Below are 72,089 nucleotides of genomic sequence, written 5' to 3'. Positions count from 1 at the left end.
TATGCAGCCACTCAGGACATGATATTAGTCATGGTAAAGCAGAGTGAATATTCCAAACTTTACAGACAATTTTGTCAGATCGACACATGACGTTTCCACATGCTTCTGACATATTGTAATGTAAAAAATGAAAAATGACAATAAAAAGAAACTGAAAACACTTTTATTGACTATTTGAATCCCAAAAACGTAAAATGTGAGATACTTGTTCAGGACATTTTTAACCGTTCAAAAGAACTATCAATAGGCTAATGCATGCAGAGTGCTCTTTCCGCTACAGGGAACACACGGCAGAAATCCCTGGTGTCATATTCCATATTTCTAAATACTGTACCATAAATGTAAAGAGGGCATCCTGGGCTGCCCGGAGCCAAAGCCGCTAAAAGTGCAGTGTAGTAAAAGAGCTCTCCCTCTTTTCCAATTTGCTGCTGCTGTAACATACACAATTGCTCGAATCATACAAGGGATTTAATCTCAGCTAAGTCCACTTAAACCCCTCTTTGCGGCCACACGGCTCACTTGAACTGTCACAGGTAGCCCATTCTAGTGTGCCATCTCATGTTCCTGTAACCCAACCTTTGTTGAGATCTGAAACCAGTGACATATGGTTTTGGGACAGGTTGTTTTTTTTCACCGTCCATTTAACATATTAAGACAAGCTCAACTAATGCGGCCCTAGCCTTATCAATGAGCCAGATCTGAGGCTTAACCAATGGAGAAGAACTGCTTTAGTCCATTTTATGTTCGCCAGGGAATTATGAGATCACATTATTGAATTCCCATCTATTTGGGCCTGGACGTGATTTAGTTTCGCTAAAAAAGTAATTCAGGGATATGGGTCCTGTGTTTGAGGCAGAATCAATATTAATGTCACTATCCATCGTGTCCCGGGCCTCCCACGATGTATGGGATGGGGCAGTTTGTTCATAAGTTTGAAGAATGCTTAGCAGAAAGCGTCAGGAGGCACTGCAATACATGAAGGTACCTTCAAAGAGCAGAACTTGGCCTTCCAGCCCCTGTGAATGGAGCACTGACATAACTTCATTGTGATACCACACAGTACAGTAAAATACATACACTGTGCCCTCTCATCCCCTGCCATTATTTCTCCGCAAAAGTAGAGGGGGATCATAATATTCAAATCCGTCTTTAACCTTTCAAGGCGGGCGGATTATGCCGTAAAGTCTCCATTCTGAACGTTTCCGCGCCCCCTACTCCCCTGCCATAATAACGATCATTATCACCATTGTGTGAAAAAAGGATTATCGTATCGCAGTGTAAACCAAGGAACACCCTTGCCATTATAGAGTCATCTCTTTCTCATCAGGACTGCAGTTTCAGAGTGGCGGGGTGCCTGCCAGGGCCTGCACGGTCGACACAGGTGACTGACCGCCTCATCTCTCTCTCTCTCTCTCTCTCTCTTTCCTTACTCACTCTTTCTATCTCTTTCGGTACCCATCACTCTCTCTCTCACTCTCATTGTCTGTACGGCACCGGGCTTTTCTTTTCTTTGGGAGTTCAAGATACTTAAGCCACACATTCATTCAACTCCCTGATATGAAATATTTGATCTGTATGAAATGAAATTCGCCACTGTGGAGAGAGCTCATCTACATTAAGTGAGGCCGTGAGGGACACTGTCCTTAAAGAACACGGACATGCCCAAAATGAAGCGAGGCAATCCACTCCTGGTCAAAATTTCAATCCACACTTTTTTCCCCAACCCACTCTTTATCAACACAGAAGGATTAGGATATATAGATATAGGTATTATGCAAGGCTGAGTAAATTGTTGAGCTACTATTTATCTACCCTTGTCACCGGCTGTGCATGGGGGCCTAAATAGATATATGCTCAGCTGGTTTGTTCACCAATTATCCATTTGACTGTAAATATCTACCCCATGTAGATGGGGTTCAGTTGAATTCAAAGGCTGGGTATTTTTGATAAGCGCCCATTTCTGTTGAGAGTCTTTGTTCCTGCAGCACAGAACCAAGTAATTATAAACCCACGAGGTGTCACACCAATATAGATACTAATACCTAAACGTTTATGTTCATTCATGGCGCACACACTGTTATCTGAAATAAATTACATAAGTGGTTGAGTACTCCAATGGTATCGGAGCACAGAAACGTGTCAAATATCAGTTAAGCAAAGGTAACAAAGCTTTTTTAATAGGTCAATAAGAGAACAATTGTAATGAAGATCTTGCAACAAGTACTAGATACAAATGATATATACAAAGACTCCATTGTGATGTAGCATAGATTAAAAGGAACAAGGGTTTCTAGGGTTACAACGATAGGTGTGTACGTGGAAATATTTCCACATAATTGCCTTTACTAATATCCAAATGCACACGCGCACACACAATATTACTTAACTATGAGTAAATCAGACAATCATTATTAATAGCACACAATTTTTAAAAGCACTATAGTTTTGTCTTATTTTATTCTAAGGATTATGTGAAAAAGCAAAGCTTCATGCATGAATATAAAATATGCATATGTGTAAATATGTGTACATTAACTGTAGGCTAACTGCTGAAGTCCATATTTTGGATGCTGGAAAATGAAGAAACATATTTTAGGTTTAACCATGTGTGAGAAAATGGCCAATAGCCTGTCACCACTCAAAGGGACACTAGCACCATATGGTGGAGAAAACCAGCACTACCCGCACACACGTTACTTAGACTGAAGGAGAAATCTCAGCCCTGAGCAATAATTCACTAAAGACACACACACACATACACGCACGCACAAACAAACGCACACGCACACACACACACACACACACACACACACACACACACACACACACACACACACACACACACACACACACACACACACACACATACATCAACACCATCCCCCTCCCCACACAAACACTATGAGCACACCTCTTAGTCCTGTCTGAATTACTTACTCTTTCTCTTTCTCTTCACTCTTTCATTTTTATTACTAAGGGTCGAGGTCATCCATTCCAGCTTTGCACATGCCCTCCCCCTCTCCTGTTCCCACACCTGCTCTGCGTAGTTACATATTCTTAAACATATGCACTCTTTTAATTAAATCATTCCCAGATTCAGTCCATCTCAGACTTATTGACGGCAAGGTCATTAAACTATTAAGACAGAGTCGCCGGGAAAATAGTTGTGAGCAGAGGGTGGCGGGAGAGGTTAATTAAGTGGCAATTGCTGTTTCTTACTCTGAGCTACGGCGACAGCATTCGTCTGCACAGGGCGAGATGGGGGGCTGGATAGGGGTTGGGAGGTGGCTGGGAGTGTTGTAAAGGTGGCGTTTTAGCCCAAAGCTGAGTCTGTTTACAGTTCAAATAAAAATCGCTCAGACCAAAAGAAACAGCACAAATTGTCATGTGTCATAATTTCTTTTTATTCCCCTTTTTGTGCCCTCATCCTTGGTGTGAGGGCCGCAAAGAAGTGACTGAGGGAGGGGGAAGAAATGAACTGTGCATGAAACTAAAAGCTGTGAATTCTTATGAGACACGGACATATTTTGACCATGTAATTTCATTTATGCGTGCTATACTTGCTGCCATGCTCCTGTGTAATCCTTCCCGTGAGCTGGTCCAACAACAAAACAAATATCAGTGTTGTAGAAACAATACACAAACTGAGTAGTTCACATTCTGAGTTGGGCTGTACAGCCTGATAGCAGGAAAAACTGTATACTAAATGAAACACGAATACAAGCTCAAAGTATTTTAGAATGATCCACAAATCAGACTTCCTTTTTTTCTTTTTCTTTAAGCACACACAACCACCTAACTGCCAATCCTTAAGGTAGCTATCAAATAGTTGACAAACGGGCGCGGAGGAGAAGAAAAAAAGGCAGATGTTTGTCTGAGATAAGCACATTTTTCTTTGTGAAAATTATGACACGTTTTTTTCCTCCCGCAGCTCAGACCGCCTGTTTTGATGTCTTCGCCAAGGCCCTCGTCAACCTCTGCCACTTCAGGTCCGGGCATCTGTTTAGCGGTAGATTGGACAGGAGATGGGAATGCGTATTGTGACTACATTCAGCACCACTGAAAGAGCTGCTCGTCAGAACAGACAATACAAAGATTCCGCAGAAGGCGGTGCAGAGCGCATTCAGCACAAGTGCAAAAAAAATGTTAAGGTAGTTCTGACGACAGAAATGAGTATGTTGCAGCTTCCATCCAGCGCCTCGGAGAACACTTAATTTCACTGATTTCATGAGTGTGGATATAACGCATATAAAGAAGTTTGACTTGTGAATCCATCTGAATACAGCATGGCCTACACTGAAAAGAACTTGCATCTTGATGAAACTACAATGTTGTCAGGCTGGTGACATCATACTGGTTGTCAAACAGCCATGATAATATGATGAGTGATAGGTACACTAAAGTTACTCTGTTCATCCACTTTATAGCTTGTCACAGACAATTTCACATGCCATGTCCCACTCCAGCTAGCCTAAAATACAGAATTATCGTTTCATGTTTTACATGATACATTTAAATGAATAAAAGATATTATACTTCTATTCATAACAGGTTATAAGAGCTTATAGGGTATAGCCAACTATGATGTCGTGGAAACTCTCAAACCCTTTTCTCCACTCAGAGTAGAAAAAGTCAAGTTCTGTTCCACAACACAGGGTAAAAGCCCCCCAAAAAGATGTGCAGACTGTGAGATACCTTTACAGGAGGTGGCTTCCAACAGCAACATTCACACTTCAAAACTGGTACCATAAAGGACAGCACTGGGGATCAATCTACAGAGCCAGCATTCCTTTGTAAGATAATGACAGTGACACTTTATCTAAAGGTCTAGATTTCATCTCAAGAGCCTTGCATTCAGGCACAATGCCTCATGTGCAAGTCCTCTGCCAACCGCCCTCCCCTTCCTCTCTGGCTTTGATAGCACAGTGGCGGCGCTACACCCGGCGCTAACAATATGACTGGTGGCTTTTCAGGCCCGAGACCCCTTGAAAAGGGCCCAGATAGGAGGAGTGGAAAGTTGAAGAGAGCAAACAAAGCCGTTGGCTGCGTGGCCCGATAAACAGTAAAGAAACGTCCGGGTAATGCATTATTCGCCAAGGAAATTAATCAATTTCCGCCATTCCCCGGCCCTTGCAATTATACGCCACAAAAATGCTATCCATCACTTTCAAAGCCGAGGGGACAAACAGAGGTCCGAGCAGTAAGTGAGTCGGGGCTGAATGTGGGGAGGCAACAAAAATTGCATTTATTGCTACCCGGGCATTACCTATGCAGATCTTTATCAAGGGGGCCAGTGAGTCTATTGTGGCCATTTTGCTGGCCCACAATGGCTTTCTGTGCACCCAAGCTACTGGGAGATTGGCTAAAATTATATTCCCTTCATGCTTGGCTAGGTTGCAGCTTAGAAACAAGCTGCTTGTGGAAGCCAGGAGAAGATTGCAGATAATAGAGGCTTCACATCCCTATGACCTTTTTTTTCTCCCTGCTATCCCTTTTTTCCCCCACCACTGCAACTGCTCCACGATTGCTGTGACAGAAGAAAAGGAAACAATCTGTTTGGAGGGAGCAGAGGGCACGTAACCTGAACTTTCCCGAAAGGCAAGGACTTGGCACGGGCAGGTGTCCCCATATACAATATCCCACCTCTGCTGAGAAAAGCAAATCACACCGACCGACTCTAAATTTGTTTGGAAGGTCCTTTGTCGTAAATACAAATATGCCAGAAAGAGGGAAAAAGGCAAGACAGAGGGAGGGAGATAGAGGAAGTGAGAGAGGTGGAGAAAGAGGGGGGGGGGAGAAATAGTGCCCATGACAGGATATCTGAAATAAAAGATGTCTAATGTCTTCTTCAGCTCAGCCTTAGCTGAGGGAGTGTAGTTTACCCTTGGCGACAGGAAGAACGTCCACAAAAGGAATTCACAGCTTAAGGCACTGAATCAGTGTTGCTTTGGGGCTGAATCACTGAACTATCCGAGACCGTACAATGATTCAACTTGGCAGCCAAGGCCTAAAAATGAATCAAAAACTCCACTCTAGAACTAAGCCGGTTTCCGTGGCAACAAGCCAGCAGTTGACAGATTTCTGTGTGATGTCTCCAATGCTTTTTTTTTTTTTTATCCCCCCCACCCCACCCAAACGCTCCCCTCCTCTGCATCACTTATTGTCTGGCCTAACACGACACACTGGGCCAACAGGGCCACACACACAGCCAAGGAAGCGTGCCAGGGGTAAGTCAAGGTCATTGCCTTGCTTGATCCTTATCTAACTAGAGCCCTGACCTTGTCTCTTGGCCTTGTCCCCTGTGGTCTTTCTGCACTGTATGGCAGGGCCACTAGGTCTCAAAGTATCAGAGCTATTAAGCACAGGGTGCGCCCCCTCCTACGCTTTGATCCCATACTCCCAGTACACACCATAGCCTATGTGGCAAAGGTGGAAGCACAGTTCATCCTTTATTGAGCCAGTTGAGGGACACAGTAATTGTGCGCTGACAGCACAACATGTGCAATGAAAAGAGCCGTATGACATAAATATGACCCTTACAAGAGGTGAGGTGGAGGACCTGTTTGAAAGAGGTTAACAAATGATGAACGAACACAAAAACCAAAACGTTCAATATCCTCTCACACTGGCAAGCATTTCCAATGCTGGGGATTCGCAATGCAAAAAAACAAACACAGGAAATCACCTGATGAGGGTAAAATCATCCCGCCCTTAACTATGAACCCAATCTTGTTATTTGATTGCAGCTAAATGAATTGCTGTTCAAAGGCAAATATAAAACCTTGGAGGATCTTGTGTGAAGGCAATCAAGGCCTACATATAGACTCAACAAGAGTATATTCAAGTACCAACCATGATTTTTAACATATTATTATGTGTTTATCATGTGTCATTATCATGTGTTATCACTCATCACTGATGCATCACTAATGAAACTCAACACCATGAAACACCGCTGCTTATGGTTGTGATATAATTTAGCATATATAATTAAAACCTACATGTGAGTGAACAGAAAAAAATATGGATACATTTCAGCAGTCAACCACTTTGTCATTTCAATTACAATCGAGTTGTTTATTATTATGAAGGCTGTCAAAGTTAACGTGATAATAACATTCCTCCATAGAATTCCTTTTAACCCCACTATTTGAACTACTTTTTGATGCTGTTAACGCAGGGGCTGTTGTGATGACCCTCTGCCTCACCGCTAATGCCCTAGCATTAAGTCAGATGGCAACTGGCAAAGAAGAATGGATAAAGAAATAGGTATTTTGAATGGCAAGTTTAGCTCCGAAGCCCTGTCAGATGGATTTATCGACAAGACCAAAGTTACTGTCTGAACTGAGTGACCACCGGGGTAAATTTAGTCTTAAATACCATTTGCTAGTCAAGCATATGACTAATGCATGTAGACCCGACCCATCTCTCTTGCTACAAACCACGCTATACACTGTAAAAATGAAACTTACAGGCAAGTAGATTTCATCAAAGATATCAGCAAACTCGACAAAATGTACCTAATAAAATGTTGACTTAGTGTTTTCTGAGAGGTTTGCATTTTGCGCATTTTAAAATAAATAATAAGAAATTGTTTACTGATATTGTGGAACTATTGTGGAGGCAACATTTTTAGACGCAATTATATTGAGCAAATTTACTATCAGATTCAAATTTAGGTCATACCCTCAAAGAAATGATATCAGTAATCAAGTATGGCCGTGAACTGGATTTTAGCCTGCGCAGTCATGGTTACGCTCAACACCTGACCTGACCTAACCAGTATCAAGTAATGACAGAAATCATAATAACAATTTAGGGTTGAAAGATGAAGATATTTAAAGTGTATTGTAAGGTTGATGGTAAGTCAAATGATTGCATGTTAAAGTTAACTTTACAACATATGTTAAGGAGCAATTAAGTTACATCAATGAGTACATCAACTAAACTATATATACATAAAGAGGGATATTGGTATATATATATATATATATATATACCAATATCCCTCTTTATGTAATGTGCATCACCTAAATTAAAGTACAATACATGATCTTCTTACTATTTTATGAGTCTTACCAAATACGACAATACCGCCAAAACCAGACATTAGCTGTATCACAAACCAAACTCCCAACCTCCCATACACTCCCAACATCACAGCCACAGAAGAGTTAAAAGCCCACAGCAAAAAAAGTCAGATGGACTTAGACATATTTCTTCCCTTCTTCCCTGCCAGAAAAAAAAACTTGCAAAAGACTAAAAGTGATGGAGGAGATAGCGTGCCCCCCTCATGTGGGACCGCTGGTGGCAGGGGATATGTATATCTGCTGATAAAGCCTTCTGTTCAGAAACTGTATTTACAGAGCCTTTCAGATTGCCATCAGCCAGAGGAGGAATGGGTCCGGCCTTCATTATGCACCGTGAATCTTCCCTCGTTTGGGGGATAGCATCTGCTTTATTTTCGCCTCCGCATACCCCCATCCACACCCGCGTGCAGCTGTGTTCGCCCAGACAAAGAGAGACAAAGTTGCCGTTGATGCTGCGAGCGGATGGCTACAAAATGGTCACCTTTGTTCAGAAAATCCCCGTCAAAGACCTCCCAAGCAGGCTAGGGCACAGACATCAAAAATGAAAGATGGAGCAGCCTGCGCTGCAGAGAGAATAAGGATACAGGCAAAGTCCTGTGCAAAAGTCCTGTGCAAAAGCTCTATGGCATTAACAATGTGTTTATTTATCAGAATCACATATACAAGGTTGTTCTTTCTGTTTGCCAGAAGTGAGCTCATGGTGAATGGCACAGAGCTGTTTATCATGTTACAGTGTACAAAGGTCTAAAAGTTTGTGTTCCCTGGCACCAGATGGTGTTCCTAAAGGACTGTGTGTTACCTGCAGTCAAAGTAGTCAGACGGTGTAACCTCTTCATAAATTATATATTACAGGCCTACATCGTGACCTGATGAAATTACTTCAAATAACCTGTTAATTCATGCAACACAGACCTCAGTATTGGGTCCACTCCACTAAATATATAAGCAAACTGAACTAATGAAGGATGCTTCTGCAACTACTGATACAATCATGGGAGGGTACAGATGCCATCACTCAAGACTGACAGAATAACACAACTTTAGGCAAGTGGCACAGTATTTCTACTATTAGTAATAACTTCATGGACATAGCACTTAGTCTGCATAAAAGCAAAAACGTACAAAAAGTGCTTTAAGAAACATGCAAATGTGAAAAGAAAAGATCATTCAACAGAAAGAACTGGGACTGCAACTACTGATTATTTTGATAATTGATTATTCTGTTGATTATTTTTTTTTCCATTTTATGGACTTCTCAGTATCACATTCACATCATTTTATTTGTGTCCCAGCATGAAGACATAAGAGAACATACATGACAACGTCCAGTGTCATGGGCTCGTAGACGTGCACACAACCACACCGCTGCTGGAAAAAGTCCTAGTGACACTTCGATATTAAGCACAGGGCATAATAAAAACAAACTGTCAAACAAAATTTCATGTCATTTCAGAAGTTGTTTTGAAGTGAGTAATAGCATAATCTTGTTGGTTCATTATCACATGATGTACATTCAGCGTCTGTGATGAGACGAAAGTCGTTTGTGCCAGCTTTCCTATCACTAATTATTAGTGGTGTCAAACGATTAAAATATTTAATCGCGATTAATCTCATTTATGTCATAGGTAACTCAAAATTAATCGCGATTAATCGCAAATTTTTATCTATTCTAAATGTCCCTTCGTTTATTTTTTTTTTTCATCATTTTATTTTAATTTTAATGCCCTTATCAACATGGGAAAGTTGATTGGCTTGCTTTATGCAAATGTTTTATTTTATTGAAAACCAATATTGCCAAACAGGGCGGTACAAAATAAAATTATAAAGTGCACATTTCAGGTAAACAAGGACTCCATGTTATTAAGTTACACCATGGCTTAATATTTTCTTTTTTTCAAGTTTGCCGGGAACATAGCAGTCAGGCCTCTTATTTCAGAAACAATGAACCGTAACAGTTAGGTTACCAATAAAAGGTAAGCCTACTACTTCTTTGCTTTCAGCCAGCTGCCTGTTGACATTTTCAGACAACAGTGAAGCTCGCTTCTTTTGCACAACACAACTTTTAAAAGTAAACTTTCCATTCAGAAGCTTTTTATCATCCATTTCGCCGTATCGCGCTCACCATTCACTCAAACCGTAACGTTCGCCTATTACACAGTTTGCGAGGCCAAAAAGAATGTTTATCTAAAAAAAAAAAAAAAATTTGCGTTAATCTTGCAATAAAAAAATTAACGGCGTTAAAATGGGTTTGCGTTAACGCCGTTAATAACGCGTTAAACTGACAGCACTACTAATTATCTAAATATGCACGAGTCATTGCTGGAGACGGTATAATCAGGAGAGTAAGCAACTTTTTTGTTTTTCATTTTATAGTGTAATAGTTTATATGAGCCAGCTAATTGTACCAACATGACGATGGAATATTCTGGAAATGGCCAGAGGTTGAATCTCATCATTTCCGAGGAAATTCACGTATTTTAGAATGTCAAGCAAGGCAAGGCAAGGCAAGGCAAGGCAAGGCAAGGCAAGGCAAGCATTCGCAGCTCGTTGCGTTGCGAATCATACTTGGCTTTGAACTAAAGTTAGCCAAGTCTCCTTCAGCACAGCCAACATGTTTCCTTTTCAAATACCTGTGATGCAATGCAGTAAATTACCCTCTTAGAAGGCACTAAGGTTTGGTGAAATGCTCCTTGATTTAAATGTTTTTGATCATGCAGCATTTATCTTACCACATAGATCTATAAAGAACTTTTTTTCCTATGTAAATTAGTTTGTTAATGCCTGCAACAACCTGCTTAATGACGTAACCAACGAATCGACTATTCCATTCGTTTTGTTCAATTAGGTTGTTGCAGCCCTAGAAAGAACCTAATGAAAAGAGATATAAAAGAAACCTTGTAATGATATGAAATGCACTGACCTGTAATGAGTGTGGTACACAGCAAACAGGTAGGCAGTGGTGCAGGTGAAGACCTGCATGAAACAACCTATGTCATGTGGCGGAAATCAGCAACAGACACAATACAAGTAGGGGAAAAACATATTGTACCTAAAGAAGTAAATCTCACAAGATTAAAAGAACCATATGTCATGGGCTATCCTATTCTTCATCACTGTGCTGTGCTGTGCTGTACTGTTGTCACCCAAAACTATTCTTTATCATTATGGCAGCTTATTAATGCCTTCCTCAAGCATTTCTGTATGCTGTAGCAGATTTTCTTTTCAATTCAGTAAATGTCTAGAGCCTGTTGAGATCTGAACTTTATTGTGCAGCCTAACATTCACAAAGGCAAAAAGAAATACCCATTATTTTCTACCACTCAAGGGTCCACAAGCTTCCTCTTCTTCAGCTTTTCATATAAATGGAGACACGATCAATCAATTTCTACCTTAGACAAGTTCATCCGTGATGACTGTGTCTGCCTTGACCTGAGTTAGGATAGGGGTTGGGATGTTTTGGGTTTTCTTTTGGTCTACCATTGATGAATCATGATAGTTAGGGATGGGGTTGCTACAAAACCATTTTCTCTCTGTAATTACAAGGTTGTAAAGGGGGTCATGGCTCTTTGTTCTTTTCATCACGAGTAAAGAGAGTGGAGAGAGAACGCACACCCCACACACCAGGAGCGGAGCTCGCCAATGATCACAATAAGTGGAACAGTGGGTGTTCTTTTTACACACACAACTTTCTGTCCCTGATAGTCTATGGACTACCAAAGAAAAAGTTTCGCACAATGAAGTACACTATTTCTAGACCGCAGCTGTACTAATTAAGTCGTAGTTTAGTCAAGACAATTTTTTTGGTGGGAAATGAAATCAATGATCCACTAATTCAAAGTCATTGAATTACATGAAATCAATATTTTTTTTAACTTATAGATAGCTGGATAGTGCATGTGTTGTATGAAGAATAGTATTTGTGAAAACAAGCATAAACGCAAATTTGAAGGAATCGACTGTCCTTGGATCCTCAATAACCCTCTGTCATTGGAGGGACGCTCTTGATAAACGCCTTTGATAAGACTCTTGCACTTTAAGAAAATGTCGACCTTTATCCCACCGAAGAACAGGAATTCTTGACGAGAAACATATTGTCGTCCAGTTGAGAGAGATGTACAGGCAGTACTTAAAAAGGGAAAATACAGGGATTTCAATAACATGCCTAAGATTGAACAGGACAAAGAGGGTGTTATTGTGGTACAGAATTCAAAAGACTATGACACAGAAGTGATGGCAGGACAAGTCTATGACGGTGTTCAAGTCCTTGGACTTTAACAATGCCATAAACTTTAAAAAATTCTTCTGCCATTTAAGATTACAAAAGTTCTTCCATAACCCTAGGCCGAGTTTTTCGCCACAATAATCCTCCGACATTGAAGGTACCTTCTACCAGGATGTAGAGCCACTACCTTTATCCCAACAGGAATTCTTCATATTCTTCATTATTCAACATATTGTCGCAGGTTTGGAATTTCTTAATTTTAGGGCACAAAGGCAACATGCTCGGGCACAAAGGCCATTGAGTGAAATAAGAGGATTTGGAAATAATTTATGTTTTTCTTGTATAAATAAATAACTTGTCTCTCTGTTAAGAAAAACATACATTTTTGTCAATTAAAAAAAAAAAACATTTGAAGTCGTATACGCTTTCTTTCTGAGTATTAAACATTCCCTCCAGACATATTTTGAGATGTATATAAAATAAAATACTCTACTTTGAAGATGCAACAAGCTTATGCTACGTTGATGACATTTTTTGAATCTGGACAAGTTCCGTTGAAACGCTTAAAGGGGCCATATTATGAAAATTCCACTTTTTTAGTGCTTCTACACGTTCATTTGGGTATCTGGCGTGTCTACCAACCCAAAAACGCTGGAAAAAAACCATTGGCGATCTTTGTTATGGTTCCTGGATCTTTGTTATGGTCAGAAACGTCATGATTGAGTCTGCGAATGAGATTCCCGTTTTATTGGCCTGTCACAACACATTGGGAGGTTCCCTACATGGCCTTGGCCCACCCCCCACCTCATCCCCCGCCCCCCCCCCCCCCCCCCCCCACACACTCATTACATATTTGCCAGAGCGCAAGCCATTATTGCAAAGCTCGGATATACTTTGAATAGCTAGCTAGCTAGCAGCATGAAGCAAACTAAGTACTCAAGATGCGCTGTGGTGGGCTGCACAGATCTCTACATCACGTTCCAGCCTCAGAAGACACGAGCGAAATGGATTGAATTCATATTTGAAGGCAATGTCCCTGAATGAACTTCAGGCGAGGGAAATGTAAGTATTTTTAAAAATAATTCTGTTACTTGCCCATTCAGTGTGGTGGTTAACGACGTTAGCATGTTGTAGGGGGACTAATTCAAACAGCGATTTATGAACTGTGTTATTTTAGTGGTGGTTAATTGATACAATCGTGAATAAGTGCTGTGTCTTATCTCCTGAGCAAGCAAGAGTGTCAATATGGGCTAACGAGTTGTAGCTAAAGCCCATAGAAAAGAGCTATACAGCTCGCTAGCTATTAGCACTCTAGCTTGCTCAGGAGAGTTTAGCTGCAGAGAGAAGACACAGCAATTATTCACGATTGTATCAATTGTACATCTAGGTTTCTTTGGCGTCTGTTGTCACGTCCAACAGCACAACATATCACGGGCATTTAGAACTTTGTGTGGGTTGTGGCCGTAAACAGCTCGCTAGCTATTAGCGCTGTCTATTGCTCAAGGCAGTATCATAGCTAATAATAGTTGATAACCAACGGATAATAATGTATCGCTAAAATGTATGATTCCCGTTGTTAAGGTTAGAGAATTCTCGCACCAAAAAGGCATCATTCATAAACGACTTGATAAGCAGCTTAGACTCACCTGCAGTTACCAAAACAGTTTGTCAATGTGGGGCATTTGAGGGTTTTGTGTATAGTACAGCACAAGTTAAAAATACTGTTCACTGTATGATTATTTCATAATGATTTATGAGAAAAATGCCGGGTTGGTAGTATGCCAATGTTATTGTACCTACTTTTCTGTGTTGTGAAACTGATATTAGGTGTAATGGAATACAACATTTCTTCAAATGCTAGAGATGTATTGGCTTTTAGTTCATGTTTCATGCATTGCAGTGCAAGGATAATGGTCAGTGAGATGACATTTTATTTACAGTATGGAGTATTTTCCTTTTATTACATTCAGGAAAAAACATGAATAACATTGCTGCTCTTGTGGTTAAGGAAGAACATCTGAACAGTGTCCTAGGCTACATCAAGTGGCCTGTCAGACAGATCCTCCAAAGCACCATATGGAGCAGGAGAGCAGGACCACCCAGATTCTCCGTCCCAGAAAGCCCCAAGACCAGCTAACAAAGCTTCTGTACACCAAATACCTGTAACGTCTGAGCAAAGTTTACATTGTATTTAGAGAATAAATGGTGACACACATCTATTGAGTCTTCCTTTGTTAACAGTATGGCTACTGATGGCACAAATTGTGATTTTGTATTCAATGTTTTTATTAGGGTTCCTCCGTCAGGAGGAAACCTATTGTTATTGTAGGTATTATTATTATTCTTGTGCCATTGAAGTCAATGGCAGCCCCTAGAACCGTATGGTAACTTTTTGTGAAATTTGGCACACTCATTAAGGACAGTCCCTTCTCCACTCACACCAAGTTTCATGTCTCCCACTAGACCACACTAGCGCCACCAACGGGTCAAAGTTGGACTTTTGTTAACACTGTAACTTTTGAACTGTTTGGCCGATTTTCAAAAATGAGGTACCATTGGATTCCTTGGATCAAGACGAATGAAACACACCCTATGGCGTCAATTTCCGGTTATATAGATTTTCTGCAATTTCCGGTTTTATCAAAAACCTTTGAAAGGCATCAACTCCTACAATTTTTGTCAAATCTTCTTCAAAATCACCAGAGATGATCTTCAGACCAAGCCTCACAAAAATTCTCCAACCGAATTTTGATCCTCACAACCGTTTGTCCGACACAGCCACTCAAATGCAGCAGAAAAGCTTTCAAACAGGAAGTGAAGTCATATCTCAGCAAATCTTTCAGATATCAACATCAAACTTGGTATGCACGTGGAAGACACTACAACATGTCCCCGTGTGCAAAGGCAACTTCATATCTTCAAAAATGATTGATATAAAGCAAATTGCATTAATCGCTAACGCGAATGGTGAATATGTAACCGGGTAGCTTTAGGACCCAGGAGTTTATAGGCAGCCAATGGTTGACGTGCTGTTATGAATGCTGCCTGACACGCGCGCGACATGCACGAGACGGACAGACACAATTTTATTGAGACTATTTTGTGGATACGAGAGAAGAGGACGATTTCTGGTGTGGAGAAGATTTTCGTCTACATTTGACCGTAAGTAATAAAAGCATACTTATTACTGTTTAATTCGTATGATAACTGCAAGACGATTTTATTCTGTTTTTATTCTTGGTTAGTGTATTTGAGGTAGCGCAGATGTTTTGGGTCGAAATGGTAGCTAGCTTAGTTAGCTGGATAGTTATCTAGCATTAGGGAGAAGGCAACTTTGGTACCGATAGGTACATTTTGAGGAATTGTGTTCAGAAAGTGATTTAACCAAAGGCCAGAAGTTTAACACAGTTCGTTTGCGTTGATGAATACAAATTAAGTGTTTTATTGACTTGTTCCAGTATCACTTTGTGACTCCGTGCTGTTGTAGCTATCTAATGTAAGTTAGCTGTATTTAATATTTCACTGGGTCTTGGAGCTGTTTCATTCACTGAAATAATTATGAAATGTGATGTTCTATTAGCCATTTCGTTACTTGAGCAAGTCACAGTATTTCCAAGGTTTGATAGTGTAACTGAGACGACACAGTAAATAATTCATCTTTGCTAGTAGAAAGTATGTTGTATGGTAGCATAGCAAGCTAGTAGTATAACTACAAACCTTAACATATAGGCTAGTTTTTGCTTCTGTGGACGGCGTTTCAAATTAACGTACTCTACGTACCTGTACGGTTGGGTTATTGTATATTTACATGTCATTGTGGATGTAATTGTGTTGTTTTAATTAGTGCGTTCCAAGTTTTTCTGACGGTCTCCACAGCGCAAGTAATTTTTTTCGAAACTGTAGTTGGCTAGTTAGCTAGGCTACCTTAATTAGCTGTATAGTTAGGCTACCTACCATTAAACTCGTAGCAATGGTAGCTACACTACCATGGTTGTTGTACTTGCTACGTATTAAGCGGTTCAAGGTTTGATCGTTTAGAAGCTCCATTGAAAACATATAGAACTACAGTACAGTATTTTTGTAATTGTTCGTTTGATACGATTAGCTATTGAAGTGTTAGCAGTAGTACTAATTTGAACATAGTTTTTGCTTCTGTGAGACGGCGTTCTAAATATACCTATAACTTAACAACCTGTAACTCTACTTTCATAAATAGGTTTCCCCATCTCCTCCCATACCATGGGCCAGAGGAGCATGACCACCTGGGTGAGGAGTTTCTGAATTATCAGACCATGCCAACCACCTCCCTTCAGGACGAAACTGAGATGGAAAGCTTCTGGGCTGGAATGGCAACACGGAAACATAAGGTATACTTTTTTTTGGCTTTCTTTTTGGCAGGTGTGGCTTGGCTACATCTGTTGCTATTATTGATGCATGCCTATATCGTGTCATACATGATGCAAACTATGCATGTTGTATCTGAACTTTGTTACAGTGTACTTACAGTATTAATCAAAACAAAATATGGTATGTTTTTCCATTTTGTTCTTTGTTCATTCTCAATAGGTGGCAGGAACTAAAGAATTTGAGAGGCTTGTTGCCGTCGCCAAGCTGGTCCTGGTGTTGCCCCATTCGAATGCAGATGCTGAGAGGGTGTTTTCAGTGTTCAGTGGGACTGAACAAAACTAAGACCAGAAATAGCCTGGCATTGGATGGCACCCTGTCTTCAATAATGGCCATAAAGATGGCCGACCTGGAGCCCTGTTTCAGATGGGAGCCCCCCTCAGAGGTCATCAAGGCCTCCAAGAAGGCCACAGGCCAGTACAACCTTGCCCACAGATCTTAGAAAATGACTAACCAGGTTCTGATCTGCACCTGATACCTCATTTTTAGTTATTTTTGTCATGTGTTGATCTATTTTATTGCTTAAAAAGGCTACTGTTTAAGCACTTTATTTGTTGCACTTTTTTGTTTGATGGAACGTGTGGTGGGAGGCTTTGAATAGTGAAAAATATTTCTCCCTAACTAATCTTGTGTCATTTTTTGCTGTTCATAAATCGTTAAGTGCTCATAAATCATTAAATACAATTATTAACAATATAGGTTAGGTTCCAGTTAAGAATTAGTTGAATACCATTGTAATCAAAATGTCAATCAACCTACCTTGGTAAAATCTTAAACACAGGTCTATTAATTAGGCTATATTGTGGTACATAGACAGTCATTGAGGCACAAGAATAGTTTTCTGGTTGAATGTTCAGCTCAAGTCTAAAAGGCCCTACAAGTCATGATCAGATGAACATGAATCAGAATAAGTTCAGGTATTGCACATCTTTAGCATACCACCCAAAAATCCACTAGAATGCAGGAAATAACATCTACTTAAACCAAAATGTCCTGGGGGTGGACCTTCAGCTATGTCTTTGCTTCACAGAATGTAACCAATGTTGTCCATTTCCAGTAGGCCCCACAGTAGGCAGACTTTGGGCCCCAAAAACCAACAGAATGCAGAGCACAACATGGGTACAACGCCAAATTAATTCCAATTCCCTGATATCTGAGCCACCCAACGTGTGTAGCTGCGTGCACGGCAACATTTTCTCACTCCAAGGTTTTTTGAAAAGTTGGCAGCTCTGTGGTGACACGTTTTAGTACACTTTGCAGTGAGTGTGTTTGCCCTACAATGCTAAAAAGTTGCAGTCAAATTTGGCAAAATTGCTAGCTTGGATATTATCTTTACATTTAGATGGGTTGGTGGTTACAAACAATGAGGATGCGCATGCAGCTTCAAGGCAGAACAATGCCTACCATTTCACCTTTACTGTATATGTTCCATCCACCCCCCTTTCTGAATAAAGTTCCATTGATCTGATTTGTTGCTATCTGTTGCTATAAAAACCATTTTAGCCAAGCTAACTAACATTGTTTTTAGCTAGCTGACATTACCATTCAATCATAAACAAAACATGAATAGAAATAACTTGCTAACAGGGTCCTCACGTTTAATCAAAAGCTTGTAGTGAGATGCATGACCCCCCGAGACAAGCTTTCATGTTAATAATCCTGTTGGTCACCCTGATTGTGCATGTTGTGTAGTTAAATGGAATGAGAGAGTCTGACCATGATAAAGTATTGTCAAGCTGCTGTACCATCACAAGGTACACTTGCAAACAGCTGGACATTAGCTGTACCTTGGTCCAGTTCACTGCATGCCTCTTGTCAGTTGTGTATGACTGAGACTAGAGAGATGTCAATTCAGGGAGAGTTCCTATAACCATGGATTTTTAACCAGTTTTGGGAAATTTTGAAAACAGTGTTATTGTGTGGGACTACGTTTTTTGGGCTACTTCTAATCCTCATGCGGCCGCCGCATTTATCCCTTGGCGTGACCTGCACTGGGAAAGAGGGAAACAGCATGGATGGGGAAAGTGTGTGGGCAGAGCAAGCAGTAGTAGTACATAACCTACAAACGTCCTTTAGTGAAGTGTATCCTCACTTTCATACAGTTATTGTTGTAATCAAAGCTTTTAAAGAATGGATCTCTGCATTAAGGGCCTGACCAGAGCACAGGTGGCCTGACAGAACACGCTTCAAAGTTGTCACTTTCAAAAGGGTGGCATTTTAACCCTGTCAGTCCAAAATGTCTAAAACTTGGTACCCATGACTTATTGCTCATGGGAAACAAAAAAGTCTCAAGAACCCATAATGTCACCAGCATGGATATTTCTCGACAGTGACAATTTGTGAATAATTTAAAAAAAATTACTTCAAATCAGCCATTGATCCAATTATCTGTCCAATGTTGTGTACATGTATGAAATACATGTCAGTGTCATGTCAATTTTGTAGTGATTGGAATGTTGAGGAGGAACCCGCCATTGCTGCCTGCAGCTATATTTATAATTGGTCTTTTTAGTATTTATTACCCATGTACTAGCCAGTACATTTAATAACTATGTTTAAAAAGCTCTGTGGCATTCTTTGAAGCAAGTCTATAGAAACAGTTTTGGTATGTAACATGTCAACAGTTGACACATGCAAGATGAGCAGTAAGCAAAGTAAGACAGAGGGAAGATGCATTTATTGTATTTTCTTCCCCAGTTATATTTGTATTGCAGAAATCACTGATGACTCATATGCATAAAAAACAAAACAACTTACTGCTATATTCCCCTCAGACATAAGGCCCATAGTCTGCTCTATAGATGTTGAATGCATTCTGTAGTGAGAACACATTCAATCACACAGCTAAAAGTCCCGGATGATGCATGTTGGTTGGTTTGGAAGCTGCAGTAGTCTTCTTGTTACCTTGAATATTGAAAGTGTAAGTATCATGGAATATAAAACAAGATGACTGCATAATTACCATGTCATTCACAAATAATTTTACCTGTGGCATCTCCCTGCAGCATCCATTCTCAGGCTCTGTAGGCATTTACTCACACTTGGCACAATTACGCCTGTATAGATAAAGGGTTTTAAAAAGTGACAACATTGCAGGCGAAGTGTATTTGAATGTTGTGTTACAATTACAGACACAAGTTGACAAATACAACGATATAATGAGAAAACAATGTTTGAACGCTAATAAACGGAGGTAAACACGTTACGTTATGTTCTACATCTGTGTTAGTGCCATTTTCCACATTGTAATTTAGACTCAGATTAAGATATTATTTTGTTTAGATTCATATTTAGTGATTGCTCATTATAATGATTGCATAATTGTATTTTATAGTTTTGCATTTCAGTTTAATATATGTTTAGTGTACATGCAATGCTTAGAATAACCAGATATGCATGGGACATAAGAGTTGCTTTGGAGTGCGCGTGGTAGTGAGCTACGACGTAGTCTGCTCGCGCATTGATGGAATGTATAAGAACTGCCATTTATTTCATTGTTCAGTATTCAGTAAGGACGGAGCGAAAACACTGTTTTCTACCGTTGTTAAACGCACTAAACACGCGTAGAGACTCGTTCTTTCCGTCTAGAGTGGTTAAGTGAATGAATATGTTGAAAATGAATTCCTGATAACAAGAAGGGAACTTTAGCCACTACAACCTGCTTGGTCCATTACTGTTGTCAGATAACATTTTACTTTACAGATGGAGCTTTACTCGTGTAGCAGGCATAATGGCGTTCCCGTTACTTGCATTTACATAAACACTTTTCACAAACAGTAACTTACATAAACACACTGTATTTGTGACATACTCGTACATGCACACACTATTATCTAGCATTGCGATGTTCTCGTCACCGACTAGACCGTATGACCTTAGCCAAAGTAAAAACAAGTGAAGTGACAAAGTGTACTTACCATTCAGAAACGTCCTGTTGTACCCTAAATTCTCGAACTTGTTTGGGAGCCTCTTCTTGTTCAGGGTCTGAACAATCTCGTATCCAGTCGCCATATTTTACAAAACTAAACTTGGTAAGAATGAGTAGCTAAAAACTAAAAGGTTAGAATGATTAGCCCAAAACCGTAGAGGAGGGGGGAGGAGGGCGGGGGGAGGGGTTAGCTGGCTCATTAGCATAAGCGCTCAAAACAGCTCGCTGACAGAATGGCTGTGTTTGGCAGGGTAAAAAGGATGCCATTAATAATGATCCTTGTGGTATTTTGACCAAAATATGTTACAGACATTTCATTAAGACCCCAAGGAACCATATCAACTTGTGGTAAAATGGGCATACGATGGGCCCTTTAATGTCTTTTTTTCTCCATCAACACACACCTTAGCTTCACTACAGACTATGGCTCCACCACCTCGAATGTTTTAGATGTCCAAGTGACCAGAGAAGGCGATCACTGACACAGAGACTTGTACCCCAAACCCACTGATAGAAACACAATCCTGAGAGGCTACAGTTTCCACCCCACTCACCTTCAGAAAAGTCTTCCCGTCGGTCACTTCCATCATGCTAGAAGAACATGCAGCACAGATGCAAGCTAAAACAGACAAGCAGAAAACACAGGCTTATTTGTACCGCCCACTGAGATTACCTGTATTGTTTGAACACCTGAAGAAGGCCAAAACATTGTGTATTAAACTTTTGTAAAGCATAAAACAGTCGCAACAGAACCCTCCGTTATCACTTTAAATCACATGGCCATTCACCAGCATGGGGCAGCCAGGTGCCAAAAATGCTTCTTTTAATTTTGAAGGAGGAGTGCCTTGGAATTCCTATTTTGTCTCTAGAACTGTAAGGAGGAGATTGGAAGGTTGATGAAGAAAGAGAGAAAGAGAGAAAGAGATGAAAACATCCTTTAACAGTGTAAAAACAGAATGTTCACATGCATTTCATAATGAACTGCGGACCACGTTTACTCTACAGGGCCTGTGAAAACAGCCTCAAAAGAGCTCAAAGGCTCAGCAAAGGCTTGCCTCTGTGAAGCACATTTCAATTGGACACACTATTTGTTTCTTACCCCCATCAGCTTAGCGTCTCGGGCAAAGGAAGTAAAAGCACCTCACTTCAAAGGGCAATTACAGCAAGGAACAAATGTGTGGCCTTAAACCAAAGACCGTTTGAAATTTTCAACTATAGCTTTTAAATGATGCAGTTATTCCCTTCATGCCCCCAGGGGAAAAGGTGTCAAATATTAGCTTAAATGTGCTGAACATGACCTATTTTGTTTATAATATCATGAATGAAGTTTTGGGGACATATAAATTAGAATTTTCAGTACACATTATATATTTGACATAAGCTAATTCTTGAGTAGCATTATGCCTTATTGCAATTCAAACATTTTTTTTTGCACAAGTCTTGAAAATTCTTTGATCCCCAGTAATAACTAAATTACTAATACGCTAGGGTATAATATCTACAAGAATTAACTTTAGCTTACAACAGAATGGCATTCACCTCAGTGTCACTGTTTTATGTGTTCTCTCTTGTGAAGCTTTAGTACATTTAGGAGACAAAAGTTCAGAGAGAAAAATAGGTGTACGTCTGCTGAGTATTGTGCAAGGTCTGTCTCTGGGCTTTCTCAACCACTTGTGAGGTACATTCCCTATGATAATGTGCAATCAGCCCATTGTGAAAACCTTTAGCACAACACTTACTGGAGGTATCATGGGTGTCGTGTGATGGCCAAAAAGCATTTGTCCATGTTGACCTCAGAGTTCATTCATATGGAAATCACTACTGTGTGTCCTGAGCTCCACCTCAAAGCCAGCTTTCCCAAACCGCTGTGGCGGCTTCATCGCCATGTGACCTTCACCTCTTCCCTCCATTTCTCCATCTCTCTCAAACAGACACATATACTGTACATACACAAATAGGAAATAGAAAAACCTTTTCTTTCTTTCTCTCATTTTTCAAATACAACCTATTGGTAAATACACCCTCAGAAAACCATGAAAGAACTGTTTCTTTAGTGTTATTCTGTGAAAAGGGTAGGCACAACCCAGTCATCTTGTAAGAGATATTTGGACCTATCAATATTTGGTCACCACTTAAACAGACAAATTTGTATCATAATCTATCAACATACAATACATTTAGCTCTTGTGCATAATTTAAACAGACAGTATGCAACAATCTGCCACTTTTTAAAGCATGTTTTATAAGCACCTAGTATTGGTATCATCATTGCTAGTTTTCGACCAAACCCCCTTACTGCTGCTTTAAATCCACAGAGTTATGCAGTTATTTCCTTATGCAAACAATCTACTTCTGCCCAGCCAATTCCCAACCAAAGCCAGTGCTAAAGATTGCATCATTAGGGAGGAACCAAGAGGATCCTGCCTTCATAAAATATATGAAATGTATTGAGGTGTGTCATGTCAAGGTAAAAACAGCTCATTGACAGCCTAATAAACAAGCTTGTGGATACCCAAAACACAAAAAACAGCTGCAATTTGGGATACACTTTCAGTTTTCGATTAATCTGTTCACCGCAATCAGACTGGAAGCGCATAAGTCAACCCCTATTCATAAGGACCAGAAGGAAGAAGCCTCTGTCATTAAAAAATTAATAAATCCAAAATCGAAAAAAAAAAAAAAAAATGGAAAATCAAGAGTCTGTGGCCCACAACACCAGACGTTTGTTTTTTGGCGAAACCAAAACTGTTATATACTTTACACTTTTACTTTTACTTTGACTTTGGCCTCATCAACTTCTCATCATGGGGAAACCACTGAATTACACACAAGAAAGTGCTTGAAAAAGGACTAGCTGCCAAAATGCAGCAGCAGAACCATAAACTGATAATGCAACATGGCAATGACCCAACACACTCAAGCACATAGCAAAGATTGGCTCAGGAAGGGTAAATGGGTGGTTATGGAATACCACAGAGGGTCATACATGGAAGAATGTCCACCAACATAAAACAGTTGAAAGATATCTGTTGAAAAAGGATTGGGAAGAATATTCTCCTAGTTAGATTACAGAATGTATAGAAAGCCACAAGAAATGCTGACAGGATGTTAACTTTGACCTACTGTCCCTAATCAGTTGTGAACATATTTGACATGGTGCAATCACACACTGATTTGGGTGCATTTACGTTACTGCAGAACAAAAAGAGCAAAAACATTATGACATTATGACATTATGAAGGCAAAACAGGCAAACACCCGGGATGGCTGCAATTGTCCTCAATGCCTGTACAAACAACAGTTACACCTGTACTACTGTTTCAGCGCACGGCTGAGAACCTCTAGCATTATTCATTTCAGACAATGAAGCCTGGGTGAAGGTAATAGGGGGATGGGGAGTGGGTCTGTCCAGTGTTGACCTGGACACGGAGCGGAGCTATTGACATATTTCCCGACAGAACAGAGGGGTTGGGGCAGGGCAAACAGCAGAGGCCCAAGCGTGTGTTCGCGTTGATGTCGAGATGGGGGCCGATTGGGGGAGCCTATCTGATGCACCAGCATATTTCTGTGGCTGACTAGACTAAGCAGAGGCCAGCGGTATGAGCTGATAGCGGGTGTCTTTCACACAGCAACAACACGTACGGCGGCCCTTATCTCCCTCCTCACCTCCTCACATGCCATTGCCACCAGGATGGGGTGGGGAAAGGTTGGTGGGGGGTGGGCGGGGTGCAGGCAAAGACTGTTACATTTGGTGATTTGTTTTTTTCTTGGCTGGGCAGATGAAAAAAAGAAAAACGATGGAGAGAAAGATAAAAACAGAATAGAGATAATTTGGCAGAGAAAAACATGAGACTAGCTGCCTTGTCAAGCGCTGTTCCCTGACACAACACACAAACATGTAAATAAAGGGCATTTTCTCTTTCTCTGTGGCGATGGACCTGTGATTACACACACAAATGTTTAAAAAATAAACCTAATGTGATATGATCTGTGGGTGGGTCAGGGAGGTTTCATACCAACACAAAGCAATGTTTTTGCATTCCAGTCAATCTTTAATTTTACAGGTGAGTAAAACTATTCGAGATATCCTCTTTTTATTCGAGAGTGCATGTTTTATTCCGACACACACACATTCATTTTACTTCATTGTGTTAAATTAAAATGTCCTCTGATGGACCTCAAACCCCTCAGTGAAATCCATGACCACAGCAACTTTTGTCCAATCCAGTTCTGCTGGGGCAGAAATATGGGATAAGAGTAATCGTACAGGTTTACATCTGTTACAAATAGTGCACACGTTGTCTGCAGTTAAAAACCCCAGCTGAAGGGGTTTGATCTCTTCAGACGCTGCTTCAGACGCTGCTTCGCCCTGCAAGTCTAACACAGTCACAGTCACCCCCCACCTCTCCCCAACCTCCACCCCCTAGTGTTGGGCCTTTATTCCCTGAGCCATACAATCAGCAATTAAAATATAAGGTAAACTTTTCAACAGCCTCCTTTTCATCCCGCTGAAAAGCATTGTGTTGCAAATTGGTAATAATATATTCATCCCAAGGTAAACAGGCCTTGCCGTGTCCCTTCCGCAGAACAGAGGCGAACAAAATGAAAGTGATAATTTCTCCCCCTCTGAGAATTCGCCTCTTTAATTCTGACAGTAAACTCATGGCTGTTACGGGGTGTTAAGTAGGATTTAAAACTTGTCAGACAAGACATGTTTGAAATTGCTTTAAATAAGAGCACTGTGTTGCTGTCAACCAGAGGCTTAGGGGAACATATCCTCACAATTGAGGCACTCATCCTGGCTCAGGGAGCCATTGCCCTACAGTGGCTCCCAGCTCTCCCTGCTCTTTGCCTGGCTTTTAGCTCTGTGACCCAGCACCCCCTGCTGGAACACAGAAGAAAGACACCTTGTGGAGACGCTCAAAACAGCTTGAGGTCTGGTCCAAAGGTCCAAAGAGCAGATATAAGTCCCAGGGGGGTTCACTGTTAATATATGAACATAAAAGGTTAAAGAGAAGTGATTCTCTTAAAAACTCAATTATTCTGGTTTTGTAAAGGGACGATGCTGGGAACTCTAAACGCACAAGAAGGAAGACTATTCACTTTAAATGATGAGCATGGGAATAAACGCTGCACACTAGATGATAAAGCTAGAATAGTTTAGATCTAAAAACCTTGAGAGAGATTGGTTGATACGGTCCATGAACTCATGCTCTTTCCAGCCTCTTTGACACCACCCGTGGTGCTTCTTTTAGGCCACACAAACAAACAAAAAGCCAACACATGACAGCTGGTGTGAATGAGAGCTGGGTTGTATTTCTGTAATCATTTCATGGTTTACTGAAAGAAGAGAGTCGGGAAAAAAAATACAAGCCTTTTCATCATGTAAGCAAATGTCATCAACATTAGAGGAACAGTCAGGCTCCTGTACACGGCTATTGAAAAGGAACAAAAGCCTCACTACAGTGTGATCTCTAATCAGACTCCAACCCGTTCTACTTTAATTAAAGAGAGTGCACTGCCTGAGTAATTAGGCTATCATCAGAAACGAAGAGGACACAATCGTCGCATCCTCTTCCCCTCTCGCTTTGTGCTGGGGATGGGTAAACGATATCTGCCATTTTTGGATAATTGAGTCGAATAAATAATCTCTTGGAGGCGGGTGGAGGGGGTGAGTCAGTGAAAGCGACGGCGGCGTAATCCTTTCTCTAATGGTCATGGTGGCAGATTACTTTTGCTTGTGTAAGTTTGGCCACATTGCTAACCCTGCAATGTTTTGCTCTAGACACCCCACATAAACCCTGCTGACAGCCCTCCCTGAAATGTAAATACACTGGAAAATGCAAAAGACATGATGAAATTTACCAGCAATGGGCTCTGGTTAGAATACCACCCAACAGCGAGGTGACTGGTGGCTTGTGCTATACGCAATGCTAACACTTTTCGTTGTGCAATTGTGCTATACACTAACACAGAAAATGTGTCCATGAAAGTAGTGCATCAGGAGGCGACACACAACAGAGGCCACAAGCAATTTTCCTTCCACAACGGAAGTTTGCATGTTACCTTTGTACATGTTCACCCATTCACCTTTTGTCCACAAAGAATCTGCAGCTTAACCTTACTTTATTGTTCCACAGTTTAAGGAAGTCAAACTAGTGGTTGGTGGTCAAGTGCCTCCCATCCATTCATTAAGATTGGCAGTGGTCTAATCACACAACACCTCGTGGGTCTTAAACTGGCTGCCAGGTCCTCTCGAGGGGGAGAGATACAAATGGAGGGAGGGAGGTAAGGGGAAGCCGTGGAGTCGGGTTTGTGATATGCAGGACTAAACCTCGGGAGTACCTTGTCCTGTGATCTGGCACACACTCATGCCTAGGCGAGTCTTTATCTTACAAAGGGATTAGATCGCCCGTTCTAAGTGCCTCAAAGTTATTAGCACCTTCTTATACAAAGTATAACAGCAATCCTAAAGACATTGATTGCAGGGAACAGTTCAAATATGATTTCCTTATAGCTATTAATATGTATGCCTTAAATAGCTGCACACCGCTAAGCAGCTTAAGATATTATGAAAAGAATGTTCCCTCAGGGACATAATATGGCAGCAGTGACAGTAAGGAGAGATTCGTATTTACCCAGATTGGCTGTACTTACGTCAAGCATTCTCCAAGCTTGTGGGTGGGTATGTGGGGCAGTGGCAACAGCTTGGTTTCGATAAGCACTAACGTGAATAAAAGACAAGCATGAAAGTGAGGTTTAGCCTCTTGTAAGATTCTCCACCAAATGTAGAGGCAGATAGGGCAGGTGCCTTTGGTTCCGGGCGTGATTAGCCGACTCAGGCTCACTGTTCCTGTAGAAACGAGACATTGCAGAGACATTGTCCAAGCTTGTCCAGGTGGGGGACCTGTCATCCCAAACCAGAGCTTAGCAATGCGCCGGAGTGAGAGATTAAGACCCGGGAATTTAGATTCTTCTTCTTCTTCTCGTCTTCTTTTTCTCTCTTTTTTTTCTCCAGTGCATGCTTAATCCAAAAATATTTTCTCTTTTTTTCCTCCCTCCTTTTCTCTCTCCACTCAGACGTATACCCTCTTTCTCATCACTCTCCTGACTTCATCTCTCAGTCTGTTTTCATTTATTTTTTTATTTGTCTTTATCTTCACAAGCTGTTCACAATTTTCTCCTTTTTGTTGTTGATGTTACGAGCAAACATGGTTTGATTTGCCACTCTGTTATGCAGACAGTTTTTTTTCAGGAATAAAGGAGAGGAGGGTTTTTCATTCGGGCTTTTGGGATGGGCTACCGTGCTCATGTTCCTGACAGATAAATAAACAACCTTGGATTCTGCATTGTTGGAGTGACTGAGATAATATTGCTGAGCCAGGCAAAATTCTCCCCATCCAGACACATTCTGATCGCTCTCCTCCTTCACTACAAAAACATCCACCAGTCTCCTACAGTGTATATACACATTTATTCAAAGCTGTAGGGATGCCTCCACAGAGTGCTTGGTGTTGGCAGATAGCTTGCCATATGTGAGCCCCACCAGGCCCTACAAAACGAGTTTGAGCCAGCTCAAAGGTCTTGTCTGTCGGCTTTAAAACAAGATGTTATGTAATTATTATCCTGATGCGTTGTTATGGAGCTGGGAAAGATGGGTGCTGGAGGGTTTGCGGCTTTGTGGATCTCATTAAAGTGATTCTTTAGAAAAAATGCTACGTTGATACAAACCACTTGAAAATTGTGACCTGGCCAAATGATCTTTCATTACCATTTGTATTTTTCCACAGACCTCTGCTGGTAGTTTTGCTTTCGCCTCTAAAGCTTGTTTCGCGAAGATGAGTAGGAATGTTTTCCAACATTCTTTCCAACTCACTTCTGTTTGATTCAGTCATTGAGGGCCACTTCAGCATACTGGGTAAACCTCACCTTCGGAGCACCATATGTACCTCAGCTGTTTTAAAATCCCACTGACCGAGCACAGACAATTTCACCGTAGGAACAGGATTGCTACAAAAATGTGTCTTTGTTGCTGAATCTCAAAGAGTCTACATTATGACTCCCAATGGTTGTGAAAAGGGGAGGGGGGAACTCATTTAAAGCTGCGTACGCAGAGTGTCCTGGCCCAGGACTCAGGGCTGTTCCCACTGTAGACCCCCCACCCGCACCCCCCTTTAATTCAAACGGCTCCCATTGTGGGTTTATCAAGTCCATGCAGCTGGTCACCCTCTTGGACAAATAGACACTGGTGCAAGGAATGGAAAGGGAAAAAAGAACAGAAAGGTTTCCATCAGGATATTCGAAATACGCTTGCATGCTATCCCCCTCCCCCATCACGACATAAGGGGATATAGAAATGGGACCTATTCTGTCTCCCCCTGCGTCCTGGTAATCAGGCCCAGTGAAGTTGTGGGAATGGCAAAAATGCAAGGCAACTGTTCTTGAGCCACGTTCATCTTTGAATAGACAAAGAGAGACAGTGTGTGTGAGAGAGAGAGGGAGAGAGAGAGAGAGAAGAAGAGAGAGAAAGAGAAAGAGAGAGAGAGAGAGAGAGAGCGCATGACTCGTGTACTTGTGAAAAAGGAGTTGATTATTCCCCCAACAAAAAGGAAGAAGAGAAAGAGTTGAGAGTTGGGATTCAGGAAAAAAAAAATGTGGTGAGTGCCATGCTATATTCACCTATGATGCAGCTCCATTCAAACATGAACAATCTCACTAAAGGCTAGTCTATATAAAGTACACTTGGATGGCTTGTTCATCATTCACACTGAAGAAGTGATGATGGCCACAATGACCTGGTGTCTGTTCAAACACAAGTAAGCAGAACAAACTGCCAAGAAAGTCTTTCCATATGACCAACAATACATAATCATAACGACAAGAAAAACTAGAGATGGATTTACGCAAAGAAAATGTGAAGTGTGATTGCTCAACAGTAGCAGACCCTGACCCAGTTAATGACAGATTATACAACTCCAACATTGATTATTGTAATCATGATTATACAGCACACAGTATGCTTTATGATTAATAAAACAGTATTCAAAATGAGTTGAAAATAAGTGGACAGTCTTCATTTATTGTGTTCAATCTGTCCATTTATTAAGTTCAAGAATTATGTTCAAGTGTCACCAAATTATCCATGCTTTAAGTGTAAAGAATGACAATGATACTTAGATTACTTGCTTTGAAGAGGACCTAATAGAAGAATATTGTCTTCTACTAGTCTTAGAGTCTTCTAATAGGTCCTCTTTGGTAGTACTATGACAAGGAATTGGCCGCACCTAATGCTATCTCTCTGTGAGAAAGCTGACTTGTGACAAGTAGTGGTGCACCTACATAGGTACAGAAAAAGCCTTTAAAACTTTAAATCTCTAAGCAGACATTAATAAAAAGCACAAGATACGACTGGAGTGAGTGTGTCAGAGGGATGAAGACTAACATGAAATTTCTAGTTTCTGCTGTTTTATAGTTGACTAATTAATTCAAATTCATCCTCGTCCTCGTCCTCCATTGGAGTAATGCAGGGGAATGTGGTTGGTAATATACATGTTATCAGCATAAGGCAGCTAGATAGACGTATTTCAGCATACTGATCATAGGCTTGCCCAACACCATGAAGCTCCTACACACCCAGTCAAAGATCCACATCAACAATATCATTGTCTACCATGAGCTGATAGATGATTTAGTTTAAATCAACAATAGAAAATATTTATCTTGAGTAAGGGTAACAACTACCTTGCATTCTTACTAGCAGCTAGCTGGCAAACATTAAATCACTAAATAATTAAATTAAAAACATAGGCTATTTCATACCGAAAGTTTCTATTTATTTATATATTTACAATGATAGTATGTATTTTTATATATTATTTAACGTGTTTTTCAAGACAATTAAAAGATGCACATTCATTAAGATCCTCTTTTATAATGTATTGATTAAGATTCCTACTCATTTATTTTAAATACCTGTACAAATTGGATTCTCTTGTGAATGTCTTATGATTACTTTTATCATTTCAGTACCTTTCCAGACTATCCAGGTCCTTAGAAGTGAATACGCACCTCTAATTCCAGTTCAATATGCCCTTCTAATTCAGGTTTAAGATCTGAATAACACCTTAGAAGAAGACAGAACAGCCATTCAAGGCCCTCCATGAGCAGGCTCCTCATTTTTATCGTACTTCCTTTCTTTGCCCTGGTGACCCAGGAAGTCAAACATGTACTGCCTTAACTGTAGTCTCTACGGCCCCAGTGGACCTCTGTATATTTGATTCCCACTGAAACAAATTATGGGGTTGATAACCATGACAGCCAAGAAGAGACAAAGCTGTTATTGGTTCACCTCTCACTTAACTGGCCTCGACCCTGCTGTTTACCAACTCTATTATCCTTTTATCTGCAAGTGGAATAAACATAGCCTGCCACACTCACTTGCCCATCCCAGCATAAAAAAAAAGATGAAAGTGGGAGGTGAAAGGGTGCTGCGGATGAAGGGATGACAAATGGAGAAAGGGGGTGGTTACCACGGTTTCATTTATTACCATGGCAAGTCATTCTGGGCACATTTATCAATAATGGAAAAATAATGAAGAAAGATTAAAGCCTCACAGGGCTTTTTGAGGTATTTTTGTCTAAATGATCTCAACGTCTCCACAGTGCACAACAATGGCTACGGAGAGAGCTCCATGTACTATTATCAACCAAAAAGACATTTCAGTGGGTACAGTAACCTGGCAATGGGTTAGCAGCAAAATGGGGTGCATCATGTTTTATCTTCTCAATGCACCATGATGAGCTACATGAAAATGAGACCCATTTCTTGAATGACTCAATGTTAGCGAGGAGGCATAATTGAGTCCTCCATGGCCTCAGTGATGGGCTTAATGTCCGTACTTAGCCTTTTTCTCCTGCCACTAGGCTCTTTGGTCACTTATCTAAAGCTTGACCCCTGCCCTAACATTTCCATTGTCATCATTACTTCTACCTATGTGCTTCTGATTTATATCTACAGTTTTCTTGCAAATATAATCATATTTAGGCACCCAAGACAGGAGAATGACAAACAATAATATAAAAACAAAAGGTGCATATTTGGTGAGGTACTGGTAATATAATAGCACTTACCAACATCAAATTAGACAGAAACGGCAAGAACCCTGGTAAATTACTTTATCGAAGAGGGGACTTATGCTGTAAAAACTACTGTCATCTACAATGTGATCCACCCTGATCAAATAGGTTTACTCTTGCTAAAATTGCTACAAGATGCTAAATAAATCTACTCTCCAACTGCTTCTGCCTACCGCCTTACCTCAAACTATGTACATAACATTTAAAAATTATCTTGTAATTACATTTCAACTTTTACTCATTTCAATCTCTTTAACAGGCATAGTATTTCAAATCTGTTGAATCCCACACTAAGGCATCTAAAACAGACCACAATTCTTCTTGTGTCAACATTAATAGTTCCTGCTACCATATAAACATTTTATTTATTTATTCAAGCTGCGCAAGCAGTCACATTTTGTTCTTTTTAAGTTTTATCGTTATTACTATTATTCCAGGGGTTTTTGTAGCAGTTTCAACTCCCACAGTTTTCACTATATTGATTTCCTTTCAGCGCTAACAGGTCCGTCCTAATGCTTTGTAGTGTGCATGTGCGCAGCTAATTGATCAGTCCGCTCGTTTTATTTAAATTGCCGTTTAATTGCTTATTTCCCATTGAAAATGAATGGGGTAACATGTCTCTAGTAGAATGCTGAGGATCTGCAGAAATGTCTTAATGAATGTAAGGGGTTCAACTTAGAAATTGTTGGAGATGATAGCGTTGTTGGAGATGATCACTCATTCATATCACCTTTGGACAACACTACCCACAATCCCCAGCAACAACAACCATAGGTACTGGAGCACAGGTAGCCCAGAATACATCAAACATGTAGTCTACTGCAGTGTGTGTAGAGATCAAATTATGAGCTGGGGGTGGGTGTCATTCAGTGATCATCACCTTGACTCCGGGACCAAGCAAGACACACAATGGGCCAGGGTGGTAGGATTGCATAGGTTACGATATGCAACGGCCAACTGATGCTACGGCGCAATTCACATTTTCTTGCAGAATGCATCTCTAGTTGCAATTTGGGTCCCTTTCAGCCTATTGAACATTCAGTCTTCCTTGCCTCATTTTAAACTTAAGAGTCAAGCATTGAGTCTTGCATCATTACTGAGTCCCATCCCTGAGCGTGACACACACTCACAGTCATGTCCCACCCTCTACCTTGATTAATAGCACTACAGACCTTCATATGGTTGTATCACTCTCATCTCTTGTTTCTTTCACAAATCTCATTAGCAACTCGTCACACAAGGCTACATCAGTAGACGGTGGGAAATCATCACAAACCATGCAGAGCTGTAAGCCGAAGAGGACTCATGGAGGGGGAATAAAGTGAAGGGTGGAAAGAATGCGAGCGAGTTTCAAGGAAGGGAGTAAAGAGACCGAATTTTCTGGGGTTTATCGGCACGAGTTATTGGGCACCTAAGAGTGTGGGTAATCCAACAGGAGAAATATTATTCCTGGTAAATCTCAAAACTGTGAATAACACAAGCCAAGCAATTTACGCCAGAAGGTCATAGCAAAGTAAAGCGCAGGAAATTGGCAGGAAAAATGGGCTTTCTGGGAGAGTGAAATAGATGAGAGATGAAGGGTGATGAAAAGTTGACGGGCTACCCAGGCGGGTCTACAAAAAGTAATGAATATCCCTTGGTGTGCAGCGATTTTGAAAAACTGTCATTCTGAATGAAGTGAGATAAAAATTATATTTCACCCCGATAAAAACCCCACCAATACAGGAGCAGAAAGGACACATGTCTGCCAGATGCAGTCCTTAATCCCTGACAAGGCCTGACAATTTCCACCGACACTCAAAGCATACAAACAACGCTATCGCAACATTTGCCAGCCTACGCACAGGTTAAATAACATAACTCATAGAAGCAGCCAATGCTCAATAACTCCCATAATATCGAAAGAAGATTGGACAGTTGCTTTGATTCACCTGCTGCATGAAAAATGTTCTCCTCTTCCAAACTTTTCTTTCTGATTTCCAATATTGATGCAATTTCTTAGCATAATAAAAAAAATTAAAACAGAAAAAAACAGGAAATGTCAGAACAAATTGAAATGACTACAGCATCTGCTCCTGTCATGAAGCAAAAAAAAACAAGATTGTGTCCTTCAGAACAGAATAGCACAGTGCTTCTCATACCATAGTCTAGATGCTTTTTCCCCTGAATAAATCATACACATCTATTGAATCCCTTTCGTTTGACAACGCAGGCCCTCCATTCAAGATTGAGAAAAGAGTCTGAATTACTTTGAGCTGGAGACTTACTGCTCACAGAAAGGAATTAAGGACCAGTAGCCAACACTGTGGATCAACTATATGCTTGGAATAAAAGCGGCATTCTTGTGTTACCTAGCAAGGGAATAAAGACCACAATGGACTTCAAACAAGAAGCGATGCACAATTCGCGGATTGATTTTTACTTCAGGGACGCCCGACTTTTTCAGAACAGACAATATCCCATAAAGACAGGCATAAAGCCCTGAATGCTGTGAATAGGCATTGTATTACCCTTGTGCCCTTTGTCAAGGTAATATAGGTGCTGTAGAGAAGACCTCAATGAGTGACCTCAATCTCATGTGTGTCTCATTGTTGCGTATGAAAGCAAAAAGCTTCCTTTGAGCAGTGTTGTTGTACATTGTTAGGCCTTTTCCCCTCATTTTTGAGATGGCACTTACAACTTTTGAAAGTTTTCTGTCAATATTTGTTTAGTTTACAAATTCAGTTTCTCTTGGTCATTGTGCTTGAATCATAGTGTCAACATAATGTTGGATAACGCACTAGCCATAGGGCAACTCTGTGAATGCAAATCCTATTAAACATAACATGAATTTTTTCAGAATATATTTTAACAATATATTCAACAAGTTCCAGTCAACTAAGAATGCAGTGGAATGGAATGAAACTATAATTCCACTGGAAGAGTCATCTATTGTATCTCCTAAAATTATTCCATGGCAGAGGACCAGGTAGTGCACTCAAACAACTCTGTAGTGTGTGGACGGGCACGCAGGGAGGCGACCATGATAATTGAACACATCCTTATAGCCATACTTCTCTCTCACTCTTCTTTGCACACTACACCCATTAGACCCAGGTCTCAGAGCTACTCCACACTGGGGGGGAGGGGGGGCATTTACACAGACACGAGGCCCACCTGAGTGACACTTGCTGGGGCTCTGCACTTCCTGGCTCTCCCCTCCAACGCTCAGATAAGACCAGGCTCTTATCACCTCTAGGAGAAGGGGAAGATTTGGCCTCTGTCCAAGGGAGCCAACGAAGCAAGAAAACCACTGTCTAGACACTTAAGGTGAAGTAAAGGGGAAAAAATGCTCCGTTTGACAGGAAATACTAAGAGGGCTTTCACCGGAGCCAAGGAGAGTTGAGGGGCTGTAGCGCAGACAATGTCATTGTGCAGGGCTGGCTCACCAAATCCCTCTTTCTCCTGCCATTTCTGAACCTTTTACCATGGATCTTAGAGCCGTGCTACAGAACAGCACACCTCACAGTGCCCTATCTGGGAGAAAGAGCACAATCATCGGACAACATTCCAACACCCAACCAGACCCTCTCGTAGGAACATGAAGGACATGACATTGGGACAAAAATTGAGTATTGATTTTTTTTTTTTCGTTTCTTTTTTTTTGTAACTTGAAGGTCTTGAGTTAACTGGTAATTGCAGTGGCTCTTCAGAGGCCATCAGATATGTTAATAAATAGCAGAAATACTGCACAGGGTGAAAACAATCATATCACAAAAATTGAATCATAACAACAATTTTTTTTTAAAACATGTCTTCATGTGGTTGATTCCTCATTCCTGCCGCATACCTGACTGCATTCAATAAGTCGGTACAGTGTTGTTTCAAGGTTTTCCTCAGACGGGGACTTCAGCATGTAAGAGAACACAATAGCACAGGGAAGCACCATGTTTACATTCCCATACTGTGCTTTGGTTCAGTGATGGTCTTTGCATGTTAAAGCTCAGTGGAGCAAACACTGTAACCCAAACACGGAGAACACAAGTGGAAAACAAGTGGGTCAAAAAAAAAGCCACTGCTCCGCAAAAAATAAATAAAAAGACACATAAAAACCACAGAGATTTTGGCTCGTGTGGGGAGGCCACTCCTCAAAACCAAATAATTTTCCATGAAAAAAGATGATTTGTATGGCATCCAAAAGCATAGCCTGTACCCAACACTGTGACTGATAACAAAATCACCCTTTTCGATACCACATTAACCATCTCAATTACCACTCCATAAACATTCACTTTGCTAGTTTAATTACCATTACATTACCACCTCCCACTTTGACAAAGCCGTAATTCTTACACTCTCAAAAAATACTGGGCCTATTTGTGCAGCTATAACAAACGAAATCAATGTTGTTAGCTTTACGTAGCCCAATGAATGACGTGAAAAAGAGATGGCAATACAAAAAGAAGAAAGGTTGCTTTTAACATGGTACTAATGAGCAAAACTGGTGCTCCGAATACTGCTTACATTGCATCTGGAAGTTTCTCCTATATACACATCATGCGTGCAATCAAGAACAAAACAGATGTGCGTCATCCACCACAGCTATCATACATACAACGGAATACATAATTAGTCATCTCCTCCCATAATTTTCGGCGAAACTCCCCCCTTTCCCTCGACCTTAACATGAATGTACATGTACAAGTAAGAAGAGTGTAGCCTGACATTCTGCACTCCTGCAGCGGGCAAATGCAGTTTTAGCCATGTGGCGTCTTTCATACATACCACATTGTTTTTAGGTGGATGTTGTAATGAAATTACGCTTAAAACGGGTGTAGTAACATGTAGCAACATGTTACTACATCTGCCCCTGAGCATCTTGAAACTACTTGGACCATCTTGATCTTACTATGGACCAACTTGATCCTTTTTTTGTAGACACAATCTGATTTCTTTCAGATCTCAAATCCCTCTGTTATGGAAATATTTCCATATACGAAATAAACTAAATATTTTAGTTGTATGGTTTTGCACTATGTACAATGATCACTTGATACAGTGCAAAAAATCATAGCAAGTGATGTACTTGTTCCATAATACACATAAACATGCATTACAGCTAATACTATGTGTAATACTAAAACTATGTGGGTACCATGTCTATAAGAGCTAATTAAATAAGTAGCATGCCCATCTTTTCTGTCAATCAAGGAGGTTAGTTGAAGGTGTGTGGCAATCATGTCGGCTCTTTGTTTTCATGTTAGACTTAGTATTTCACAGAGCCCATCACTGGGCCAATGCTCTGGGCATCACTGTAAAGGAATCTCAGGTTGTACTGGCAGAGTCAGGGTACACATCAAAAGCCTGTTACTCTCCCAAAAGGTGAGAAATAAATAATTAAATAGGACTAACCCCGGAGGCTTCAGGTTGAGACATGCTGAAACGTGTTGGTCTACCTCTCTAACACCTCTGTAGATATCAAAGGGAACCAGCCAAATTACATCTACGGTGATAGAGGCCAATGGCCAATCCCCATACCCCTGACATGTGACTTGTTTCTCCAGACTAGAGGCCAACAATATGAAAACTGAGGGGGAGAAATTACAGGTTAACAGGCAATGCCCCAATTGAAATGTCACTGTCAAGTTTTGCTTTTTGAAAGGTTACACCCATGGGGCCTCTCTAAAAGGTAGTCAGAATATCAATTAAAGAAGTGAAGAGTTGAAACATGAATACGAGTAAGGGGGACTGGGAGTTGTGTGTGTACACGCGTGTATATACACACACACACGCTACACAATCACATGTCCTATCAAACTTAAGGTTAAGTCATAGATTGAGTAGGTGAATCACAGATACCCGAATAATTATTGTTTGGGGCATTTTAATTTCAGTGGCATTTAAAATAATTAATTTTTCTCTGTGGTCCACCCAGAGTATTCTGTATTCTGCACCTCACTCCATCTTTCCCTATCTCCCTCTCCTTGAGTTCTGCCAATTCAATCATTCGGTGACATTATGCTGATTTGTACACATTTTTAATGTATGGTTTTGCAGGTAGTGAGTTTTTATAACATCCTGAAATTCATTTTGAGGGTGTGTCATCAGGAGAGGATAAACAAACCTGCCATTCTCACTAGCCACACAGGTCACTATATAGTTATGTCCTCTGGGTCAAAAACAAAAAAAATGTAATGTGCCGCCTTTGCATCATGGGGTCTCATGACGTGTAGCAGAATACATTATAAATGTAGCTAGCTTTTGTAAGTGCTAACTGTGCTGTTGTTATTGTATGTAAAGCAAGTTGCTTGTTGTTAGTCAACTCGCTAGTTTTCGTCAAAAGGTCTGCCTCGTTACCAACTGCCTCCATAAGGATCTAAAAGGCAAAAGCTCTAGGCTACTTGTCTACAAAAGAGGGTTTCATGACACACAGCAAAACAACTGTCAACTGAATAACCATGTCAATACAGATATTAACTATAACTACATGTTAACTATAAGTGCTTCATTTGAATAAGTATATCTGCTCAGTGATTTAACAAACACCATTTATTGCTTATTTTCAACATACAAATTGTAGACCTATAGGTTAAATAAATCCTTGAACACCCATCTCTATAGTGACTCCAGATACTACCATCTTGTGTGCCATATTTGTAACTACTGAAGGCAAACATACTTGAGTTCACTGTCTAGTGAGAACAGTACAAGCATTATGTATTTTGAAGGCTACTGGTTATAAAGACTGGACACATCTGTAGCCAGCATAACCTGGGAAGTATCCATTTAAATTAAAAGATTTACAAAAGGTTTATTTTTCATAGGGATGTTTTAGCCATGTAACCAGAAAAACTCTGATCTGCCAAAATAACAGCAAAACTGCCTCTTAATGAAGGGGGGGGGGGGGGGGGCTAAGGTAAGGCTGTCTGAAAAACAGATCACGTAAACAAATAAGTCAGACACAGAAATATGAGGACAAACCTATCTAGTATTATGTTCCACCTCAACTGCAAGTGTTTGGGCGACCTCCTGTGGTCACATGAGATTGTACTTCTGTTCAAATTTGAACTTGTTCTGTAGATGTATCTTACTTGTAATGTCCTAATGGCGGACGCAACGGACTTTTGTGATACTTTTAACCGTCAACAGAGACTTCTACAGTCCTTATAGTACATCGCCACATAACTTTCCTAACTGGTTCATCTTGGCTGGCGTGTGTGGAAGCATAGGGTTGCACACTTATCGCTAACACCACGCCAAACAATTCACTCACACTCATTAATTTACCGTTGATCAAAATCTCCGTTTTATTGTACCAATATTGTTACATCCAATCACTGTTATTCAGTTGCCTTTATGTCGCATCTGAGAAAGAATGACAGTGTACTATGCCATGCTTGTTCAACCAACAAAGCTGAATGACTTCTAACCGCCATTGTATCTTTCCCTGTATTGTGAAATGCGCTCCTGTCCTGAGTCGCCTTTATGGTTTGGGCAGGTTCGCGAAGAACGTGGTTCCGCCCTCGCGAATTCAATTAACTATGTTGTAAGGTTTTCAACGGTGAATGTGACCTATAACTACTGATATCGTTATTTGGAAGGCCTGATCAAGTTATAACTATTATTGGTACAATTTTAACCTTGTATAATGTGTATTTCTTCTGCCACATGACATCACCCCTGAGCCGTGAGCCTATGGGCCAATTAGGGAGACAGCTACCTGTTAAAAAGGGTTGGCTAGAAGTTGTGGGGAGCTTCTGTGCAGAGAGCTTCTTGGTTGAGAGTTCGGTTGTGAGCTTAGTTTATGCTCTTCTCTATCAGCTTCAAAAGCGTTGGGTTGATATCTGTGTACTGTCTCAATTAGGTGACAAGTGTAGGCTACTACGCTGTAATACTGTCTATACATATACAGCTGTTTGTAAATATTTTTTGATTTAATTTATATTCTCAGTCTTTTTGTTTATATCTTTCACATTTTGGATTATGCACCTGGTGGAGGACAAATACATTTCCACCGAGTTTTATCTCCCTGCTGCCTTTTGTGCCTTCCCTAAAAGACTCTCGACAGGGATACCCTTTGACAATCCCACTTCACTTTAGTGTATGCCTTGCATGCATGTTTTTGCTATCAAAAGGTTCTTTACAAACAGTAACAGTGAAACAGTTACTTCAGATGAGTAATACTGAGAAAGACGATGAATCTAACTCTTAAAACTGGTCAGGTAGAAGCAATGGAAACCTGTTAACAACCATAAATTGATAAAAATCCCTCAGACCCACACACACAGCATGTTGCTGATGTCTGAGCTCTCAAGTCATCTCTATGGTATAGCAAATCAGAACCAAATATCCCCCTGGGTTGCGGCACACACACGGGCAAAGGAGATACCTGGGGCCACCTGGGACTCACTCCAAAGAGTAGGCCAAGACAATTTTCCCTCAAATCACTTCTCTATCTTAATCTGACAGCCTGGCTCGATTAGGAGCCATGGAAATTACTTCTCTCCCCACTAGCTGTCATCGTGGAATTATCTTAATTGTAGCATGATTATGCCTCAGAGCTCTTGTGAGAGGCCTTAACTGCTTCTCTGCTTTTTAGGAAGTAAGTAAATAAATAATACAAATTATATGATGCAAGGGGTGAAGTGGTTGTCTCAAGATGAGTGTGAATACTGTAAACATGAACTGACATATATGGTCTCTCCCTCTCAGTCACACATTCATTCATCACACACACAAACACACACACACACACACCTTCAGTGCTTAGCATGAATCATAAAGACCTGCCCGTTCTGACATATATGCCTAGGGCCCTTTGAACACGAATGGAATCGCGGAATTCAGTATGTAAAACAGAAATCAGTTAAATGTGGAATTCTGCTGAATTTGACATTTTCGAATCGAATTACATAAATACATTTGATTGCGTTATTGACAACAATTTTGCCTGAGTGAGTAACAAACATTTCAAATAGGATATTGTCGGAGACGACTAGCCAAAGTTAAGGGTAAACTTCAGGATTTTCCCACCTGGGCCCTAATATTAGATATTTTTTGGTCCAAACTTCTACTACAGACAATTAACGGTCGAAAATGTACTGAGTTAAAACACTATAACAGGCAACCGCAAAACGGCTATACAATGCAATCCCATTGTGCATGCATCCGCGTCAAAGTAAACCACTTTTTCCCGTCACTATCAGGCTTATAATGTAATTGTGTCTGACTACATGGAAAGAAATAATACTGACAGAAATAATAACAAAACCCAGACAGCTGCTTTAAACGTTGATTTTTAAACACGTTAAATATTTCAAATTAACGCGTTAATTCTGACAGCACTACTTTCAACTAATGCCTGTTTTCAGTGACGAGTCTTATTCGCTGTCTATTTTATGGTCTTTAAGGCAACACAACATTTTAGTCGTTCTAAAGTAAATCTATACATTAAAATAATTTCTGCTGCTTTTCTGTAGAAAATAAGTTTTGCGTTGGCCGGGAATCGAACCCGGGTCAACTGCTTGGAAGGCAGCTATGCTCACCACTATACCACCAACGCATACTACATTCAGGAAAATGTCTCAGTCAAGAACGTGGAAATCGTTGCTTTTAGCGCATTTTCGCTCTATATATTCACAACTTCATTAATCTCTCTAGTTCATTTAATATCCACAGTCAAAGTAAACCCATATGATCAGTTGAATCAGCATTTCAGTCTTCACCACTTCTTGAGTGTTATGGTCTAATTATTAGACTCTAATATCTACACTGCCAACACAATTTAGACCACAGCTACAACAACTTTGAAAAGAAGGTGCATCACCTTGCATCTTGAAGGTGCATCACCTGGATGTAAAACGGAGGGCTCGTCCGGGATTTGAACCCGGGACCTCTCGCACCCAAAGCGAGAATCATACCCCTAGACCAACGAGCCATAGGCAATGAGCTAGCTGTTCTGCTTTATATCAGAAAAACAAAACAAAACAAAACACAATATGGCACAACAGTAGTTATCTACGAAGCATAACTATTCAATAACACTTTGCAACGGTATTATATACAGTTCATACAGTGACAGCATTATTGATGACAAACATGCATAACAAAGAGCATATTCAGGCCGGTTAGCTCAGTTGGTTAGAGCGTGGTGCTAATAACGCCAAGGTCGCGGGTTCGATCCCCGTACTGGCCATCCTTTTAATGGCCAACTGCAATCAACTGATCTGAAAGTGCAATAACAACGATGCATTTTAAGGCTATGGGTGATGGAAATATCTAAGCTTTCGCCGTATTTTGTGTAAAACCCTTGTAGTTGAAAAAAAATATTCTGGGAGTATACTTTTTTTCACCTTGTAGTCTATTAAATCACAGTCTATCCCAACCATGTCTAATCCTTGCAGGGCGAAGACGTTTCACACGTGAAGACCTCAAGAAAAATGATACTGCTCTTTTCAAAATGTCCCTGCAGGGTGGCACGCGGCACTACACTGTCAAATTTAAGTTATTTCAAGCAAGCGGAGACAATATTAACCATACACATTGCTACCTGGGATTATCACCCTAAAATGCACGAAAGTGCTATCTTAATTATATTTGTATCCTATACTATTTAACAATAAAATGTCTATACAACAAGTTTCGGTATTTGCCAGCGACGTGGCTATGAATGGCATACTAGCTTGCTTGCTAAAGTTAGCTGTCCGGCTAGCATCCAACAATGTTGTCAGGTTCACACAAGAACAACGTGCTTCTGGAAAACACAACTTTCCTTGTATACGAAAAGTATGCTGTCTACTCACATTAAATGAACTGAACAAGGTATTCTGTAAGATTTCCCGTACAGCTGGTGAGGTTGCCTGGTTTTCCAAAGAGGTGCTTGGAGCTTGCCTGCCAGGAGTTGTAGTCATGTGATCGACTCTATGGTAGTGCCTGGACCAGACATCACACAGAAACAACTATGCAACCTTGCACATGGACACATTCCCATAGGACAGAGTAGATGTATGCAGGAGAAGCATAGTTAAAGTATTTAAGAAGCCCAGGAAGTTGCCAGTACACTCAACTTAAGGTTACAACACAGGTTAAACGTTTAAGAGGTTCAATTCAAGCACCCAGCATCTTGAATGACATAGGCCCTACTGTAATTCAGCTAAGTAACCCACACCTTTGTAAATCTATTTGAATATGTTGTATTTGGTTTGTGCAGTATCAGTCCACACGATAATGCTTAAGGGGAGAAAATAAAACATGGAAATGTGGAAATATGTCAGTAAGCTATCTTTGCTTATAACAGAATATTGTTGATGTACTTCATAGGAAAATGCATGTTGCCTTACATAACATTCATTCATTTGTTAGAAAAATTACCAAATCTCAAGGAGTACCAAAGTTGCTTTGGGTATGTATTTATTGCTGGCAAAACATTCAAGCTGGTGTTGGTGTCTATTCTCTCTACCTCCAGGCCCACTTCCACAGAGCACTAGAGCAGCCACAAGTCCTTGAGGGTAAATTAAATACAAACATTTTATGAACAATTGAAACAAATGAACAATTTACAATACAAATTCCTTGTGAAATTGTTTAAATACCATACAGGCTTGTACAAACATGTATATAGTGCAGAAGAATGTAACTGGACTCACTGCTCCTCTTTATCATTGTCAGCCACCTGGTTTGTGTCTTCCTCTTCATCCTTTTGTTCTTTGGTTTTCAGTTCCTTCCCCTCCCAACCTAAGGACTCTTTAAGGATAACATCTTCTAGCCTGTGGCTTATCTCCTCCTGCATCGCCTGCTCTCCCTCCTCTGTTTGGTCCAATCTGTCTAGGGAGACCTGTGGAAACTGATTCAGGATAATGGGGTTCAGGATAATGAGTCTCATGATCCTCTGGACTAAACATTACTCTTGCTGCATAAGTACCCCTCATATACTATCAACTCCCGGAACTTTCTTATGTTACCTCTTCTCAAACCCATCAAGACCATTACCTGTTCCCGCTCCAGAGCAATTTTTAGTTGTGCCTCCAGTTCCGTAGTCTCAGAAATGATCTGTCGGAAGGATGTATTTATCAGTGAACCATCAGTCATGACATGAGTTTAGGTGTAACTATGTATACAAGATGTATTCTCACACTGGTTAATAGACGAGTAGTTTCGTCCAGTTCTTTCTCCTTCTGAAGAATAATATTCTGGTAAGAGGAAAACACAAATGTTATACCTATAACAATTCTCCTATAGTCCAACATGCAATGCAAATGTCAGTATCTGTTTGAATAAACGGTACCTCCAGTTGGGGAAGCTGAGCTTCATTCTCAGCTACCCAGCATTTTGCTGCTCTTACTTCTCTCTCCTTCAGAAATAACTGCCACATAAATACCCGTGCAGAGCGAGCGAGCGAGAGAGAGAGAGAGAGAGAGAGAGAGAGAGCAAGAGAGAGAGAGGAGAGAAAGAGAGAAAGATTACTAACAGATGCATAGTTTTAGATGGTTCCTACATCAGATTGGTTAGATATACTGGTGACCCTCAGTCCCAACTATTAAAATGTAATGTCCACCTCTTTGTCCAGTTGGGAGCTCCTTTCACTCAACCTGGCATTCTCGTCCTCCTTGAAGGACACAAACCAATAAAAAAAAAAAAACACTTTACACAAATAATTCACCATGAACATGATCTATGCTTTATTTCATGTAGCTCTTCACTCTTTCTCTCTCTCTTTCTCCCTCTCTAGCACACGCACCCGTATGTATCCTTTCACTGTTCTTACCAGAGCACAGATCTCCACGTGCAGATTGTAAATCATCTGGACACAGGTCTGGTGCTCTGTGCGCTGATTTGGCTGTCTTGTGGTGAGTGGCATTACTGCTGAGGTAGGAAAAGTAGACTTAATGATGAAAATAACAACTTAAAATTGTTTTAATGCTTATGGTTGGTATCCAAAGATAATATGAAAGTATCTTGGTTCTGCCTACTGAGGGATCAAGACCAATTTCACGTGGCCTCCGCACATTATTGACTTGTAACTGAGCATATAATTGAATTCCTCACCTCTTCAATATCGCCGTTTACATGAAGCTGAAGATTTCCTTTTCTAGGATGGCATTATTGTAGTGTTGCTCAAAGTTGAGAACAACTTTGGAATGTTTGGTTTGAAATATCCAGTGTTGCCAAAGTAAAACGAAAACTCGTTAACTACAGAATTCTATTTTGGTTGTCACATGTTATATTGATCAATGGTAGTAAACATTTTGGAAGTTTACCTGGCGCTGAAGCACTGAATGTTTCGTTGTGTTAATTTTTCTTTACGAAAACCTACTACAAATCAATATGAAAAACATTATTTTCACCAACGTGACCCCTTTGCCCTGCTCATTTGGCTGGGCGCAGAGGAAATCCGAGATTGAAGGTTATATGACATTATTTCCCCAGTATATCTAAAATAAGGCAACTGTTCCATGCTTAGCTGTAGACTAATTCGTCCGTAAATTGTCAGTCCTCTCAGTTAGGTGCATAATCCTAAATAGTGTCTTAGCTACTTTTTTTCTTTTTTCTAGCTATGAATGTATATAGGCACATAATAATTTACAGTATAAGTGACGACGGCGAACGTGGCCGGTTAGCTCAGTTGGTTAGAGCGTGGTGCTAATAACGCCAAGGTCGCGGGTTCGATCCCCGTACTGGCCAACTGTTTTTCCCTTACCTTGTTGAACAGTAGGTGGTGCTGTCTGACTTACTGATGACGACGGTGAGTGAGGCCCATGGAAATTCACACGAAATGTCGCTCCCTTCAGTTGTTTACGTCCTACTGAAAGGTGACATCACCTACCCCTGACAATCAGTTTTTGTAAAAGGTGTCAGACATCCAAGAAAAAAAAAAACGCACAACAGAGGTGGGCATAACCCAGAGAGCACTCCACCAAAAGGTTTACATGAGTCACGGTGGCTGCTTAGTGGTGATACAACCAACTAGTTTGTACATAATACTCTGAAAGATATTATATTGACAGTATCTCAATCTTGCTAATCTTCCTGATCTTTTTGGTAACATTGGTGCTGTTAAGCACTTTAAGCTGCATTGTTTTGTATGAAAGGTGCTATACAAATAAAGTTTATTATTATTAGTTGTCTTTGAAACATAACTATAAATGGACTTTTAACTCACTGAAATGTGCATGCACGGGTATGAAAACCATAGGGAAGCCACAGTCAAACATAGCACTTCATATTCTCCAAGGAACACTGATGTTGATACAATGGATTGTAACATTTGGAACCAATGGAAGAAAAACAGCTCGGCAATGAAAGGCTTTTCAGTTTTCCATTTTTATTGACTTTTTTTTGGACAATTTCATTTCCAGTGTTATCCATGATCGTCTCACTTTTTCTGGTATGGTTTTTGCATAATTCTTATCATAAGGCTATTAAAGAGGGCCGTTGCTATGGTTCCAGAACCATCTGCATAGCAACTGGAAGACAAAAAGGGACTGGACACTGACCCAGTAGCGAGGATGAGAACACGACAATACTTGACAATTCATTGGCACTAAATGGTTCGCTTTTCTTCTGCGTCTTCTCGAGAAGTTGTTACATTTTCTTTCCATCAACATGATTCGGCAATGTAAATATAAAAGTAAATGGAAATAGGAAAACTTCCAACAGTTTAGTGTGGGATAGAGTAAACTTCGGGGTCTCGGGGTCTAGTGACTAGCGGCATGGTCTACAGATCCCAATGGCCCTCCAAAGTATCTGGCAGTTTCAACACGTAGCACTCTGTAGTGATCAACCGTTCTTGTAAAAAGTTTTGAGTTCGATACTTTTTTTTATTTTTATATTCCCCCCTAAGGCTGCATGAATACGGCCAACGATCATATGGACAAAAGCACCGGGACACGTAAAACGGGAGCACAAGAGGGGAAGAAGACCACAAGAAACATGTGTAACATCAGGGCACGACCACACACTACTACACCTGGGAAGGGGTGGAGGGAGGAGGTGCGCAGGGGTAAGAGTTGATCAAAGTGAGGATAACCTTTCTACATTAGGCTAAACCAACTTCTGATCAGAGGTGTCTTCCGCTAGAGGTAATTGAGTTTGTCTCCTCCCCAAACACCCACTACAAAGGCAACTACGAACTGAGCAGCTTAGTTAGCCCAACAACCCTTTCATCATCTTTTCACAGGCTAACAGTCTTGCATGTTGAAGGCCCAAAATAGTATGCAAGAGTCGTTAATGATTTTGGGTCTTTTCTCAGTTTTTTTTGTCCATTACCCACCAATTTATGATTCCTTCCTAAAAATGTGCTCAGCCGAGGTAAAGAGAGAGAAACGTTCAGAGCAGCTTCAAGCAATGTGGGGAGTTAACTGCAGACCAAGTAGAGTGGACCAAAGAAAAAGCATGAACCATTTATCAAGTTTCAAAGAGAGACATTCTGTTCACACTAGTTTTGGGTCATTCCCATTCAATTCCTCACGCTACTGCATCACACAATATTAAAACCACTGAAAGTTTGTCGGGTTGTAAAGGCAATGATGGACAAAGTGCCCATCAAACCATAGTTTGATTACAGCATAAACCAAAGGGAGGATGGGGATGGAGGGTAGGGGCTGGGGGAGGGAGAAGTTTGGGGGGAGTCAGTGTCAGGGATCAATCTTCATCAGAGCAAGGGGCAGGGAGAAGAAGGGGGAGCCATCGAGAGAGGAGTCTGAAAAGCCAGTCCGCGGTCATCATGTTCAGAATCGTTTGGGTCCCCATGGGGAGGGCTTGGGAGGAGGTGCTGCAGGGGCAGCCCCAAAACTGGGGAAGTCCTCAGAGCTGCTCATGTCAGGGGCCTGAGAAGAGATAAGAGGGGGGTGTAAGTGTTTACCTTCAAAAGACAATAAAGCTAGCTGAGGAAACAAGCAAAGTGGGCAACTACATGGTCATTTTTATTCACCGTTTTTATTTATGAAGCAAAGCATTACAGTATTATAAAAAACAGCGATACATCACAATACTCCCGCCCGAATTTTGAAAATAGGGCTTGATTTTAAGAAGCCTTTCATTAAAAATTAAAAAAAAATAAAAAGATTTAAAAAAAAAAAAAGTTACCTTCTCGGTCCAGGGAGCCTCCCTCACCACAAAGCCCTTAGAATTGCCACGGGGCTCGTCCATAGAAGAGGCACCGCCACCACCGCCGCCACCGCCGCCACCGGAAGGTTTCATGTGTTGCATCCTGGACTCGTTCTCTACCACATCACCCAACTGCATGGAAAGAAATGTGGTCAAAGACCCACAACAAACATACATTCTTTCTGTGTTTCAGCATACACCACCAAGTCTAAGTTTGGCCAATGGCTACATGTACTAGTTACATGGTTCAAAGCTAATATAGCATTGGTGTGGTAATTGAAGATGCAGTCGAAATGAGATGTGTGGAAACAACTGCTGCAGCATGAGATGTGCTTACATATTCCTCCTCCAGGTTCAGAAGATGGTCGATGGCTTCATCCACCATCTCAGGACGACCAGTCACGGTCACAAGGTTTGGGTCTGCAGCTCCACTCTGGGGGAACCTCAAATCAACCTGGACAAACAGGGACACGTCAAGGTTAAGAATGTCAGGTCATATTAAAAAGTAAGCTTGCATCAAATTCCTCTACTAATATGTTCCGTCAACAGAAAAATATCTTGCTAAGAAAAACACCAAATGCTGTGCCAGTCAAGAACAGATTTACTTAAATCACAGAAGTATGGCAACACAAACAGTTAGGAGGGAAGAGTGAGGGGAGCCTTTATTTTATTCATCCTCTTCTGGCATAGCATGTACTTCTAGCATGCACACACGGACACAAATTCACTGATCTCTCCTGCCTAGCCGTTACCTTGAATTCATCCATGATCTTGCGAATGCCCTTGCCACGGGCCCCAATGATGCGGGCATGGACTCTGCTGTCGAGGGTGATGTCCTCGGAGATCATCTCCTCCAGCTCATCTACAATGCCTTGGATGGCGTCCCGTGCCGCAATGGCATTCTGCTCATACCCAGTGATGGTGATTTGATCCTGAACACAAGACAGAAGATGAAGGGTCAATGTTTTGATGAACCTCTGGTCAGAAGCCGTCAGATAAGTGATGCACAGAAATGAAAAGCGCTACCAATATCAAAATGAAAAGATGGATTCAAATCAGTGGCTCCTTAGTCGTCCTTTAGCCTGTGCTGTCCGTTTGAAATGAAGAGAACATATCACTTCATACCTGGTTCTCATCATTTTTATCAGGGAATTGGATGTTGACATCATGCTCGGTGCGGATCTGGGTAATGATAGCACCCTTGCGTCCAATAATCTTGGGGTGATACTTGGGGTCCACAGTGATGGACAGCTTAAAGCTCCGCTGAGCCTGCACAGAAAAAAAAATAAAAAATCATTCTCAATAAATTGGTTAAAAATCACCTGAGGAATTAACAGTAACGTTAAAGATTGAAAATCAACAGGTCCAGCAGTGTCTGGCAGACTCACCCGGTCCTCCTGCTCGGCCTGCAACTCCTTAACACGATCAAGCAGGCCTTCTCTGGCACGGTCAAGGTGATTGGCCAGGCCAGTAATGGAGATAATGTCAGACTGCAGATCAGGAGCAGGCACTTGGATATTGACCTTCAGAAAGGGGAAAATACAAATATTAAGCATTATACGCTACATGTGTACTATACATAGATGGACTGTCTATCTGAATGTTTTTGAAAGGGGAAAAACAATAACATGTACAAGTAGATGCCAACCTCAAACTCATCCATCATCTTGCGAATTCCACTTCCCTTCTGCCCAATGATGTAACGATGAAGCTCAAAAGGAACTTCCACCTCAATGGTCAGAGGAACCAAAGCCTGAGAGAAAAATAGAAGAAATTCCATCCCATGTTTATTGAAAGAGTACATATTTAAAAATACATTTTCTTTTGTCGAACTGGTCAAACATGAGCGCTCTCCGTTACCTTTAGGGCCTCCACCGCAGCTTCACACCTCTCCTTGCGGCCGGAGAGGACGATGACGTCGCACTTCTTTGGGGCTGCAGGGTCGACAGGTTCCTTCACCTCCTTCAACTCCTCAACGGCCTCCCCATTCTCCTGCACAGCAGCCGGAGCCGGAGCCTGAGCCGGGGGCGGAGCCTCAGCAGGAGGGGCTGATGGGAGGAGAATAGTGTTACAGAGATTAAAATAGTCTATTACGGAGAAATTATATAATTTATAACTAATACATCTTTACATCCATTTACTATATCCAGTCATTTCACCATAACAGAGTAGTGTTGAACATGAGTAAAGCGAAAAGCAAACCAACAGGGTTTTTACCTTGTTGGTCCTCTCTGTCAGGGAACTTGATTTGCACACAGTGCTCTCTGGTGATGGCCTGGATCCGAGAGCCCTTTGGCCCCATGATGGAGCGGTGGAACCTCTGGGCGATCACACACTCCATGGTCACCTGAGCATCCTGGAGGGGCAACAGAAGACTGGCCTTTAGTTCCTTCAGACAAGACATCATCACTCCCAAATTGTCAAAAGTAAGAACACAGACTTTGACGTTTCCATCCAAGCCAACTAAGACCCAAGAGTCTGTATTCCAACCGGAGCCCTGAATATCTTACCAAGTCCTCAACGATCTCCAGCATGCGTTTCTTGGCGGCCTCCACGCAGTCTTTGGCTCCTTTCAGGGTGACATCCTCACTCAATGAGCCAGTGCGAGGGAAGCTCACCATCACGCCTCCATACTCCTCAGCAATGTCCCTCAGGACCTGACCACGCCGGGTCACAAAGTAGCGGTGGTGCTTGGGGTCAACGAGCATGTGGTCCTCCACCACATTATCCTGAGAGAGAAAACCAGCATACATTTATATATCAGTCAACGATCAAGTGCATAAATACGTAAGCACGTAAACATTCAATGTTTGTGGGCTGGACCTGAATGGGAACAAGTAATGCAAAACAGCTCAAATGGTAACTATGGTTACAGCCGTATCCTGTTTACACCATTGAGTGACTTTCTACTCCTACAGCCTTTCATTTCTTTGTGACTCATCTTGAACTGATTAAAAAAAAAAAAAAAAAGGAACAGCAGGAATGCAGAGCTGGATATTATTCACAAGAAATCCAGTTTTTGATTTGGCCCTGTACCATCAGGACATTCGGACCACAAGCACATTAGATTTGCAATCCTACATTAATGAGACTCTTATTAAAAGCAACACACATGGCAGAAAAGGCATTAGGTCAAAGGCATTAGGTCAATCCTGTCATGGCAGTTTCAAGCTCACCAGGCTCTTGATGAGGATCTCCAGCTCCTTCTGGGCCTCGCGCACAGCCTCCTCCGTGCCCACCACAGTGATCAGCTCCTGGTCCTGATCGTCGGGGGTGGGGAAGATGATCCTGGCCCCAGTGCTGTCACGCACCTTCCTGATGTTTGCGCCGCCTTTTCCGATGAGGAACTTGTGGTACTCAGGCTTGGCCCGCAGCTCAGCTGTGTGACTTTTTATTTGCTGGGTAGTTCATCAAAAATAATGTGTATTACTCTCTGAAACCTCGCGTGTTTGAAAGAGTCAAGATACTAGAGCTTTACTTGTTAAATTGGTCAGTTTATGACCAATACTAGAGGCCCAAGTCTATTGAAAGGCTATGCATAGATATTGCTTCATACAATCTTTCTCCTAGACCGATACACACATCCCAGCTCTATGGACTATCCGTAAAACATGTTCGCACATCTGACCTGCCTATGCTCTTTTGAAGTTATGTTAATAACACCAAGGAAAGGCGTTGCACTACCAATACGCTTACATAGCCTTTTGGCATCAACTTTAAAGCGTCCAGGAGAGGCTGTAGAACCAACCTTCTCCTCAGCCAGGGAGAGCAGCTGACGCTTGGCCTTCTCCACCTCCTCTGCAGGGCCTCTGATTGTCACCGCATCGATGCCAGAGCCTTCAGTGGGGAAGTGGATGTGCACGCCACCACACTCCTCCATGATGGAACGCACAAAGCGTCCCTTGGAGCCAATCAGGGAGTTGTGCAACTTGGATGGGATGGACACCTCCACCTCTGTGATGTTCGCCTGAGAAGGGACAGGATTGATTCAGAATCAAATATGAATAACCAAGGTAAAGGTTTTGGAAAGTCACCATAACCTAGAAACAGGGATGTTAAAAAATATTGTTTTTCTAGGTCACGATGACCCATTTCACTAGATGAACAGCAAACCAAATGGGAATTGAAGCCATGTACATGTTGTGGCCCAACCCATCAAGACTAAGAAAATCCATCTCACCAGTTCCTTCTGAATAGACAAAATTCTGATCCTTGCTGCCTCACAGTTGGGCTTCTTGCCTGTAATGATGATCATTTCAGAGTTGCTGTTCTCTGCAGGCAGGTCAATTTTCGTGCTCGTTTCCTCACGAATCTAGGGATTAAGGAAACACAATAATGCAGCCACTCTAGACAATTGCCGTGGCACTGAATATACAGAATGTTCCCCAGAAACGCTCCACCACAAACTCACCTTCTTGATATTAGCTCCTCCTTTCCCAATAATGTTCTTGTGGAATTGCTTGAAGATTGGGACTGAGACTGAGAAGCTGTTCTCCGTCTGATTGACAAAAACAAAATCACAGGGGTTAAATACATTTTTTTTAAATCCTCTCTTCAAAAAAAGAAATGCAGAAACACAACTAAACTTATGTGTGTATTGCAGTGTACTGCATAATGTATGTAGTATACCGGTCCTCAATATGATTTTGCTCAGGGGGAATTGAACAAAGTTACTAAAGGGTGATTAACCAAAAAAGCAGACTACAGAATGCACCTGCAGAGATTTAATGGCCCAACGTGTGTGTGATAGATAGATAGATAGATAGATAGATAGATAGATAGATAAATAAATAAATAAATAAATAGATAGAGAGAATCAGCTTAAAGCTTTGCAAAAAGATATTCAGGGTGTTATAGGAAGTTCAAGGTTTTGTTTTTTGCTTCTTGTACCATTTCAGCCACCATCTTCGTCATGAATTTGTGGCATTTCTCCACTTCGTTACGAGGGCCACGCAGCTGCACGATGTCACTCTTCTGCGCAGGGTCGGGGAAGTTGATTATGACCTGGGACAGGAAAAAAGAACAGCCAGAGAGTTACAGGCCAGATCAGCTCAGGGTCTCCACTCACTCGTCACCAACTTGTAACGGATAAGACTTCCTGATGCATACAAAATGACAGTGCACTTTTCAATTGTTTCATTACTCAGAATTTTTTTTCCCCCTCCCTAACCCTTCAGGTTCTCGTATTTCACACATCAGTTCTCACCTCTGGGAACTTGTCCCTCACTTCCTTGATGTTCTCCCCTTTTTGCCCAATGATGGCTCGGTGAAAACGCTGTTCGATGATCATGTCCTTTGTACGCTCATTCTCCTGTGAAGATCAAGTGCATGAAGACTGCAGATAAAGCAACATGTCTAGCAACACATCTAGCACACACAAACCTAAGCAGGGGTGGAAGGGCGAGGTCTTGAAAATATGTGAGCATTGTCATCAGGAAGATGTGACCGATGTCATCAGTTCATGGCAGGTGTAGAGCAAAAAACACTAACTAACTCTGAGCATTCATGACTTTAAAGTGTATAAAAAGATGCAACACTTGTGCCCATTGTTCATTCTTTATGATAAAGGCATTTACTAGAACGCCAGACTGTGGACTGTTCTGGGGCGCCAGGCTTACCATGCGCGACGCAAGCTCAAGCAGCTCCTTCTTGGCTTCCTGCACACCCTGGGGATCCCCTTCAATGCGGATCAGGTTGCTCTTCTCGTTGTCCGGGGGAATGCGGACAGACACCTTATGCAGTTCCTTAATGCGGTTGACTGGGTGGGGAACGCAGTATAGAAAAAGGAACAGACAGGGAAGACGACAAAAACACACACAAAACTGAGGATTAGCAGGCGCTAGCAATATTTTAGCGGGGTATTTGTCAATTCACGATGACCGTGCAAAAAAGGGGACCCTCAGTGGAGACTTGGGACGACTACTTACTGTTGGCACCTCCTTTCCCAATCAGGTGTCTGTGGAACTTGGGGTCCACACTGATCTCGGTGTAATCCATTCTGCTAACCTGATGGGGCAAACAGACGAGTTTTCACACAAGACCATAATTCATCAAACTCAAAAAGGAGGCCTCAGGCAAAGACAATTCTTTGAAAATTGTTCATTAATCCAGGAGCTGTTGTGACAGCCGCCGCCCTACTCACCAGATCTGCAACAATGACCTCGATCTGGCTCTGCACCATCGCCATGTCTTTGGTGGGCCCCTCCAGGGTGATCCGGTCCTCCCCCTCGGTGAACTCGATGTGCACCTACACCCAAAACAAAGCCAAGAGAGGAGTCAGAGAGGGGGGAATCCAGACCAGCTTGTTTAACTGACTTAATACAAATAAGGAAACGTTCACATAGCAAAGGGAGAAGGTGTACAAGTTAAACAACAGTGTTTTTTTTTTTTTTTTTGCATACCTTGGGCCATTGCTGAGTAATCTTGGCTAGATTCTGCCCCTTCTTGCCAATGATGAAGCGATGAAGCCAAGAGGGAGCTGAGACTGCCGACACGGTGTAGCTGTTGGCCTGAGCAGAGAGGTGCCAAACACATTGTTATACCCAGGGGAACATCATTGTATTTGCATTGTATTGTCATTTCCTTTCATTTCAAGTCCACCTTTAAATAAGCCATAGGACCATTTATTTGATTGCTATGCACCGCAGACAAGTCACCTATTTATCCTTTCATGAGAATTCAAATGTAGACTGGAGACAATTTTTGCCCCCAGTTAGTTCTGTGCTTGAAGTCCAAATATGGCTATTCTTAATATCCTTGGTCTGGGCTCTTGCCCAAAAGTGGTATTCACACAAAACTCCAGGACTCAAATCCTGTTTCCATACCACACTCAAGACCAGAGTCCAGGAACTAGGCATATGAAACCTTAATCGTAAGCTTAATGCAAAGCTAAGACTTAAAACCTAGTCATTAGTCATAGTGTTTGTTCTGAGCAATACCGATACAATTGGCTCTGATACAATGCTGGCTTTTGTACAAGCTTGAGTTTACGTTTACTAAAACACAAAGCTGAATCAACACATTGGTACCGAGATTAGGGTCACAAATCTCAATAGCCCCAAGACCTATAACCACTTTCCTTTCTTATTATCCATGCATCTCTTTGTTGGGGCAGAAATTATTTGTGCATGCGCTTCCTTGCCTAAAGACTGGCCTAAAAACCTTTTTATTCAGGAAGGCGTTTTTGACTTTGTTATAGTTTGTTTCAACTATGTTTGTTTTAACTATATTTTTACTATGTACTGGCTCTGTGGCACTCAGATTATTTTGAATGAAAAGTGCGCTACAAATAAAATGCATTATTATTATTACCTTGGCATAAACCTCAGTGAGGGCCTGGCCCAGGCGGTCTGGCTCCCCACGCAGGATCACAGTCTCTGAGCTGCTGTCGGTGGGTGGGATCTCGACCGAGACGCCAGTTTTCTCCAGGATCTCCTGCAGGGTGTTGCCCTTGGGCCCGATCACATACTTGTGCTGAGATTTCTTCACCTCCACCGCAATAGTAGTGGTACTCTTCTTCTGCAGACGCACAATGAGGAGAAAGAAAAGAAATGAGGAGAAAGAAAAGAAAAAAATGTTAATTCTGCATTTGCCTCGATCAAATTGATATGTGTGAGTGTGAATTTGTGGTAAAAATAGCAGCAATGAGAACATGAAAACTGTTCCAAGACTTAAGATTAAAACAATCTGGCTGGGCTGCTTTGAAATCAATGTCACCCAGAATAGCTTGTTACGCCAGTTCTGTTCCTTGGATTCCTTTGAAATGAGATGCTCGCACAACAAATTCTGCTCAATTTAACTATTGCAAAACACTGCCAACTTGATATCTGATGGCATCGTATGGAACCCCTTAATCAGATAGTCTATGATAGAAGGCAAAAAAGGAACAAGAACCCTAAACAACCAACTACTGGTCAAATGAATTACGACAGTGCTATAACAGCATAGTAGTCTGGAGTAGCCTAATTGGTAATGAGTTTATAGCCTAGTTTGTACTTAATATAATATGATCAGGGCCTACAGACAGCTAGCCTAATTATTAATACCACAGACATGCGCCTAATAGGATTAATATGGTAACGATCAAAACAATGGAATGATCCACAGCCAGTCATGAATCTGAATTAGATCGGTTTGAACAAGAGCTCTGATCAAATATTTAATATTCAAGAGGTTTGATAAAATACTCAACTTCACCTAGTTTAACTGATTGAGGATATGAAATTGAAAATGGTAGCTATTCAAATGTAGAAACAGTGTTTAAGAAGAACTAAGCAACAGTATCGTTTTTATTATTATTATTTTTAGCAAAGTAATAGGCTCTACGAGTCTCTCAATCTATGCATCGCGGCGTTGGGAGGGGGTGGATCATTTGTTCTCATTGTCAAAGCAGGGGCTCAGCCATGAAAAGTTTAAGGAACAACTTCTCTAGCTAAACTTACCTTCTCCTCATAAATCTTCTTGATCATAACCACAGCAAGGGCCACCTGCTCCTTCTCCCCGGTGATGACGATCTCCGTTTTGTTGACACTGGGAGGCGGGACGTTGATGCGGGCTCCTGTCTCCTGCATCATGTCACCCACCATCTTGTTGTAGGAGCCTGTGATGAAGGGGTGGTACACCTTGTCGATGTTCACCCTCTCAACAGCACGCTTATCCTACACACACATGGACAGGGGGGGAGCTATTAAACTGAACTTTTTTTTATCAAATTTAGAAACACATTCAAAGACTCAGTGACATTAAAGAACCAATTCAGTATGTGCATTTATTAGTGAAGTATTGGTCAATTTTACAAAATGCACTTGAAATATCAATGTGGCAATAACAATCATGGCTGTCACTGCCACACACTGGCATTAATTGCATTAGCTCAAGTAAATAGCACACAAGGAAAGGCAATCGAGTCGTAACTTTACATATTTATACCCTTAATAGCAACTCATTTTTAGCCTAAGTCTCAATGACAATGATGTTTCAGTACACTTCACTACAAATGAACCAGCCATCATAAACACATCTATGAGAAGTTTACCTGCTCAGCAGAGATGAGCAGGATCTCATGCTTGGCCTTCTCCAGGCCTTCCTTGGTTCCGGAGATCTTGATGTGGTTGCTGGGGTCGTCGGGTCTTGGGATCTGGATCTTGGTGGCAGTCTTCAGCTCAAGCTCCTGCAGCTTCTCCCCGTTCTTGCCAATGACAAAGCGGTGATGTTCCTTGGGGATGGCCACAGTAGCTGAAGCCTTTGATAAACAAAAATGGAAGAGATACTGACAGTTAGCTGACTGAAGATATTCAACTTTCTCTTAGAAAGAGAAGAGCTTACTGAAAACATTTGTTTCACAGTTATGTTTCTCCACTAGCACAATAAATGGCAACCGCTGAAACAGGGCAAAACATGAAAACTGCTTGACAACATATCACAGGGCTCACCTGAGTCTGCAGTCGGGACACAATCTCCTTGCGGGCCTTCATGACAGCATCTGGTTTCCCAGACACCATGATGGAGAGCCCCTGGTCCTTGGCCATGGAGAGTTCCAGGTGGGCTCCAGTCCTGTGCATGATGTCAACGCACACCTTGGCCTGGTCTCCTTCCCCGAACTGATTGATGTCCTTGTACTTGCGCTCTTCCAAAGGCACATGGAAAACCTTTCAAACAAAAGGATAACAAAAGAATGAGTCAATATCAACTATTTCACCCAAGAACTACCTAACCTTACAAAAACCATCCTCCAATTGCAATATATGATCACTAGTTTTATGCAAACCGAAAACACCGTTGAAGCAGTCAGTGTGTTTGCAGCTCAAAAAGGACCATGGCTTTGGCAATGCCAAAACACAGGAAAGTACTTAACATGCAATTTAGTTCCAAACCTGGGTGATGACTGAGGACTTGAGAGGCCGGATTTTAGATGTCCAGGCATTGCTAGCCTCCTGGGTCCCCTCGGGAGATGAGGCCTTCTCAGGCAGAGGGGGAAAGGCGTCCTTGTAGGTGGGGAGGTCCTCATCTCCAGCACCGCTTGGCCCTGAAAGAGCAGCTTTTAAAAAACGGAACGACAGGGCGCTCGAGAGGAACACCAGACTTTGATATGAATGAGGAAACTGGGCCAATACTTATCAGGGTTTCCAATTTCAGCCAACTGCCGGCATTGTGCACGTGAAATTTGCATCTGACAGTCCAAGCACCTCACCCTTGAGCTAACTTGCCGTTTGTGCAATCCATACATATCTATAGTGCCGCTACTGAATGACATTTTCATTACATTCTATATTATATTCTTAGGACCCGGTAAAGATTGTATACTTTAAGCCTATACTCATTGCCAGAATTAAATTCACTTAGAACAAAAACCTTGACAGTAATCAACCAAATTATTAGTTACTGTAGCCTGTTAAAGGGCGATCTCGAATGCTATAATGCCTTGCCAGTTTTTTTTTTCTTATTTAAATGGTTTGTTAACTGACAATTCTGCTTCGATCTGCAGCACTTAATTAAAGTGCAAGGCTTTATCTTATACAAAAATCTAGCCCCAAAATGGTCTCTGGCCTGATTTGTCATTTCGTCAGCAGGTTCATTTGAAAATGGAAACGCTACTTGAGACTGAGAACCAACATCCAGCTCAGTTTACTGGCCCGAAGACAGTGACAGCTTGAAGCGCATTAAAAAGTTAAGAAATGACCCTTGGGTCCAAGCACTCACAACACCCCTGAACTGCCTTGGATTATCCAAACATTTTTGGTAACTTCTATTATTTTGAACAGGGCACACGAATGTGTCAATTTTAGGTAGACAGAGAAGGAGAATGACTAAATACTCCCTCAGGTCCAAATAACAGACTACAGTTCTCCAGTTCCATAACCATAGCAACTGCTGGCTGCAGTCCCAACCCATGCCTTTCTTATTAAAATGTTGCATCCATTTTGTCAGAACTTCTAGCCTGGTACTGGTGAGGGAGGACGGGGCGAGCCGGGTAACATGAGTGGCAATACAGTGTAAACGTGGGATGGTGCTTACCTGCAGCCTGGTCTGCCAGGAGACCACTGCGGTGCTCATTAAAGCTTTCCTGCGTAAGTACAGCGACTGAGCTCATGGTCAAAATCCCACGCTTACACGGAGTCCGAGTGTGCCACTGAGGAAGGGGAGAGAGGGAAAAAATGAAGGAAGCAGAAGGGGGGGGGGGGAGGGGGGTTTGGAAAGAAAAAGAGCAAGAGTTCCATTGAATCATAAAGGTCAAGGTCCCACATACATTGTCAGTCCCTTCCAAAAAAAAACAAACACAAGGACATGGCAGAGTATTGCGAAATGATTATCAGTTGGTTTAGACTTTGACATTTCACAAGCAATTATCTAATCTGTGTTCATCACACATGCTACACCTCTTCATGAGAAGTTGCTGAGCCAATACTTCAGCCACAGAAGAGTCAGCAAGTATATGTTGCCCTTTCCAGTAAACAAGGGACATGTCTTGCAGTATTAAAGTCGACTGGAGTCGGTTAGACCTCTTAGCTCTACTACTACAGTACGAGAAGGTTTTTGAACCCTTTTAATCATCAAGAACACCCCTTGAAGTCTACAGTCCCAACTAGGGCTGAACGATTTGGGAAAATAATCTAATTGCGATTTTTTACCAAAATATTGCGATTGCGATTCGATATGCGATTTTTTTTTTATCCTCTTTTTTCCCCCAACAAAACGTAATGAATGATTTAAATATGACCAACACAATATTAGATACATTTAGTGTAAAATATTCTTTCCCACATTTTACATTTTTATTTAACTGCTCATTACAGAAACAAGAACAACAAATTGGTGGCTTTGCCACTGTGCATTTAAGTAATTTAAAAAAAGTAATTTTAAGTATAAACACTAGGCATGCACTTTTTAAACACTGTGTGCAAAATGTACCATCTTAAAAAAAAAAAAAAAAAATATTATTTTTTTTTGTGACCACGTTTTTTAATCGCGAACGTTGCGGTTAGAAAATCGCGTTCTATCATATCGCGATTAAATCGCAAATGCAATTAATCGTTCAGCCCTAGTCCCAACCCAAGTCTAATTATAAACCTGGAAGCTCTCTGGCTGAGATTCTAGGTTAAGAGGATTTCCCCCCACTAACCCCTATTCGTTGAAGCCACAGTGTGTGTGTGGAATGGAAGCATGTAGGGAGGCATTAACAGGAGTCCGGTGAATCAAACTAAAATCTCAAAATGTGAATCAAAATACAGCTTTGATTCTGAACATCGAGAAACGGCAGGATTCGTGTAATAAAGACTGCTTAAAACAACAAATTACCGCCAATGTCACTGAAGAGACATGAAGGCAAAATACACCAAAGCGATCTAGCATTATTCTAGCTTTTTCTTTGACTTATAAGAATCCTGTAAACTGTAGTCTAATCATGCAATGTAACGCTTTTTTAGACACTACTTTTAGGTCTATGACACCCTTGGTACAGCCCACATGCTGACACACCAAAAACCAATGTCAACAAATGATAGGGAGTAACAGCACCATAAACAGAATCTCCATGCAGTTAATGACACCTTTGACTCATCATGATTGCAGTCCTCTTTCCTACGGCCAAACCCAAATGGTGTTCAGCACGTGACCTTCAAACTGGTTAGTTGTAGTGTATGAATGTGTGTGTGTGTGTGTGTGTGTGTGTGTGTGTGTGTGTGTGTGTGTGTGTGTGTGTGTAGGCAGTGGGATCCTGTAATATGGAAAAAAAGGAGCCAGTCTGCATTAGCATGCTTGTTCTCTGCTCCCTTACTAGGGCCTCTTCCTCTGCAGGTCTCCTGAAGTCTAGAGGCACAGCGGCAGAGCACAGCAGACGGCACTGCACACTCACCCACACCCTCACACATACAGCACTCTGTCTCAAATCAGCACACATACACTCACTCTCTAGAAAAGACCTCCTGAGACAGATGGAGTACTCAACAGGCTTTTCATAAAAATGTAACGGGGGGAGGAGGTGGGCTGGGCTTTCGACACAAAATGGCCAGGTCTGCACTCTGATTTTAAGGAACAGGTCTTGAGCGCTCTCCATGCCATTAGTATAAGCACCTTTCTTAAAAACTCTACCGTTGTAAGTTTAGTTTTTTTTTTGTTTTAAAACTTTAAATTACTTTCTACTGTAATCATCTGATCACTCATGAGATTATTAGGAGTTACTAAACACTCAACCTCAGGACAAATCTTCAAAACAAATCTTCTGCCCCAGAGCCAGAAGACACACACACACATACACGGTACACACAAACCACACAAAGGGTGTGGCTATGGGATATCTGACTCCTCCAACTTCCAAATAGAACAGACTAAAAGTCTAGCTGTGGAAAGGGGGAGAGATTAAAATGTTGCCCTGTTGCGGCGTTGAACCTTACCAGCTAAATGGTCAGTTACCAGTTAATCCGTCCTGTAAAGCTGTCCGATCGTGTCAGCCTGCCAGCTTTTGCCTGAAAAGCAAAAAGAGAGTAATTAGCACCAAGCATTCCTCAAGGGAAAAAAGTTACCAATCCTTTTGAAATGTGTAATCGCCTACTGATAAGATAATGTTTTTTTGTTAGTTTTAAAAGACTAAATCTGTGTAAAAAGCTGATTACAGGCCACTGTGCCAACAGCAGAATGTCACGCACTACACATCGCCCGAGCGGAGATAATACTACAGAAGCCTCAAAAATCCAATGATCACTCGAACTGTGGTCAGACTGATTGGCAACTTCAGCTATAAAACAAACGATGGTGTGCGTTTGTTACGAAATATAGGCTTAAGAAAACCTCTCCATTCACTCCCTATGTGATCCCTCGGATTGTGGCTGCCAGCAATGGAATTTCAGAGCAAGTCGTTGCTTCAATTCAACTAGTAGCCTGAAAAATAACCACTAAACTGATTGGTTTTGGTTGAATGTGTTGTTTCAAATACACATCAGTTTATCAGGTTGGTTTTGATGATAAGACAATATTGTACAAGAAATTGTACGACATAAATATTATCGTAAAACAAAAGACAGGACTTTAAGAGCAGTATGTAAACCGACAATATGTACTGTTCGTTAATATATTAAACGTCAGACTTAAATTGGCCTAATTTAAATGGTCGTGTAACTAGTCAGTTACCAAGACAAGTAGAACCAGATAGAGAACCAGAACACAGTTGGGCTTAAACGCACAAGCATGTACCAACTCAGGAGCTGCCCATCTTGACAAGAGTTTTTTTTTTAATCTGCGGTATTGGAACGAACAAATATAATTGAAGGAGTTAGCTACTTAGCTAACTTAGCTAAGTCAAGACCAACTGGCCTAGCAGCACCTATCCCCCTTTAACGTGGCCATCTGAAATACTGCGTAGAATTGTGGGAATTTATAGGGACCGTCAGTGACATCTGTCGATGTTTTAATGGTTTGCATAAAAGGATAGTTTTCGATTTTGGATAGGATACGATTTGACATACGATACGATCGACCCATGTTAAATCCAGTACACCGACGAATGATCTTGCTAAGAAGCCCATACACTAAACTACCAACTGGGAGTGTGCTACGTCAACTATTTGCCTACAAGGTTAGCCACATTTGCTAACCAGCTAACAGGCTAGGACGAAATGTGACGATGGCCATTTCGCAGTACAGAATCGACAAAAATATGGCAAAAGGGGTGTAGTTGCCTGAAGTAACTTGAGGGGCATGTAATTGTCAAAGCGATACACGAAACCTCGACTAACAGCAACGTATAGGCACAACTTTGGCATCTAGCATCTGTAGCTAGTAAGCTAATAAACTCATATAAACTTTAACTTGCGCGTGCGCGGTGGTGACACGTAGCTGGCTGCTAGCTGGCTAGTTAGGCGGCTAGCAACATACTCAGATACTCCATTTGTAAACTTATGCTAGCTAGATTAGCTATCCACACTGACAGAAAGAAAATGTCTATCAAATAAAATCAGAACATCGCCGTGCCAATTGATGATCTTATGATCTGTATATGCATCCATGTAGTAACATCAGTGCCGTGTTTTCTCAGTGGTAATATACCCAACTGTCTTACTTAAAAGTCCACGTAGGCATTAAGACAGGGCGAAACAGTCCACTGGTAAGCGATTAACATGGAGTCACAACCGGAGAAATTTTGTGGAGAAAGTGTAACAGTACTTGGTTATCATGCAAACAGAACATAATGTTATTCGATTGTCGATAAGAAGCTACATTAGTCTTCACAAATACAATATACGTGGCTCGATTGCGAAACAGTTAGACTAGCTACTTACTTGTGTTTGTATTCCCGTCTGCCCTGTGTGGTGCAGAAGCTGGTAATGAAACTCAACTGGCGAAAGGGTGGAACTGAAGTCTGTCAGCTATATAGCAGAACCAACCTCCAATCGTATCCAGTCACGTCAGTCTTTGATTACTAACATAGTGTTCTATGTAACTGAATAGCTGCTGAACAGTTAAAACAGCCAATTTGTTAGCATGTAGGTATGATCTCGTTTACAAAACTGGTGTTGGTTTAGATTAGCCGATCAGATCAAGACTATAAACGTTTCTTATGCTAGCTTCAAGCTTAAAGAATTGCAATAAAATATAATCTCGATGCAATAGTCAAGTCAGCTGGTTTTGATTCTTCTTCAAAACAAATGATCTCTTGTGTTAAGGACACATACGTTTCTCTTAATGGCACATAAAATGGACCATTGTATATGGTACTGTTACAGTTTTTCTAACTGGTTACACATTACGATACCCTGCTAAAAGTGATTAATCAGGGTCTCTATCATCTGCATGCAGCTAGATGCTAGATGAAGCTGCCTGCAGTTAAATAGCTTCATGCTAGGCCTGTTGAATTGACATAGGGAACATTTTAGTCCGTGTACATCATGTTGACCTTGCCAAGGAGGCTATTTTCTCTTGCATTAAAAAAATGCTGGATTATGGCCATCATTTAGGACAGGCCTTACAGCCACGGATTAGGCTTACCCCTTTTTCTTGATCGCATAAATTAAATCAAAATGTAGTTTTAACCAGGAGGGCTTACTTCCTTTAAACATTTAAATGTCAAATACAAATTATTCTGAATGTGAGTTTGATGGGACATAGTCTATCAGAGAGGGACAGTACCCCTCTGTTACTAATACTTCTTCCTGTTCTTTGGGATTGAAGTGTGAAATAATTGACAAGGGGGGCCATGTGTGCACACCTGTCACCAAACTAAAAACCCAAGCACAGCACAGATATGCTTATTTAATGCAGACAGGGGGTGCACCTCATTCAGTTATCTGAGTATGTGCCCCAGCCTCACTCAAGTCAACGATTATACACATTCTTCAGACCCAGAATATTTTTTTGAAAAATGTCCTTTTTGGAAGTGTCTGTAATTAAAATGCTTTTGAAAACAGCTCCACATGACACATGAAGCGTGTGTGAATTCCACAGCACTGGCTCCATCTAACTTTTGTTGTTTCATTCTAGGTTAATTCATTTCTATCCACTTATATATCGTCTTCTCTGAGCCTTCATAAATCAGTCACAGACAAAGGTGGGGTGTCACTATGACAGGCAACAGTTTATTTAATCTTCTTAGCTTTTCAGAGTTAAAGGTACATTGGGTTTACGTCTTATCATAGGGTTGGCGAAACAGCCTGACCTTTGCAGCAGCTTTTCAAAGTGAATGGATAGGCAGTGGTGTGTGCTGATTAGTAGGAAGTCACTGATGTGATTGAATCTAACTTAGCGTCATTTAGAGTGGTCTGTAATACCATCAACTGACTATATTTGATTTGAAAAGATTACTGGTTCCTCCCACTTAAACACATATGACTATTCGTTTTGAAGTGATTTGTCTGCAGTGTTCAGGGAATGTATTAAATTCACTTATATTCACAGCATTAACTGCTAATGAGATGGTGCTGAAGCATTGCTCACTATTTTTCTGCATGCCCTTTACTAAGGTAGACTCTTCTGGCTTTTGCCAGTAAGAATGGATGAATAAGATAACCATAAATAATGAAAATCAGAAATAAATTCTACCAATTTAATGACAAAGAATTGTATGTAGATTTATGATCGTGTCCTGCACAGCAGAGCAGCTATGTCAGCCTCAGAATCAAGGTGGCTTTGGTTGCTCCATGAGAGCCTTTTTTCCCTACTCCACTTCTAAAACAATCAGTGGTGCATGACTCAGTGCTTTTCAGTTCCACAGCTATAGCTGTGGTCACACATGCACATAGACACCACACACAGACACACACCCACACATACATACACACACACATGCACACAGAGAGGGGAGGATCAGGTCTCTCTAACGTCCTTCAGCTCATTGTCTGACCCCTCTTAAGCCTTTTGATGCCAATTGCTAATAATACAGCTGCCATACAACTCTACAAACTAAAGGAAGATTTTGCCCAACCAATGTGATGAAAATGGTTTAGTAGTGTGCAAGGTTGTAAGGATTGTTTAAATATTGAAGTATGAATGATTGCGTGTTCACACAGTACGGATACAGAGGCACTGGGAATATTGAAGCAAAACATAAAAACAAACATAACTACCTGATCTGCGATTCATATGACCAGATGGAGTCATTTTTGTCATTAGATTTTCCTTTTGTCATTTCTGAATTAGGGTTTGACATCCCACAGTGGCATAAGCAAATTACATAATACTATTACATTTACATAATAACTTGAAAATCATAACAATACTACATTATATTACATAAAACATGTAATAACAGTAACATTCCTAAAAGGATTTTGCATCAATTGTATCCGTTTCTACTGCAATTGGAAAAAATATCTCAACAGCCTGTGTTCACTGAAGAAACAGTTGTTGTTTCCATGTGAAACCACTAGATAGAGCCACAGTGGGGGAAATATACACTGAGAGCCTTGAAAGGGTTGGAAACCTGAAAGTGGAAATCGCAACAACGTATCAGAACGGATCAGAAAAACAGATCCTAGTACAGAACAGCACATATTCTTTAGATATGTGAAATATGATATGTACTCTAAAAGCCTATTTGTTAGGTCATAAGAATGTCTAAACAAAGTCTTGTGGCACTTATGCATTATGTCCTTTACTTTGCGGTTTTGAAGCAGCCTTGGGCAATCTAGACTGTTCATGTATTGTAATGCCTGCACTGGTGGACATTAGCAGGAATATTGTATTCTGGGTGGTACGGCATGAGGAGAATCACCGGCTACAGTCAGACCAGCGGCCATATAAGAGAGGACAACCTGGACAAAGCTATTGAGTCAAGCCTTTTTTTAACCCCCTAGTCCTTCATCCCATGTCCACCCACCCCCTTGCCACTCATCTGTTCACACACCCCGAATCATGACCATGCAGCCCCCCTGAAGCCCTCTCGAACTGTTCCTACGCCCCCGTCACTCCCAACCCACCCCCACATCACAACTGACCAGGTGAAAAAGCACCTGGAAGGGCTCAACTCAGGCAAAGCCGCAGGCCCCAGCGGACTGAGCACGGAGGTACTTAAGGAGTGTACCAAACAGCTCTGTGGAGTCTTCCAGAATATCTTCAATCTGAGCGTGAGGCTGAGATGGGCTCCCACACTTTGGAAAACCTGATTCCTGTGCCATAGAATGGGCACCCTAAGGTCGTCAATGACTACAGGCCAGTAGCATTAACATCACACGTGATGAAGACCCTTGGGAGGCTAGTTCTCTCCCACCTTAAACCCCTGGTCAGACCAGAATTAGACCCCCTACACTTTGCCTACCAAGAGTTCATAGGGGATGAGGATGCCACCATATACCTGCTACAGCAGGCCTACTCTCATCTTGACAAGGGTGGGGGCACTGTGAGAGACATGTTTGTAACTTCTCCAGTGCCTTTAACACCATACAGCCTTTAGTGCTAGGGGACAAGCTGAGGATCATGTGGGTGGACCCTGTGCCTGTGACCTGGATAATGGACTACCTGACTACCTGACCAGTAGACCACAGTACGTAAGACTAGGGAAAAGTGTGTCAGAGGCAGTATTGAGAAACACAGGGCCCCCCAGGGGACTGTCCTCTCTCCCTTCCTGTTTACCCTGTACACCTCCAACCTCAGGTACAACTCAGAGTCATAACACCTGCACCTACACCTGTTCTCTAATGACTCTTCTACCGTGGGTTGTATTAGGTAACAGGAGACAAATTACAGAAGACTGATAGACTATTGAGTGGCGCAGCCTGAACCATCTTCAGCTAAACGTTAGCAAGATGAAGGAGTTGGTTGAGGACTTCCGAAGGGATAAGCCAGCTTGGAGTGCACCTAGATGAGGAAAGCCAGCTCCATCATAGGAGGTGGAATTCAGCTGAACTAACAGGGGGTGATGGCAAAGAGGAGGATAGTTGACAGGCTGGTGGTGAGTATCCTAAACAACACCTCTCATCCCCTCCATGACGGGCTTGTAGGCTGAAGCTAGCTGATCAACCTCAACTGTTCCACAGAGAGACACAGAAGGTTGTTTCCTCTCTTCTGTGTGGAAATGACAGGCATCTTTATTTCTATTTTGGTTTTATTTATTTATTTATTTGTTGCTGTGTCAGACATGTGCTGGACGGTGCTGGACTGGTACTGTTGCTGTTGGCACTTGAATTTCCCCCCAGGAAAAATGTCTTCTCCTCTCTTCTCTTTTTTTTTAGATTTGTATACGTTGTATACAGTTTCCAATTAGACAAGGGAAACAGAAGCTGCCCTTGTCTGTCTTATCCTCATAATCAATGTGGCATTTTCAAGAGTGACTATTGATACAAATACATTTTATAGAGTTGTTGATCATGATGGCCATATGGCCGCACGCAGAGCCTTTACTTATAAAAATGTAGACTGTTTCCTGTAAATGGATTGGGAAAGGCTAACTCTGCTGCTTACCCTGAGGGTAGCTGCCTCGCAGTTTCGTTATGTTCTACGCTGTGCTCTGGCCTCTTGCCATCACTACAAGTGTAGACCGGTTCACCCCACCCTTCCCTCTCTCCCTACCTCATGACATTCCCCACTATAAGGAAAGAAACGAGAAAAGGAAAACTCACAGTCTTTGGTTTAATGTCACAGAAAAGGAGGGATGAGGTGAAGAGGATTCTTTCAGTAGTAAGTGTTGTCATCCCTTGTGGATTTGTGGAAGCTTGGAGTGAAAGACAACAGGCACACTTCGCATCAGCAGCAGTTGTGGAGGCACCACTGACATTTTGCTGAGGTGAGTGGATAACAGTTTTAAGACAATGTTATATGAGATGTTTGATAATGGTAGGTTTGGAGACGTGTGTAGGAAAGCTGAGTTTGATAGAATGAAACAAGCCATTTAGTTCTTTGGTAAGAATTTGGAGCAACATCACAAAAGGTAAGCCTAGATGTAGTGTAAACCAAAAACCTATTGGCATTTCAAACATCTATAAGTCATGTTTTTTATTCCCTGTGGCTATTTCACTTTCTTTCACATTGATAATTTACAAGGCAAGGTCAAAGCCACCAATGATCCACAGAACTTATCATATTCCCGTTATCACCTGCCCAATTTTAGATATGATTGCGTTAAGATGTGTTTCGACGTTTGTAGCTTTCAAACAGGGTAGAGTTTATCACCGTTTTGAAGTCTGTTAAACCCCTTGAAGACCTGCTATGGTTGCTTCACTTTTATGTTATGTCAGTTCAGTGAGTAGCAATTTATTATCAGTCAACATCAAGAGCAAAAGGTAATACATTTAGGAAGTTCATGTCATGTATCTTAAATGTACTTTCCATAGATTTGGATACTGGCATTGCTTCTCATATTGAGTGTCAACTGGAAATAGTACAACTCTGGATTATGTTTGGTTATCTATGTCAAAGTCTTGCAATAACACTGGGTTTGGTTTCCATCTCACCTGCTCTGGTGAAAGTTGAACTAATGCCAGAGAACGTTACTAGGAGACCAGTGTCTGCGCTTTCACTCCCCGAGAGCTTTGAAATGCAGCAGAGTATGACTCAGCCAAGATGCAGACACTGTCGCATTTTTTTTCTCCCTTGATTCTTGATTAAACCTACTAACAAAGATGTTTTCTTTGCCTGGTCGCTCAGGGGTAGAGAGATGCATATCCCAGGGGCAGAACTGAGTCTGTTTTGTCTAGTCTCCAAGGCAGATGATGGTTTGAAGTATTGCAGAGGAAAACGGCTACTGTGCTTTCTGATGGTGAATGAGATGGGGCTATCAGATTTGTGGGAACTGTCTGAGATCCCAGGTGCACAGTATGACATAACTTTATTTTATAGGGTGGGCACATGGGGGGGGGGGGAGAGATTCCCAGCTCTATTCAGTATCTTTCAGTGGTAACAAACAAGGCTGACTTTCAGTCAGTTTTTATTGCACAAGCGATTCACTGCAACACACACGTGTTATATATGGAGGCGACACAGGACACACACACACTCAGGCCTGAGGTCGCTGTGAATTCACTCTCTGCCAAACCCATCCCGGATAGTCCTTCCTCCAGGAGCAGTGGGCAGCTTCTCAGTGCCCGGGGACCAAGTGAACCGTCCGTCTCGGGCAGGGACGGACAGGAGTGCATGTATTATGTTTATGGCAATGTTGTTTTAGAGAGGCTGAAATTCCTCTGTCCTCAGTAGTTTTAACCTGAGTAGCTCTCAATTAGTGAAAATATCCTAACCATTGGTTCCCAAGAGTAAAGACACTCTTTGCTTAATGGACTCAACAGAGAAACCTCAGGTAATTGTTTCCGTGGGAACCAAAAAAATCCATGACCTTATTACAGACTATCCAGCTGTTCTCTCCTACCTTCCTAGGCCCTAGCATTCCTCAATGAGAAAGACTTCCTACAGAAGGGAGATTTCAGGCCTCCGGCCTAAACAGAGAGTTGCCACAGATGGAATGTCTCCTTCGCCACAGATGCAACAGAAGCAAGTAGGGACAGGACATTATTTCACCACCAAAAACGGCTCTGAAAGATTTCTGCAGTGGAAAATCACCTAAAGGTGACCCCAAATCTCCCCCAAAAGCACCTTTTCTGTGGAAAAGCACCTATTGCACCCCACAACTAAATTAAGATGAAAGGGTTCACTATTTTCACTATCTTCACTGAGCTAAAACTGCGTTGACCGCCACTTCCCTCACCAGTTGTTGTGGAGAGCCAGTGGGGGCAGGGCACTCTCAGCAAATCTAACAACTTTCTTTTAGTCCACCTCCACCTACCTCCTCCTTTTGCAGCCCTGCTTGCAGACCAACCCAACCGGGGATCTCTCAACTAGGAACAGCTGGACCAAAAGCAATAGGAGCTCACTTTCATTACACATACAAAACATTGCCAGACAGGGGGAAGTACTGATATACAAATGCTTAAAGTGGGATTTCTCTTCCTGATGTATTTATTGCTGCCTGGAAATTTCATCTGATCAGGACTCTGAAAGGTTTTTCTATTCCTATGAGGTTGTCTGATACTTGGTACTGTTATAGAAACCAGCGAGTGTGGTTGACTCAGCCAGTCTGATTACTAACCCATACGAACCCACTGACCCACAGAGACCAAATATCTAGTGTTACTCTCTGTGGTCTGTTGATTGTTTGTCCAATTCCTACTTTCTCTGTGCCCAGTGTTGGAATTTCAGCTTGTAACTGTTTGTTTTTCTCGTTTATAGGTGCTTAGAGTGAATGATAAGATATCTGGATGTCAACAGACTCTGACATTAACAGACCCATAGTCCCCCCCAAACCAAAGGTCCCTCCTAAACCTCCCCGGGATGAACGATGGCGCAGGGCCACCGATGTCATCCTCAGGACAGAGTTAAGGGAGGAAGGGGAGCAAGACCGGAAACAGCAGATGGCTAAGCACAAGTCTTTACCAGCTGTGGTCATTGGGAGTCCTGCACTGCGCCAGACAGTAGATCAGAACTCTGGTCAGCTCAACGCACGGACACCACCAACCTCTCCAATCAGAGTTAGACCAGTACCCAAACCACGTCTCCGGAGGACACCAGCACTACAAAACAGTCAATCGCTGTCTGAGGGCAGTGCTGACAGTCAGATTTCTATCCCAAAATCTCAGTCAATCAGAGGCAGCACACACTCAAGTAATGTGAAATTAATTGAAATTAAATTAATCTACCGTTTGTGTTATTTGCCAAGGTTAACATATCAGAACCATCCTCTGCATAAACAGTTAATAGATATTTATCTAATTGAGTGGGTCAGGATACATCCCTAACGTCTGATGCTGTTCCCATCTGTTCCCCCAGATGATCACAGCGAGTCCATTGAAACCCAGTCATGTGGCTCATTCTGTCCCTGTGTCTGTCATCACACCCTTGCATCTCAAACAAAGAGTAATACTCACCAGCAGCCCTATATGCCCCCTCCATATGAAGACCACACCACCCACCTGGAGTACTGGCACATTGTCCAGCCTGAAAACCAGGGGCAATATAAATGTGCCCCTCCTTCCATTCCTCTTCCTAGTCTCCCGCTGCCAGAGCCAGTCCTGCCAACAACAGGTCAGATTTGTCTTCAGCCTGTCTTTGTGAAAATCCTTTTCATCCCTGTGTTTCCACATATGTAGCTGTTGATATCACAAACCATATCGGAGATACAGAGATCTTACATGTAGAGGGCAGGTTATTCCAGTGGTGGTGGTGGAGGACACTGGAGGACAGTATAATCTGATCTCATACAGAGATTCAAGGGGGGTGAATGTTCATTTCCCCTCTAACAACCCTTGCGGTTGGGCCCTGAAGTAAGGCCCTCGACCCTAAAATTGTTCCTGGGTTTTTCCCACTTGTTCATCTCACTGGTGATTGAAGCAGGGCCAGTTGACACACTCTGCAATAAATAACGTTATAATCAGGGAAATCTTGTTTAAGACAGCTCATATTATGCACAGCATGTTCTATTTAGCTATTGGACCCACTGTATTGGAGTGGCTACAGTCATGCTTTAGTCTAGCTCAAAATAACATCACATAATGTAAAAGGCGATGTGAAACTGATCTTACCAAATAGATGTTGCCTATTTTGAAACTGTTCTGAATTATCCTAGCAAGGATGTTAGTGTTTGTGTAACATCTGGATGAAGTCTGCACATTTGCAAAGTTTGTAGTGCCTTTCATATCAATTCTGTTTGCATCTCTGTCATGGGGAAGACTTAGGAGGACTACAGGCAGCCTTAACAGAAGAGACAAATAGAAGAAGAACCCCATATTAAAGAGTTAAAGAGGAAAAGAGGGGGGAAACAGAC

General features: G+C 41.5%; 1 protein-coding gene and 4 non-coding genes across 5 annotated transcripts; 2 read left to right on the top strand and 3 right to left on the bottom strand.

Annotated features, from left to right (window-relative positions):
• Positions 1–41,249: 41,249 nt before the first annotated feature.
• Positions 41,250–41,321, bottom strand: trnag-ucc. Its single transcript has one exon. It is a non-coding gene; the product is annotated as a tRNA-Gly (tRNA).
• Positions 41,322–41,624: 303 nt separating this feature from the next.
• Positions 41,625–41,696, bottom strand: trnap-ugg. The gene has a single exon. It is a non-coding gene; the product is annotated as a tRNA-Pro (tRNA).
• Positions 41,697–41,880: 184 nt separating this feature from the next.
• trnai-aau lies at positions 41,881–41,954 on the top strand. The gene has a single exon. It is a non-coding gene; the product is annotated as a tRNA-Ile (tRNA).
• Positions 41,955–45,365: 3,411 nt separating this feature from the next.
• trnai-aau lies at positions 45,366–45,439 on the top strand. The gene has a single exon. It is a non-coding gene; the product is annotated as a tRNA-Ile (tRNA).
• A 620-nt stretch (positions 45,440–46,059) lies between these two features.
• On the bottom strand, positions 46,060–63,233 carry hdlbpa (high density lipoprotein binding protein a). Its single transcript, XM_012825321.2, has 28 exons — positions 63,133–63,233; positions 61,252–61,323; positions 58,877–58,991; positions 57,736–57,887; positions 57,295–57,510; positions 56,898–57,104; positions 56,305–56,520; positions 55,175–55,381; positions 54,265–54,372; positions 54,006–54,110; positions 53,791–53,869; positions 53,482–53,621; positions 53,070–53,174; positions 52,754–52,867; positions 52,275–52,361; positions 52,044–52,175; positions 51,612–51,830; positions 51,040–51,261; positions 50,374–50,592; positions 50,081–50,219; positions 49,724–49,911; positions 49,512–49,616; positions 49,252–49,386; positions 48,989–49,132; positions 48,616–48,795; positions 48,201–48,317; positions 47,843–47,995; positions 46,060–47,583 (listed from the first exon to the last, which is right to left on the bottom strand). Exons 3-28 carry the CDS (start codon positions 58,950–58,952, stop codon positions 47,485–47,487), a joined length of 3,864 nt encoding a protein of 1,287 aa, XP_012680775.1. The 5' UTR covers positions 58,953–58,991; positions 61,252–61,323; positions 63,133–63,233; the 3' UTR covers positions 46,060–47,484.
• Between the last annotated feature and the right edge of the window lie 8,856 nt (positions 63,234–72,089).

The sequence above is a fragment of the Clupea harengus genome, chromosome 10, assembly GCF_900700415.2.
Source record: "Clupea harengus chromosome 10, Ch_v2.0.2, whole genome shotgun sequence".
Classification (NCBI taxonomy): Eukaryota; Metazoa; Chordata; class Actinopteri; order Clupeiformes; family Clupeidae; genus Clupea; species Clupea harengus.
Note: the sequence above shows the minus strand (reverse complement) of the source record. Positions and strands in the feature narration are given on the sequence as shown.

Coding starts and splice junctions, on each gene's coding strand:
- hdlbpa (XM_012825321.2), bottom strand. CDS start 58,952: ATGAGCTCAGTCGCTGTACTTACGCAGGAAAGCTTTAATGAGCACCGC. Junction 56,521..56,897: donor TGCTCATCTCTGCTGAGCAG/GTAAACTTCTCA, acceptor ATGTGTGTGTAG/GATAAGCGTGCTGTTGAGAG. Junction 50,593..51,039: donor AGATCCTCATCAAGAGCCTG/GTGAGCTTGAAA, acceptor TTTCTCTCTCAG/GATAATGTGGTGGAGGACCA.